Source organism: Bufo bufo, chromosome 3, assembly GCF_905171765.1.
Source record: "Bufo bufo chromosome 3, aBufBuf1.1, whole genome shotgun sequence".
NCBI lineage: Eukaryota > Metazoa > Chordata > Amphibia > Anura > Bufonidae > Bufo > Bufo bufo.
The window spans coordinates 522,007,257-522,079,345 of record NC_053391.1 but is presented as its reverse complement, the minus strand read 5'-3'; positions in this window follow the sequence as shown (position 1 = coordinate 522,079,345).

Here is a 72,089-nt window from a genome sequence, read left to right as displayed (position 1 = left end):
GCTACTAGACCACCGGTATAAGCAGAAAGTGCCTGAAATGTTAACGAATAACCGCAAGTCGGAAAGGATGCAGCAGTTACAAAATAAATTAAAAAGTATGCTTTACACAGCGTATAAGGGTGATGTCACAGCACAACGGGAATCTAACAGGGGAAGAGGTGAAAGTAATCCTCCTCCTCCCACGACTATGCCGGCAAGGACAGGACGCCAATCAACGCATGCTGTTGCCACCACCGCTGGAACCACAACAGGCATCCCAGGGTGCTCATTGTCACCTATCTGGTACCCGTGGTGTTGTACGTGGCTGGGGGGAAGAACATGCCTTCAGTGAGATCACTGAGGACGAGGAACGGGACATGAGTAGCTCGGCATCCAACTTTGTGCAAATGGGGTCTTTCATGCTGTCGTGCCTGTTGAGGGACCCTCATATAAAAAGGCTGAAGGAGAACGACCTGTACTGGGTGGCCAAGCTACTAGACCCCCGGTATAAGCAGAAAGTGCCTGAAATGTTAACGAATAACCGCAAGTCGGAAAGGATGCAGCAGTTACAAAATAAATTTAAAAGTATGCTTTACACAGCGTATAAGGGTGATGTCACAGCACAACGGGAATCTAACAGGGGAAGAGGTGAAAGTAATCCTCCTCCTCCCACGACTATGCCGGCAAGGACAGAACACTTTACAGATGTGTTGTTGATGGAGGACATGCAGTGCTTTTTAAGTCCTATGCATCGCCACAGCCCTTCGTGGTCCATCCTTAGAGAACGACTTGACCGACAGGTAGCAGACTACCTCGCCTTAACTGCAGATATCGACACTCTGAGGAGCGATGAACCCCTTGACTACTGGGTGTGCAGGCTTGACCTGTGGCCTGAGCTATCCCAATTTGCGATAGAACTTCTGGCCTGCCCCGCTTCAAGTGTCCTGTCAGAAAGGACCTTCAGTGCAGCAGGAGGTATTGTCACTGAGAAGAGAAGTCGCCTAGGTCAAAAAAGTCTAGATTACCTCACCTTTATTAAGATGAATGAGGGATGATTCCCAAAGGGACTGACAGTGGGTGATACATTCGACTAAAAAAGGCCTGATGAGATGAGCTGCCTTGGGCTAAAAATGGTCCACACGCTGCTGTATTTTATCTCTGAATGCCGGATGACTTGCGTGACTTATCTGCCACCAACTAGGGTTCAAGCCGCAATGTTTTAGGGCACTTTTTGCCTAGGAAAAATTAATTTTTCTGGCCGCTGCTACAGCAGCGGCTGCAACAATACCTAATTTTTCAGGCATGTGTACATGCCTAATTTTTCTGCCCTCTGGTGCTGCACTGTGGCTTCAAAACCCCCCCAAAAAAAGGCACATACATGTGTCAATTCCCCTTCGTGATCGTTACCTTGTTGTGGTGAAGGGGCTTGCGTATCACAATGAAGCGACCACCTCTATGAGTGTGTTGGCAATGGCAATGTTGGCACACCCCAGATAATAAGGTCGTTGCTTCATTGTGAACAGACCAAAAGTGATCGGCTGGATAATTTTGCATAGAAAAAACATTAATTTTCTTTGTGATCATCTAAGGTGATCAATAAAGCCTACTAGGCCAACAATGGGCCCACACTGCAGAATCATTGTTTTCTGGGTCACGTAACTGTCACTGAACTATCTCAGCCCAACCATAGGCTTTGAAAAACCCCCATCGCCTGCAATCTCCCAAACGTGCGCACGAGCAGTCATCACTACACCAAGATTGGCGCATAGAGGTATAAAATTTATGTCATGAGTGTGTCAACTATTGACAACTCTTTGCGGTTGTCTAAAATCTATTCCTTACACGTCCCCTGATAGGGGATGTAGCAGGGATTAAACTGATAGGAATAGTACTACTTAAAACACCTTATAATAATAATAATAGTAGTGGACGTAACAGGGATTAAACTGATAGGAATAGTACTACTTAACACACCGCTCCTATCTGGTGGCACAGTAGATTGCACGCGCAGTGCCCCAAATTGGACGTAGGAGGACCGACCAAGCATCTTTTTCCATCTCCCGGTTCCTAAAATCGATTCCATATACACGTCCCCTGATAGGGGACGTAACAGGGATTAAACTGATAAGAATAGTACTACTTAACACACCGCTCCTATCTGGTGGCACAGTAGATTGCACGCGCAGTGCCCCAAATTGGACGTAGGAGGACCGACCAAGCATATTTTTCTATCTCCCGGTTCCTAAAATCGATTCCATATACACGTCCCCTGATAGGGGACTTAACACGGATTAAACTGATAAGAATAGTACTACTTAACACACCTTATAATAACGCAGAGAGAGGCAACACAGAGAGAGGAGTCTGAAGAAGAGGAGTCAGAGGAGGAAGTTTGCTTTGAGGAGGTTGAAGACCACCACAGCAGGCGTCCCAGGGGGCTTGTTGTCACCTTTCGGGGACCCTTGGTGTTGTACGTGGCTGGGTGGAGGAAGAGACCTTCAATGACATCAGTGAGGACAAGGAACGGGACATGGCTAGCTTGGTATCCAACCTTGTGCAAATGGGGAGTTTGCGGTTGTGCAAAAGGACTGTTTGCGGTTGTTTGCGGTGCATTAAACGGGGAGTTTGGTCTGTCACTGTGAAGCGGGCGTAAACCTTACACTACCTGATCGATACAACATCATACCTGATGTTTTAAAGCACGTTATTCCAAACAATTTAGGAATGTTAGGTGATTTATGCCCTTTAGGGATTAAAACCAGACTCTGCGTCAACTATGTAATTTTCCATGGGAGTTTTGCCATCGATCCCCCTCCGGCATGCCACAGTCCAGGTGTTAGTCCCTTTGAAACAACTTTTCCATCACTATTGTGGCCAGAAAGAGTCCCTGTGGGTTTTAAAATTCGCCTGCCTATTGAAGTCTATGGCGGTTCGCCCGGTTTGCCCGTTCGTGAACATTTGCGATAATTCGCGTTCGCCGTCCGCAACATCTCTACTTAAGGACACAGCCTTATTTCACCTTAAGGACCAGGCCATTTTTTGCTAATCTGACCAGTGTCACTTTAAGTGGTGATAACTTTAAAACGCTTTGACTTATCCAGGCCATTCTGAGATTGTTTTTTCGTCACATATTGTACTTCATGACACTGGTAAAATGGAGTCAAATAAATTTATTTTTATTTATATATAAATTATATTATATGACAACAGTATATAATGCTTGAATTTCACACGTGCAGATGCAGCAAGGGCTGTAAAATTGTGTATTTTGCCCAAAAAGGGTGCTTTTCAAAACCCAGAAAATTATAGCTTAAATTGCACACTGACTAATGTGGCAGAGGCCCAAAATGAAGGTTATTGCCAAAAATAAAGGGTTTTTGTAAGCCACAAAATTATTGAAGTATTTAAAACTTGTTTTTAACAATAACAGATGCAGCAAGGGTTGCAATATTAAGTATTGTGCCCAAAAAGGGTGTTTTTTTTTTACTAACAGAATATGACAGCTGTATATAACGCTTGAATTTTACACGTGCAGATGCATCAAGGGCTGTAAAATAGTGCATTTTGTCCAACAAGGGTGTTTTTTTAAACCCAGAAAATTATAGCTGTATTTCTAGCTTAAATTGCACACTGACTAATGCTGCAAAGGCACCAGATGTAGGATATTGCCAAAAAGGGTGTTTTTTAAAAAAAACAGATTATTATCCCAGTACAGTATTTCAAGTTTAGATTTGAATGTCACAAAAGCACAGATGCAGTGCTGGTGCACTGAGCTTGCATAAAATGGCCGCCGCCGCCCACCTAACTAATAGATGGATAAAATTAATTTTTCTCGTTTTCTGGGCTCAGGGCAGGTTAAAAAGATTGTGCACTGCACCCACACAACTAAATCTATGTAGATCGCTGAGTTCAATTGGAGTTCTGATTAAAGATCCTGTTCTATTCTATCCCTCACAGCAGCAGCATCCTCTCCCTACACTAAGCACAGGAGAGTGACACGCAGCGCTACGTGACTCCAGCTTATATAGAGGCTGGGTCACATGCTGCACTGGCCAATCACAGCCATGCCATTAGTAGGCATGGCTATGATGATTTCTAAGGGCACAGAGTTAAACGCTTGTTGATTGGCTGCACTGCAGCCTTTCAAAAAGCGCTAAGAAATTGCCGAACACGGAACCCAAACTATTACTGAAATGTTCGGGTTCAGGTTCGGGGTCCAAAAATACTAAAGTTTGGTATGAACCCTAACAACAACACAAAGGCTTTATAACAAAAGCCAGGTATGTGCAAGCCATCAATCAATCCATGAAACAGATGACAGCCTTGTGCACTATGAGATATTCCAAACCAGCTCCCAGTGTCAGATTTTATCACTGAGTTATTACCCAGCTTTCCCAGTGTCAGATATCATTCTAGTGTAGATTGCGAATATTCTAATCGCAAATTTTCCATGCAAAAGGCTACACTAATAAGCTTGTCATAAGACTCAGTCTACTATTCTTGTCAGAAGACTATGAAACCAATAGAGGGCACTATTGAGTTATGAACAGTGCCCTCTATTGGTTTCATAGTCTTCTAACAAGAATATTTGTCTTGTCATAAGACTGTGAAACCAATAGAGGGCGCTATTCATAACTCAATAGCGCCATCTATTGGTTTTCATAGTCTTATTACAGCTGAAAAACAAGGCAGATTCTGCTCATTTGCATGTCTTTCCCATATGCCCATGTTTATGCAAATTAGTTTTTACATGAAAAAACTGTATAGAAAGGTTATTGAATATTATGTTAGGACAATCGAAAAACTTTTTGTCACCCTAATGATATTGATCTAGGTGTGCAGGTCCACCCAAGCCATCCAACAGATACAAAATAACTTTGAGATTTACTGGTTCTCAGTCAGATGAGAGCTGGTTTGGGATATCCCATAGTGCATAAGCCTGCCATTGTAAGGTATGCTGGCTGTTATCTGTCTCATGGATAGATGGATGGCATGTACTTACTTAGCTTTTGGCATATATCCTTTGTGTGGTTGTCTATTGTATGTCATACATAAAAGGAGTCAAAAATGCATTCAGCTATCCTGTTAATGCTGTTGTCAAACCTTTTTGATGGGGTTTCCATCAATTTCTAACCTTTTTTTATGAACCAGACACCCTCTTCTCTTTGAAGCGGGGGGTGCTTGGGGTTCTTCTATTGTATTCAAGCACCCGAATTATTCGCCCGAGCACTCGGTTCTGCCAAGCATTGCAATGCTTGAGACGAACAGCAGTTTGGCCAAGCATGCTTGCTCATCACTAGTGATATACTAGTTGCACCCCAAAAAACTGATTAAATCAGAGGTGTGATATACCAATTATATACTTTCTATATAGTGCAGTTGTGTAGTGCAACATTTGTTTGCGGTTTTGCTGCATTACCTCAGCTACAGATAGTGACAAATAACATTGGAACAAATAATTTCTACTGGTGTGAAATACCAGTTGCCCCCCAAATAAACAGATTGAAGCAGGGTTGTGATATACCAATTATATACTTTCTATATAGTGCATTTGGGTAGTGCAGCATTGGTTTTCAGTTTTGCTGCGTTACCTCAGCTACAGATAGGGACAAACGCCATTGTCACAAATAATTTCTACTGGTGTGATGTACCAGTTGCCCCCCCCAAAAAACTGATTAAAGCAGGGGTGTTATATACCAATTGTATACTTTCTATATAGTGCAGTTGGATAGTGCAGCATTGGCTTGCAGTTTTAAATTGTTACCTCAGCTACAGATAGGGACAAACAACATTGGAACAAATAATGTCTACTTGTGTGATATACCAGTTGCCCCCTCAAAAAATTGATTGAAGCAGGGGTGTTATATATCAATAATATACTTTCTATATAGTGCATTTGGGTAGTGCAGCATTTGTTTGCGGTTTTGCTGCATTGCCTTAGCTACACAGAGTGACAAACGCCATTGGCACAAATAATTTCTACTGGTGTGATACACCAGTTGACCCCCCAAAAAAAGCTGATTGAAGCAGGGGTGTGATATACCAATTATATACTTTTTATATAGTGCATTTGAGTAGTGCAGCATTGGTTTGCGGTTTTGCTGCGTTATCTCAGATACAGATAGTGACAAACGCCATTGGAACAACGTACTCCCATGGCCTAAAATAAAAAAATTTCTAGGCTCCAACAGGACACATTTCAGTGAATTTCCCTTTAAGACGCATAACAATGTCCCCTGATTAAGATACATATTTTTATTGGAATTTTTGTCATTGATTCCCCTCTAGTATGTCACTGCATATGTTGTGGGACTATTTTCACACTTTTTCTAAGTATTTGGTGGCTAAAAATATAAGCTAAAGGTTTTTCAGGTTCGCCTACCATTAAAGTAAATGGGGCCTGCCGTGACCTTGCCGTTCGTGAACATTTGATCGTATACACAAACCATCCCGGCCGATATTCGTCCATCACTAAAATTGATATCTAATGACCGTGTAATCTACCTCCAGCCACATACTTGTTATTTTCTGTAAGCTGAATGCATAATTTTTGGGGCCTGTAGTACACTGGCCTGCTGTAAAATTGATATCCAATGACCGTGTAATCTACCTCCAGCCACATACATACTTGTTCTTTTCTGTAAGCTGAATGCATAATTTTTGGGGCCTGTAGTACACTGGCCTGCTGTAAAATTGATATCCAATGACCGTGTAATCTACCTCCAGCCACATATATTTACTTGTTCTTTTCTTTTACGCTGAATGAATAATTGTTGGGGCGTCGGAGGAATTCAACACCAGTGACGACCACATGTTATCGAATTTCAACTATTATCATTAGGATTTTGTCATTTATGTCTTTAATCCAGCCACATACTTGTTATTTTCTGTAAGCTGAATGCATAATTTTTGGGGCCTGTAGTACACTGGCCTGCTGTAAAATTGATATCCAATGACCGTGTAATCTACCTCCAGCCACATACATACTTGTTCTTTTCTGTAAGCTGAATGCATAATTTTTGGGGCCTGTAGTACACTGGCCTGCTGTAAAATTGATATCCAATGACCGTGTAATCTACCTCCAGCCACATATATTTACTTGTTCTTTTCTTTTACGCTGAATGAATAATTGTTGGGGCGTCGGAGGAATTCAACACCAGTGACGACCACATGTTATCGAATTTCAACTATTATCATTAGGATTTTGTCATTTATGTCTTTAATCCAGCCACATACTTGTTATTTTCTGTAAGCTGAATGCATAATTTTTGGGGCCTGTAGTACACTGGCCTGCTGTAAAATTGATATCCAATGACCGTGTAATCTACCTCCAGCCACATACATACTTGTTCTTTTCTGTAAGCTGAATGCATAATTTTTGGGGCCTGTAGTACACTGGCCTGCTGTAAAATTGATATCCAATGACCGTGTAATCTACCTCCAGCCACATACATACTTGTTCTTTTCTGTAAGCTGAATGCATAATTTTTGGGGCCTGTAGTACACTGGCCTGCTGTAAAATTGATATCCAATGACCGTGTAATCTACCTCCAGCCACATATATTTACTTGTTCTTTTCTTTTACGCTGAATGAATAATTGTTGGGGCGTCGGAGGAAGTCAACACCAGTGACGACCACATGTTATCGAATTTCAACTATTATCATTAGGATTTTGTCATTTATGTTTTTAATCCAATTTAATATTTTTTGTTCTTTTAAACATATGTATTTGACCAGTATTTGTACTGGCCTGCAGTAAAATTCATATCCATTGACCGTGTAATATAACTCCAGCCACATAATCACTTGATCTTTTCTGTCCGGTGAATGCATAATGTTTGGGGCCTGTAGTCCAGTGGCTTACAGTAAAAATTTTATCTATTGACCGCATAATGTACCTCGAGTTACATAATCATAATTTCTTTTATGTCAGGTGAATGCCAAATTTTTAAGGCCCGTACTCCCGTAGCCTAAAATAACGTTTTTCTAGGTACCAACAAGGCACATTTCAGAGAATTTCCCTTTAAGATGCATAAAAATGTTTAAGATACATATTTTTTGTTGGAATTTTTGTCATTGATCCCACTCTAGTATGTCACTGTCCATGTTGTGGGACTATTTGTGCACTTCTACTAAGTATTTTGTGGCTGCAAATATGAGCTGAAGGTTTTTCAGGTTCGCCTGCCATTAAAGCGAATGGGGCCCACTGCAAACTTGCGGTTCACGAACATTTGATTGCGTTTGCGCGATCGCATTTGCAAACCGTCCCGGCCGATGTTCGTTCATCACTACTGGCAGGCACCCGTTTTCTGGCAGTCAAGGCTTCACCAGCTCAGCCGAAGAAATCTGTCTGTCCTTCCCATCATCTGCCGATCCTGATGCTCCTGCTCCTTCTCCTCATACTCCTCATCAAGCATTCCGTCAGCAATCTATCACCGAAGCGATTGCCAAGAGACAACAGTATGCATGCACTCATCCAACGGCGCAGAAGCAAAATTTGTTCCAGTCCAAGTTGGTGGTGCTGCAGCCCCTCCCTTTCCAAGTGGTCGACTCTGCACCTTTCAAAGAACTAATGGCTTGTGTAGAGCCAAGGTGGAGAGTCCCACTGCCAAAAAGGCAGTACCAGCCCTGCACACACATGTAGAACAGAAGGTGAGACAATCCTTGAGCCTGTCGGTGTCTGCCAAAGTGCACTGCAGCGCCGACCTGTGGAGCTATAACTACGGCCAGGGACAATACATGTCCTTTACTGCCCACTGGGTGAATGTGGTTCCTGCACAGCCACACCAGCAACTTGGCCAGGTGATGCCGCTTCCGCCTCCACGTTACCACGCCATTGGTCCTGCAACAATGTCTGCCTCTGCCCCCTCATCCTCCACCATGTCCTCAGCCTCGACTGCAGGTACAATGCACAGTGCCCCTCCAGCATACCACATGTGCAGGTCACGGCAGTGTCACACTGTTCTGCACCTTGTTTGCCTGGGCGAATAGAGTCACACAGGGGAGAAACTGCTCCATGTCCTTCAGCAATAAATCGAATCCTGGTTTTCTCTGTGACAACTGAAAATCAGAGCCATGGTGACCAACAACGGGATGAACATTGTGTCAGCGCTAGAGATGGCCTTGCGGTTCGCCTGGCAGTCGTTTTGTGGCGAACTTTGCGTGTTCGCCATTCGCCGAACATGCGAACATATGGAGAAATTTGCGCCCGCCATATTCTTTTACATTGTGAAGAACTTTCACCCATGACACATCCATCAGGTGGTACAGGACAGCCAATTGAGACATTTCAGCACATGGACATACCCCCTACCTTATAAATAAACCTGATCTGGCCACCATTTTACATTCAGTGTTTTGCCAGTGTAGGGAGAGATTGCTATGTGGAACAGGGACAGGCTGTTAGGGACACCAAACACTAGCTAATAGGGCCACAAAAGTCATTTTAAGCAATAGTATAGGTGTGCTATCGATATGTGTGATACACAGAGGGGTGCGATATACTTATAATATACTTTTATAATGAGTCAAAAACACACAGATCTATATAGTGATCACCTGGAAGTCAGGGGCCTAGCGGTTAGGGGCTTACTATGGCCATTTTTATACAGGGTAAGGTTCCGGACGAGGTCGCTCTTATCAGGGCGGGTGGTCTGTGGTTAGGCTATCAGGGCCAGAATAGCACCCCCCTGTAGGGAAATATCAGGGACAGTTCTTTGCCCAACCTGTCTTATAATACCACATCATCATCTAGCCCAGGGATGGATGTTTTTTTTGCTTTCCCTCTTGGATTCATCGATGTGCACTGGAACCCCCCAGATTGTGGTAGGACATATGGTTTCTGATTTGGTGCCGCCGAGCACCTGATTTAGTGCCGCCGAGCACTTGTTATTGCCTACCACATCTATGCTTTTTGGTTAACTTTAATAATTTAATATACTTTCATTTTAAAGGAATATCTTTTCCATTCACACGTCCGCAAAATGGGTCCGCATCTGTTCCGCAATTTTGCGGAACGGGTGCAGACCCATTCATTTTTAATGGGGCCGGAATGTGCTGTCCGTATTTGCGGATCCACATCTGCATTTGCGGATCCACATCTGCATTTGTGGATCCGCACTTCCGCATCTGTGCTTCTGTTTCCGCAAAAAATAAAACATGTCCTATTCTTGTCCGCAATTGCAGACAAGATTAGGCATTTTCCATTATAGTGCCGGCGTTGTGCGGTCCACAAATTGCAGAATGCACATTGTCGGTGTCCGTGTTTTGCGGATCCGCAAAACACTTACGGACGTGTGAATGGACCCTCACAGTAAAATTATTAAAGGTTACGTTTTATCTTCATGTATATTCTAATGGATTGCCTTCCTTGTACAATGTTATAATATACTTTCTATGTTAGAAAGTATATTATAGTGCATTTGTTTTGTGCGGCAGTTGTGTGCGGTTCTGCTGCGATACTGCAGGAATATAGAGGGACAAGGTTTATTGGAACAAATTATTTTTACTGGTGTGATATACCAGTCGTCCCCCAAAAAAAAATGATTGAAGCGGGGTGTTATATACCAATATACTTTCTTTATAGTGCATTTCGGTACTGTATAGTGCATTTGTGCATGCGCGTACGCGAAAATTAAATTGCCGATATTTTGCATTGAAAAAAAATTATAATAATACATCTTGTATGTCACTGTCCATGTTGTGGGACTATTTGTGCACTTCTAGTAATTATTTCTTGGCTGCAAATATGAGCTGAAGGTTTTTCAGGTTCGCCTGCCATTAAAATGAATGGGACCCGCTGCGAACTTGCGGTTTGTGAACATTTGATCGTGTTTGCGCGATTGCGTTCGTGAATCATCTCAGCAGATGTTCGTCCATCACTAGTCAGCGCTGCATCAAGGAGGGCTGAGCCATGTGCCCTACATGGCACATGTGTTCAATCTGGTTGTCAAGCGGTTCCTGAAGTCTCTCACCCATCTGCAAGACATTCAAAAGAATGTCCAGGAAACTTTGCATGCACTTCAGCCACTTGTACACCCCCAAAAACACCCTCCTTGAGCCGCAGCGGCAGTATGGCATCCAGCAACAAAGGCCAATATGCAACATTTCCACCCATTTGAATTCCACCCTCCATATGTTGGACCAAATATACAAACAGAGAAAGGCTATCAACGATTTCCTGATGATCCAAGAGGACAGGAGTACTCCCCTGTGTAACTTCGATGTCAGCCAGTGGCAGCTCATGCTTGACACTTGCTGTTTGCTCAGGCCCTTTGAGGATGCCACGTTATTCGTCAGTCGCCAGGACTACGGGATGAACGTCTTTTCCCTGCTTCATGTCCTGGAACAGATGCTGCTACATATGGCTGGTCAGGGCCTGGAGACGTGGCGCCTAGATCTCACGGCCACATGAGCCCTGTGTGGGCTCAACTGGAGGAGGAGGAGGACAATGAAGCACATGCAATGTGTAGCAAAATGGGTGGTTTCGCTACACAGGTGACAGGAGAGGAGGCGCAGGAGGAGCAGGAGCAACCAGAGGAGCTACAGGACGATGTTGAAGATGAGGCGGAGGACCCAGACACACCGTGGCAATATGCAGTGGAGATAGAGGCAGGGTGTCCCTCCGAGTCACTTGTGCAAATGGCCCGCCTGAGCATCACTTGCTTGGGTAGTTACAGACAAATTGTCACCATTCGGCAGACTAATGACTTCTGGCTCTCCACCTTGTTGTACCCTTGCTACCAGTCCTAAATGGGGGCCTTTTTTTTACACCCACTGAGAGCGAGGACAAACTGAACTACTATAGGAAAATACTATGTAGTCAGTTGGCTGCTGCCTATCTGCACCATTGTCCATCCTCTCGCAGGTCTGACCTGGGGGGGCCTCTGCACTCACGTTTCACTGCCATGGCTACTGGGTAGGGGTGGGGTGGCAGGAGCAGTACCAGCTCCATCAGCAGCAGACTTAGTCTGCAGTCGATGATTGGTGTTGAGCACGAATATTCGAATAGTGAATTTTTATCGCGAATATCGCCACTTCGAGAATTTGCTAATATTTAGAATATAGTGCTATATATTCGTTATATCGAATATTAAATTTTTTTTTCCATCTGAACACATGATTCCTCTCTGCTTCTTGCTTGTGGGCCAATGAGAAGGAAGCAATGTCAAGTCCGCAACAATACTTAGTGCACCAATCTGTAGTCAGACCTGCTAAAATGTGAAGTTGCATGTAGTGCGAAAAAATATTCTAATCACTGCCAATTAGCGCAATCGCGAATATATTGGACCCCTTGACTCTATCTGCATATAAAGCTATTCTAATGTTCTGCCGTGCCAACCATTTTCTCCGGTCTCAGGAAACCAGCTTGAAAAATGTAGCCAAAGTGACCCATGCCTGTATTTCGCGTTATGAATTCGCATTACGCGATTTTTACATTGCCGATTTTTCGCATTCAATAAAATTATCTTGAATTTTTGAAATTCACGAATGTATGACGAATATTCTACTAAATATTTGTGAAATATCGCAAATTAGAATATAGCCCCTGCCTCTCATCACTATCGAAGATGAGCAGCTTTCTTCACCCGCATAGTGAAGAAACTACTCACCAGCAGCTAGACGTAGAGCAGAACCTGAACCAGCAGGTGGTGGCATACTTGGAGTGCACCCTGCCAGACGACCTTAAAGATCCACTGGACTACTGGGGAGACAAACTGGATTTGTGGCTGCAACTGACCGAGTTTTCCCTGGAAAAGCTGTCCTGCCCGGCCAGTAGTGTGGCATCAGAGCGGGTGTTTAGTGCGGCGGGTGCCATAGTTACCCCAAGAAGAACTCGCCTGTCCTGGAGAGACTGACCTTTGTCAAGATGAATCAAGCGTGGATCAGACAGAATTTTCAACCACCAATTCCTGATGCATCAGACTAGATTATCCATGGTGCCACAACAACACTTTGACAAAAGAGACTTGTTTCTTCTGGCTACCTGCCTCAGCTACTATTCTGATGCTGACACCCGCCTGATGCCACACATCTGATGCCAAGTGCTCCTTCTTTCACCCACCATCTTCAGCAGGTACTGGTATTGCCACCCACCTTCACATTCTGTCACCTTGCCACTCTGTGTTCTCCAGATGCTGCCGCCACTTACAGACTATGTGATTGGGCCACTCTATGATTTCCTTACGCTGCTTTCACCTCACCACTATGTCAACTTGCCACTCTGTGGTCTTCTCATGCTGTCGCCACCTCCACACTATGTCATTGTGCCACTCTGTGGCCTCCTGATGCTGCCGCCACCTATAGACTCTGTGATTGGGCCACTCTGTGGTCTCCTCATGCTGCTTTCACCTCACCACTATCTCACCTTGCCACTCAGTGGTCTTCTCATGCTGCCGCCACCTACAGACTCTGTCATTGTGCCACTCTGTGGCCTCCTCATGCTGCTGCTACATCCCCACTGTCATTGTGCCACTCTGCGGCCTCCTGATGCTGCCGCCACCTCCAAACTATGTCACCTTGCCACTCTGTGGCCTCCTGATGCTGCCACCACCTCCACACTCTGTCATTGTGCCACTCTGCGGCCTCCTGATGCTGCCTCTACATCCACACTGTCATTGTGCCACTCTGTGGCCTCCTGATGCTGCCGCCACCTCCACACTATGTCACCTAGCCACTTTGTGGCCTCCTGATGCTGCCGCCACCTCCAAACTATGTCACCTTGCCACTCTGTGGCCTCCTGATGCTACCGCCACCTCCACACTTTGTCATTGTGCCACTCTGCGGCCTCCTGATGCTGCCACCACCTCCACTCTATGTCACCTTGCCACTCTGTGGCTTCCTGATGCTGCTGCCACCTACAGACTCTGTGATTGGGCCACTCTATGGTCTCCTTACGCTGATTTCCCCTCACAACTATGTCACCTTGCCACTCTGTGGTCTTCTCATGCTGCCACCACCTCCACACTCTGTCATTGTGCCACTCTGTGGCCTCCTGATGCTGCCACCACCTACAGACTCTGTGATTGGGCCACTCTGTGGTCTCCTCATGTTGCTTTCACCTCACCTCTATCTCACCTTGCCATTTAATGGTCTTCTCATGCTGCCGCCACCTACAGACTCTGTCATTGTGCCACTATGTGGCCTCCTGATGCTGCCGCTACATCCCCACTGTCATTGTGCCACTCTGCGGCCTCCTGATGCTGCCGCCACCTCCACACTTTGTCACCTAGCCACTCTGTGTCCTCCTGATACTGCCGCCACCTCCAAACTACGGTATGTCACCTTGTTACTCTGTGGCCTCCTGATGCTGCCGCCACCTCCACACTCTGTCATTATGCCACTCTGCGGCCTCCTGATGCTGCCACCACCTCCACACTATGTTACCTAGCCACTCGGTGGCCTCCTGATACTGCCACCACCTCCACACTATGTTATCTAGCCACTCCGTGGCCTCCTGATGCTGCCACCACCTACAGACTCTGTGATTGGGCCACTCTGTGGTCTCCTTATGCTGCTTTCACCTCACCACTGTCACCTTGCCACTCTGTGGTCTCCTCATGCTGCTTTCACCTCACCACAAAGTCATAGGGCCACTCTATGGACTTCTCATGCTGTTCCCACCCTCCCTAGTTCATTGCTGTGCCACTATTTAGCCTTTTTGGCTTGGATGACATCATCATTTATTTGATCCCTTCTCTGATTTTTCAGAAGCAAGGTAAAATGAGACGCACAACGTATCCTGTCTGTGTAGCAGCTGTAAGGCCTGTATGGTCCCATCAGAATTGGCTTGTGATTTGGCAGCCAAAAGCAGGGGTGGGTACAAAACAGAGAAGACATGCAAATATTCCGTTCACGTGTCAACTCTGTTTTTGATCCACTCCTGTTTTTTTGGGGCATTAGCAATACTGATGGATTACTGACCAAATGCTGACCAAGTGAAGGCAGATGCTCCACAGACAGCATCTGTTTTTTGTGGGTTATTGTTCTGACGGATCAGAGGAAGGGCAAAATAATCAGTGACGTCAACACAAACTTACTGCTGACACCCTCTCCACTCTGTCAGGGGGCTCTACTTGTATAACCATTTAATAGAACAGGTTATGTAGACATCTATGTGGAATCAGCTGATGACGGTGTAAAAGGAGTGTGCTTCTTCTTGGCACTAACATCGACCTGTAAGGCTGAGTTCATACTTGAGTTATGTGGTCAGTTTTGGCCCCATGACTGCCCAAATTAGTGAAGTGTGTAGTGATTAAAAGTTAGGGGGTACTATCTCTCCTTAGGGAGAGAGCGCCTCAATCAGCACGAGGAGACTTATAGGCCATACATGCTCCTCTTGGATTCCAGGAGGAAAGGGATGCAAATGAGCCCCCAACAAGCTCTGCCTCTAATGCCACAAGATGCAAGGCAGCTATCCTATAAGTCAATGTTTAGCTCGTTAACTAAGCTTTGAGACATGACCTGGATAACAATTAAGCCAGCACCTCATCTGCAGACAGCTGCCCGGGGGTGACTGCCCTCATCAGTGCAGAGCAGAGATTCTAAGTGTGACGCCTGTTATCTGCATGTCATATGGACTCACAATCTAATTTCACTACCAGAGCATACTCCCGATGCGTGTTACTACAAGGCACAGTGTTCTGCACCACTATAAAGGCTCTGTGCAGCCATGAAATAGCCATTTTTTATGTAATTTGCCGTGAATTTATTCGGATAAAAACACATTTTTATTATTTTTTTTTTTTTCAGAACCATATTCTGACCCCTATAACTTTTTTGTAGCTATGTGTACAGGGCTGTGTGATGGCTCATTTTTTTGCGGGACAATCTGTTCTTTTCAGTGATACCAAATTTAAGTGTGTGCGACTTTTTGATCACTTTTTATAAAAAAATTATTGGGTAGTTGAAGTGACAAAAAATGGAAAATTGGCTATTTTTATTTTTTCCCACTATGCCATTTGCCGTATGCTATTAATATTGTTATATTTTAATAGTATGGGCATTTTCGCACATGGCAATGCCCATAATGTTTATTTTTTTATTGGTTAAGTATTTTTATTTTAAGAAAAGGAGGGTGATTTGAACATTTTTTTTTTATATTTGTAAAAACTTTTTTTTAAAAAAAATTTGTGTGACAATAACTGCCAATCATTCGATTGCCCATAGTATTCAGTGATGGCTAAATAGCCATCATTGAAGACTTCAATTGCACTATATCAATACAAGGCTGCCACCTAGTGGCCTGTATTGATATATACATCTAATTGACTCGGAAGCCGGTTTGGGGCTTCGGTCAATTAGATCAAGGTAACAGAGCCCCCAATTTTAGCTGTGGAACGATGTTACCGGACCAGAAGCGCGTGACTTCTGGTTCCGGTCTGCGCAGATGCCGTGGGCACATTTGACCACGGCATCTGAAGGGTAATATGTATGCGATCAGCCTTATGGCTGATTGCATACATGTGCCGCGGGTCTCTGCTATTTAAAATACCATGTTTAGGGATCGGATCCATGAGGTGCAGCTATGATATGGGTCCTTAAGTGGTTAATGGCAATGGTAACCTAGATCTAATACCATATTGTAGTCCGTTCCACATTTTTCTTACATCTTTTTTTCCAGCAAGCTTCTTGTGTATTTACATTTTGGATTCTTTTTACTTACATCTAAAGATATAAATGCAAGAATGGATCCATATTGTCATTAACGTAAATGGTGACTTGAATTTGTTGATACTGTATATTGTGATCAGTTCCACATTTTCCATGTGTTCTTTTTCTCAGAAAGCTTTTTGAATATTTAAACACTTGGAGAGTAATTTTATTTGTGCCATTACTAAGAGTGCCTATGCACTAAAAACATGTAGGTTGAATTTATTTTTAATGTGCCCAGCTTGTAAATAAAGGATCTACTAATTTTAGGGAGTTCTGAACCTCCCCCCCTCCCCAATTTGTGTACTATTTTATAGAGCAGTGAGCAGCGTCATATATAGTTTTTATTTTAAAAGATTAAGCAAAGTTATTAAGCCCCTATTGCGTCCCACAAACAGCGGGTCCACAATACACGGGCACCAGCCATTTGCACCCCGCATCACGGATGCGGACCCATTTAATGGGTCTGCAATCCGGAAGGTCCGGTGCAGAACGGAGGCACGGAGGCTTCTGTGGGTTATCTCTCCGTGTCTCCGCACCGCAAAAAAATAGAAAATTTTTTTGCGGTGCGGCCGGATCACGCAAATTGCGGTCCCTAATGCATGGAACGGCTAGCCAACGGCCATGTGCATGAGCCCTAATGGTGATAGATTCACTTTAAATAATAGCAAGGCAGCAAGTAACACTGTCATAATATTTGTACATACTAAGAGATTGTCTCCCTCCTTAATTCAGTTTATAGGGAGTTGGCTTATAACAGGTCCCTCTGGGGCCAGTAATGTGGTACAGTGTCCCTGTATAAAATGTCTATAAAAAAAATAAAAAATAACCCCAATACAACAATCAGTCCCAGAGTAACTTAACACAGACTTTGGTTTTAAAACATTTATTGCAAGAGCTAAATGTAATTGTAAATAACGTTGAACTGGCAAAGCAGTAACAAGAATAACTGGTTAGATACGTATTCTGTCATAGTCATCAAACACCCCTCACAAACTGACAAATTACTGCAAAAAGCAATGCACCCTTTCCCCTATTCACGCCTAAATTGTGGATAAAATTGTGAGTTGCTATACACAAAATATATTTATTTAAAAAAGGAAAACTAAAAGAACCATCCAATTAACAAACTCTTCATAGATGTTTAATTGTGGCATAAGGTTATTTTTCAGTAAGGACTTTTGCATGCTATTTATTTGCTTAAATTGTCTGTCATGCCTTAACTAAAACTTTGATAAAATGTTCCAGTTTATGTCTACGTGCAACTGAGATTCTATGAACATCAGAATTCACTTTTGGCTAAACAGTGATATGATTATTTTTTTCCTTGCCAGGCATAAACCAATTATGTTAACAAACATTTAACAACATAAATTGATATCTAACCTTTTGTGCCAATTGGCCTACTAGGAGACTGTCCTCTTATACTATGGAATCACAACACATTTAATATTTTGTGGCTAATGATCTAAGTAAAAACACTTGTGTTATCACAGCACACTAACGACAAAAGGCGCCATGTTAGCAATTAAACTGCTTTCACAACTAGATTAACAACATTAGGGGTATAAAATGTATTTCTAGTGCATTATGTGTTTGGTTTCCAATTGATTCAATACTTTCATCAAAATTCTTCCTATTATTTTAGATTTGACATAATGTGTAAATGCTTAACTTTAAGGATATATTAATATATTGCCAAGGTACCTCTTTTAGAGAACAATTTAATTGCTAAGTGGCCTTCGTACAGCCCTAGCACACTAAAACAGGATCTCTTATATTTTAACACAAGTGTTTTGAGTTATTATATGTTAGACATAAAACACTGAAACATTCAACACTTGAAGGAAAACATAAGATAACAGAAAAATACTGCAGAATGCAACCTTGACACAAAATTTTGCTACAGTATATAAGTGAATTTTATAAGTACACAAAATTGTTAGTAGTAACTTGCTTCTATTTACAAGTATTTGAACACTGAATGACGTACAAGTGTCCACTAACATTATTAATAGCACAATAGGTTTCATCTTTAAAGATTTAGCTGGTTTCTTTTGAAGTATGATGTCAAGTATAACTGTTCCAGCACATATCGACAACAACAAGAGCACAATTTATCTAATTTGATATGCTTCTTAACTACAACAATCCACACTGAATTCTGTCTTTTCCCTATTCCTATAGCTTTACAGCAAGATATCTTCTGCAGTCTGTAGCAGCAGTCCAGGGTAAAAAGAAATATAAAAAAGAAAAGAAAGAAGAACGAAAATATAACAAGTTTTCAATTCCATTCACCAAAGTAATCACAAATGTAGAAATATATTTATTCACACATAGTAGAACACCATATTATCAATGGTGCCAACACAAAAGTATGCATATTTTTGTTATATGTCGCATAGTTCTAGGGGTCTACTCAGTACTTGAAGCTCTGAATACACAATTATAGCAAACCTAGTTTGGCTAAAGTCACTGGTCCAAAAAAGACATGTTTATAGTTGCTGCTCTTTTGGGCTATCCAGAGCACCTGAGACTTGCTTGTAGGATTTTAAATTAGCCAAAGGAATGTCACTCATATGATTTCCGCTTGTCAATTGTCCATCAGTACTGCCATATTGGTTTCGGTCATTAAACTGGTTTTTGTTGCTGTCTTCTTTCCATGCTTTTGTCAGTGTATGTCCATTTACCAATTTGTCATTTTTCAGCCAATCTTTTTGAGGTGCAAATGTGGAAAGAGGTGATTTTGGTTGCTGGTAAGAACCCAAACTTGCCGGCATCCAGCAATTATCAGAGTGGCCCAGAATCAGGCATTCTTGGGTACACATTTCCGTGGCTTCAGCTAATCCTCTAGGTCCAAGAGGTCCATCTGTGTGAAAGACAAAGTAAAACATATGATTTACCAATATGTACAAAAAATGTAATAAAATATTTTTTTTCATCATTTGGGCTAGGTTAAGCATTTTTCATCTTTATTTTCAAAATTGCATGAATAACAAACCTTAATGTATGATTCTATTGCCTTATATTGACAAAAATGTCATTATGACACACATTTGGTTCTATTAAGGGCTCTTTCACATGAGCGTGTCCCTTGTCGGAATCACGCTCCTTGTGAGAGGGGGGTTGTGCGTCCTGGACTTAAGAAGCACACAGCATTATCATGATTGATAATTCTGTGTATCGCTGCGTGACCTTTCTGTAACAGAATCATACTGGCAGATTTATATCAGTATGGTTCTGTTACAGAAAGGTCATGCAGAGGCACACAGCATTATCCAGAGCATTCTATCCTTCTCTCACATGGAGCATGATTCCCACAAGGGACACACTTGTGTGAAATATACCTAGGGGTCCATTCACACATCCTTGTGTGTTTTGCGGATCCACAAAACACGGACACCGGCAATGTGCATTCCGCAGTGCTTTAAAATCATGGGTTCATGTACAGAACAGAATCATAAAAAACAGCAGCAAACAAGTCAACAATAAAACAAGAGGAATGAGAGCCCTTAGAACTTACAATCTATGAGGAGATGAGGGTGACATAGCAGGGGACAAGTGCATGTTTTGTGCCATGGTCCAGATAGGGGAGTAAATATAAGGCTGCATGAACCAGTCACCAGCCAATATCTGTAGTGCTGGGCTGGAGTGCATAGGGTGAGATGGATACTGATGGATCAGGTTCAGAAGAAGAATTCTAAAGTGTGCGTGTGTGTGTGTGTGTGGGGGGGGGGTGAATGTAGGAGAGTTAGATCAGGGGATGTGATAGGCTAAGCTAAAAAGATATGTTTTTAGGAAGCACCTAAAACTGTGTATGTTCTAAATTACCCTAATTGCTTGGGGCAGAACAGAGTTCCAGAGAACTGATGGAGCTCGAGAGAAGTCTTGTAGACAGGATTGAGATGTTTGGATTATGATGTCACAAATAAGGAAATAGACTTAGGGGTGCAGTACTGTGGAGAGCTTTGTGGGTAAGAATGAGGACTTTAAATTGAACTCAGTACTCAGTGGGTAACTAGTACAATGACTGACACTGGGCAGAGGAATCGGAGTAGCGGTTAAACTGATAGATAAGTCTGGCTGCTGTGTTCAGGATAGATTGAAGATGGGAGAGTCTGGTGAAGGAAGGCCAATACTAAACCCAGAACACCCATGCATCATCAACAGCCTATCGGTCTCAATAGAAACTTAGTAGAATATTAATTCCCCATGTGGTAGAGGAGAAAATGAATTAAAAATTATCTACCAGGCTCCTACATAAACTACCGTTTCTGTACTATATGCCCTGCATAGCAAGCAACTCTTTTAGTAATAACAAATTGTCCAATTGAACAGCCCTTTGAGGTGTTATCTTGCTTTATTCAGCATTTCAAAGTCTGGTTGAGCAACCTGAAACGTTATCTGTGTTTCAGACACCAACCTGTTAATTTCATGTAACATATAAGCTGCATGTAACCAAACACTTGTCTCTCAATGTCAATGAAACTGAAGAACCATTTGTGAGTGACAGATGCTCAGTTTAACACAGGACACTAAGTGGTGATTTACAGGGTATATTTTAGAACTGGGTTTCCATGTTCAGTTTGTTTGAACCAGTTTTTGTAGCCAAAATCAGGTGTGGAGGATTATAAAAATATTTTTAAAAAAAGTTATATCTTCTATTTTTTGAATGCACATATTTTACCTTCAAAAACTACCTAAAAACCTGAACAAAACCTGAACTACTGACAGCATACTTAAAGCATATCATACATTAATAATACATTAATGCATGACAGGCTTGGTCCTGCCTAGATTCTTCTCTAGTGCATTGAAAAAAGAAATAGTGCTACATAAATCAAATATAAAAAAAATAATTTCCTGAGGTTTAGAGACCAACTCTAATATACAAAAATACAGATATTTATCTGTGACATTTAGAAATAATATAAAATTCTTGCTATGCATGCAAAATATGTGAACCATAATAATCAGTTAAAAGAACTAGTTCACTTTTTACTGAGAGTTCTCTTTTGTGTGTTTTTTTATAATGTCCATTTATAGGTCTTCTCAGTACTCTTTAGTTGAGTTTCTTTCAGTACTGATTATTTCACATTTACTATCCCTTTTAAAGCTAATTCCTTTTAAAGCATTACATACTTTTTTGTATATAATACAAAAGATTACCTTTTATACTCATGTCATCAATTAGATCTCTACAATTATCACATACAATTAGAGGCGCTAAAACTAATATACTTTAAAATTATTGGTGCTAGTTAAAAAAGGGGGATTGTGTCACAACACACATGAAAAAAAAAAGTAAAATGCATAATACTGCCTGATACCTTGACTGGATTGTTTATGTGTCTAATCAAGTCGAATAGATAGTTCAATAAAAGGAACCGGGTAGGAGGTATGCATATAATTAAATGAATAAATCAGTCTAAGAGACCAAGTGGTCAGTGTCACACATATGCTGGAGTTTTAACAGCTGGCAAGATATGATCTTTTGTGCATCTTTATAATGATTTAGTGATTAGTATTAGTCATCAGCTCAAAAGAAGCCTCTCAGAACCCCTAACTTCCTACCCACCACTAATTATCGCTCCCACGAGTTTCATCACAGCAGACTCATCAGGAGCAATTCATTAAGCAAGATACAAGACCATGTAGTGGACACAATAACAGACGCTGCCACACTGGTGTTGTGTGATAGCGTAACCGGCACTGTCGCGGCCTTGCAAACCGCCGGCATATAAATGGAGTTAAGACACGCCCCCGGGGAGGTATAAAGACGCGCAGCCAATGGGACACGAACGGGAGGGAACTCCTTAACCCTTCGTGTCTCCAACTCTGCTTACTGTAAGTCCACCATCCTCCCTGACAAATAAACAGTAAGGCAGGTGACGTAGTGGAAACTTACTACAAACAGGAAAGGGGAAAGAGGCAATAGCAAGCCGGCAGTATCATTAGCAAGCTGGCAATTTACTTTGCTGCTGCAAGGCGATAGGTGACATAATACAGTGGGGGATAGTTAATATATACTTAATTCAGAAACAGTGTAAACTATAATTGGGTCAGACAAAAAGTATCAAAGTGTGAAACATGACACACTATGTCAATGATAAATAGAACCTTAAGATAAATGCCCAGATGATAATTGGGATTGCAAATAACAGTGAAAGAAGGCTGCTGAGTGGACACTAGAGTTATCTATTAAGGCGAAGAATACATAATAATAATACCTAATGATGTTGCATATCACTTAGGATTAAATAAAGATTTCTAAAGTATCCTGAAACCAAAAATAACCTACAAGATATTATGTATGACCAGTAAGGAGCTATTGTCCCATAGTTTACGCTGCTGCTTCATTTAAGAAGACTCCAAAAGGCAATTCAGTATACGATTAGCCTTTGTGTGTGAGACAAGCAATGAAGACAAAAAGCTTTAATAGTAGATCAACCCCTTACATGTCAAAAAACTACTGATCAATAAAGCATGCATAGGAAATATGATCGTTAAGTCCAGATGGGTGGACTGTATTCAGCCTAAATGTCCACTAGGCTTCTTTCTGGAGGACATAATGGTCAAAATTGCCCCCCCCCCCGGGAGACGGTCTCACAATCTCTATTCCCTGATGTGAATTAACATGACGTGCAATTGGGGTATCCGCATTTTTCCTAATGTCGTTCAAATGTTCCTCAATTAGAAATTCCCAGATCGTTTTACCGACATACAGTATTGTAAGCCACACATACAAGTGGCCAGATAGACCAAGCCAGAGGATTTACAATTGACAAAGCATAGGATGTTAAAGGATTTCAAAGTGACTATACTAATAAATGTTGCACCCAATTTAATAGAATCACATACCACACAGCCACTGCACTGAAAAGTGTGTCGCAAGGGATTTGTCAACCATGTATTAGGGCTCGAGGTCTGAAAAAAACTATGAACCAAATGGTCCTTTAACTTTCGTCCTCTACGGTAGGTAATAGTTGGATAATCCTCTACTAGATATTCAATGTCAGTATCCATTTTTTAGACACTCCAACGTCTATGCAAAATGTCCCTAATCGGTCCACTAGCCACATCAAAAGTCTCTATTAAACGAATAAGATCATCCATTTGTTTGTCTCTGGGATTGAGAAGAGATTCTCGTGTACATGCCAAAGAATGCTGGTATGCTGATGCGAGAATCTTCTGAGGATATCCACGTCTGAGGAACCTATTCCCGAGATCCCTAACTTTTGTTTTAAAATCTGAGACTGAGGAGCAGTTACGACGTACACAGAGATACTGCACCTTTGGAAACCCTCTCTTGAGAGGGAGGGGATGGCAGCTATCCCAATGCAATAAACTGTCACAGTTTTTTTTACGGAACAAGCTAGTGTGAATGTTGCCATCATCGGTTTTCATAGTAACAAGGTCCAAAAATGTAATTTGAGTTGAATTAATCTCTGATGTAAAAAAGAGACCACATTTATTAATGTTCAGGGCCTTGACAAACTCGAACAACATCATTAGGTATTATTATTGTGTATTCTTGCCCTTAATAGATAACTCTAGTGTCCACTCAGCAGCCTTCTTTCGCTGTTATTTGCAATCTCTATTATTATCTGGGCTTTTATCTTACGGTTCTATTTATCATTGACATAGTGTGTCATGTTCCACACTTTGATACTTCTTGTCTGACCCAATTATAGTTTACAGTCATGGCCAAAAGTTTTGAGAATTACATAAATATTGGAAATTGGAAAAGTTGCTGCTTAACCCTTTCATGACCAAAGGTCATTGATGCCCCAGTGTCCAGGTCAAAATTTACAAATCTGACATGCGTCACTTTAAGTGGTAATAGCTTTGGAACACTTTTACTTATCCACGCCATTCTGAGATTGTTTTCTCGTGACACATTGTACTTCATGACAGTCATAAATTTGAGTCAATATATATCTCCTTTTTTTTTAAAAAAATCCCAAATTTACCAAAAAATTGTAAAAATTTGCAATTTTCTAAATTTCAATTTCTCTGCTTCTAAAACAGAAAGTGATACCTCATAAAATATTTATTACATAACATTCCCCATATGTCTACTTTATGTTGGCATCATTTTGGAAATGTCATTTTATTTTTTTAGGACGTTAGAAGGCTTAGAAGTTTAGAAGCAATTCTTAAAATTTTTAAGAAAATTTCCAAAACCCACTTTTTAAGGACTAGTTCAGGTCTGAAGTCACTTTGTGGGGCTTACATAGTGGAAACCCCCCATAAATGACCCCATTGTAGAAACTACACCCCTCAAGTTATTTAAAACCAATTTTACAAACATTATTAACCCTTTAGGTGTTCCACAAGAATTAAAGGAAAATGGAGATGAAATTTCTAAATTTCACTTTTTTAGCAGATTTTCTATTTTATTACATTTTTTTCTTTAACACATTAAGGGTTAACAGCTAAACAAAACTCAATATTTATTACTCTGATTCTGCGGTTTACAGAAACACCCCACATGTGGTCGTAAACTGATGTAAGGGCGCACGGCAGGGCGCAGAAGGAAAGGAACACCGTATGGTTTTTGGAAGGCAGATTTTGCTGGATTGGTTTTCTGAACGCCATATGTTTTTTATTTTTCTACCGATCGTCTTGTGCAGGGGCTCATTTTTTGCAGAAAGAGTTGAGGTTTTTATTGGTACCATTTTTGGGTACATATGATTTTTTGATCATTCATTATTACACTTTATGGGACAAGGTGGCCAAAAAATTGGCTGTTTTGGAACAGTTTTTTTCTTTTTTTTTTTTTTACAGCGTTCATCTGAGGGGTTAGGTCATGTGACAGTTTTATAGAGCAGATCGTTACGGATGTGGCAATACCCAATATGTATACTTTTTCTTATTTATTTAAGTTTTACACAATAATAGCATTTCTGAAACCAAAAAAATGATGTTTTAGTGTCTCCATAGTCTGAGAGCCATAGCTTATTTATTTTTTGGGCGATTGTCTTAAATATGGGCTCATTTTTTGCGGGATGAGGTAACGGTTTGATTGGTACTATTTTGGGGTATATTCGCCTTTTTTGATCGCTTGGTGTTGCACTTTTTGTGATGTAAGGTGACAAAAATGGCTTATTTTTTACACCGTTTTTTATTTATTTTTTATGGTGTTTATTGGACGGGGTTGATGATGTGATATATTTATAGAGATGGTCGTTACGGACGCGGTGACACCTAATATGTGTGAAACCGGCATTTTAACACTGCCGCGATCCGATTGGTTAGTCTGCACAGACTAACCAATTGGATCGATTGCCGGCAAGGGGCCACTCTGATTGGCCCCTTGCCGGCATTACCGCACTGTATGCTGTCCGTGACAGCAGCAGGACAAGGGCAGAAGCTTAAATCCAAGCGCTTTGCAGCGCTTGGATTAAAGAGCTGCCAGAACGTGTATATACGTGGTAGCTGCACGGGGCATGTGCAGCTATCACGTATATATACAGATTGCAGTCGTGAAAGGGTTAAGTTTTTATAATAGCAATTTGCATATACTCCAGAATGTTATGAAGAGTGATCAGATGAATTGCATAGTCCTTCTTTGCCATGAAAATTAACTTAATCCCAAAAAAACCTTTCCACTGCATTTCATTGCTGTCATTAAAGGACCTGCTGAGATAATTTCAGTAATCGTCTTGTTAACTCAGGTGAGAATGTTGACGAGCACAAGGCTGGAGATCATTATGTCAGGCTGATTGGGTTAAAATGGCAGACTAGACATGTTAAAAGGAGGGTGATGCTTGAAATCATTGTTCTTCCATTGTTAAACATGGTGACCTGCAAAGAAACGCGTGCAGCCATCATTGTGTTGCATAAAAATGGCTTCACAGGCAAGGATATTGTGGCTACTAAGATTGCACCTCAATCAACAATTTTTAGGATCATCAAGAACTTCAAGGAAAGAGGTTCAATTCTTGTTAAGATGGCTTCAGGGCGTCCAAGAAAGTCCAGCAAGCGCCAGGATCGTCTCCTAAAGAGGATTCAGCTGCGGGATCGGAGTTCCACCAGTGCAGAGCTTGCGCAGGAATGGCAGCAGGCAGGTGTGAGCGCATCTGCACGCACAGTGAGGCGAAGACTTTTGGAAGATGGCCTGGTGTCAAGAAGGGAAGCAAAGAAGCCACTTCTCTCCAAAAAAAACATCAGGGACAGATTGATCTTCTGCAGAAAGTTTGGTGAATGGACTGCTGAGGACTGGGGCAAAGTCATATTCTCCGATGAAGCCTCTTTCCGATAGTTTGGGGCATCTGGAAAAAGGCTTGTCCAGAGAAGAAAAGGTGAGCGCTACCATCAGTCCTGTGTCATGCCAACAGTAAAGCATCCTGAGACCATTCATGTGTGGGGTTGCTTCTCATCCAAGGGAGTGGACTCAATCACAATTTTGCGCAAAAACACAGCCATTAATAAAGAATGGTACCAAAACACCCTCCAACAGCAACTTCTTCCAACAATCCAACAACAGTTTGGTGAAGAACAATGCATTTTACAGCACGATGGAGCACCGTGCCATAAGGCAAAAGTGATAACTAAGTGGCTCGGAGACCAAAATGTTGACATTTTGGGTCCATGGCCCGGAAACTCTCCAGATCTTAATCCCATTGAGAACTTGTGGTCAATCCTCAAGAGGCGGGTGGACAAACAAAAACCCACTAATTCTGACAAACTCCAAGAAGTGATTATGAAAGAATGGGTTGCTATCAGTCAGGAATTGGCCCAGAAGTTGATTGAGTGCATGCCCAGTCGAATTGCAGAGGTCCTGAAAAAGAAGGGCCAACACTGCAAATACTGACTCTTTGCATAAATGTCATGTAATTGTCGATAAAAGCTTTTGAAACGTATGAAGTGCGTGTAATTATATTTCACTACATCACAGGAACAACTGAAACAAAGATCTAAAAGCAGTTTAGCAGCAAACTTTGTGAAAACTAATATTTGTGTCATTCTCAAAACTTTTGGCCACGACTGTACACTGTTTCTGAATTAAGTATATATTAACTATGCGCCACTGTATTATGTTGCCTATCACCTTGCAGCGGCAATGTAAATTGTCGGCTTGCTATTGCTACTGCTGGCTTGCTATTGCCTCTTTCTCAATTCCTGTTTGTAGTTAGTTTCCACTACGTCACCTGCCTATGTTGTCCCTTTTATTGTTTATTCGTCAGGGAGGATGGTGGACTTACAGTATGCAGTGTTGGAGACACAAAGGGTTAAGGAGTTCTCTCCCGTTCGTGTCCCATTGGCTGTGCATCTTTCTGCCTACCCAGGGGGCGTGTCTTACCTCCCTTTATATGCCGGTGGTTTGCGCGGCCGCCACAGTGCCGGTTACACTGTTACACAACACCAGTGTGGCAGCGTCTGTTATTGTCTCCACTACATGCTCTTGTATCTTGCTTAATGAATTGCTCCTGGTGAGTCTGCTGTGATGAAACTTGTTAAGCCCTAGACGCTGCATGTGGGAGCGATAGTTAGTGGTGGGTAGGAAGTTAGGAGTTCTGAGAGGCTTCTTTTGAGCTGGTGACTAATCCTAATCACCAAATCATTATAAAGATGCACAAAAGGTCAGATCTTTCCAAATGGTAAAACTCCAACATATGTGGAACACTGACCACTTGGTCTCTCAGACTCATTTATGTATTTAATTATATGCATCCTCCTACCCGGCTCATTTTATTGCACTAACTATTCGACTTGGTTAGACACATAAAAAATACACTCACGGTATAAGGCAGAATTGTCTGATGAGTGCATTTTTAAAGGTTTTTTTTTATGTGTTGTGACACAACCCCTGTTTTTAACTAATTCCAATAAAGTATATTAGTTTTAGCACCTCTAATTGTCTGTAATAGTAGTTATAGTTCAGACTTTCACCATTATAAATTTCTTAGAGCAGTGATTTTTTTATGTTTCTACAATATTTTAAAGGTTTTACATTTATTTTAAAGTTCTTACATTTTTAGCAATTCAGAAATCAAGTCTAAGTCATTCCGCATGTTCTACTTTTGACAATAAATGTAGGTAATTAATAAAATGCCTTTATTTTTATTCAATAGTTAAATTAAAAATAAAGGATATATTTCTACCTTTTATCCCTATACAAGGGCTACAGTAATAATAAGTAGAGTAGTGGAGAAGATTATAACACAACACAGATACCGTCAATGCAAGGACAGCATGACTTTGGGCCTACAGGTACATTGCTTGCTGACAGGATAATAAGGATTACAGTGAGAAGCAGTAAATTTAAATATCAAGTACTACTAAAGAGAAAGATATGTGGAATTAATTGCTAGCTAAGCTGTAAAAGAAGGTTTAGCTAAGTCAAATGGAGTCTAATAGGAAGAAAATTGAAATTACCTGTTGCATTATATATAATAAGTAAAGTCTTAAAAAGGAGTTTTAAAAGATTTCTTTGGTGAAAAACTGTAAGAATTTGTATAATGCACTAGGTTAATATAAGTTTACCCTATTATGAGCTTATACGTGGCCTTCTACAAACTTTTGTAAACATATTTCATGATATTTGCTATGCAAATGTATGAAGATATGTTGTCTATGATATACCGTGTTTTGTCCAAATAGTGTGACTACTAAGATGGCTGACGATCTGAGTAATATGATTGGTAATTCTCTGGTGGTAGGATTAAACAGTATGAGGATTTGCCAAATTCCACTGGCACATCTTTAGATGACATTAAACAATCATACAGGAAGGCTTCAACTGATTTGTTTCAACATCTAATGTCCTAAAGGGCTTTGAAATCTCCAAAAAAAAGTTTGGAATCATTTATTAAGCTGAAATATGCCTATTTTAGGTTTCAAAGGGAGGAATATTCATGCAGGCCATAAATAAATCAAATTAACCACATGGATATCAATCCATAAGATATTCTGCTATTAAAGGGGTTCAACAGAAATTTTAAAAAATGAAAATACTTAAATATATTCACAAGTATCATTCATTACTTAGAATGGCTTGTTTTGTGTAGGGAGCAATCATTAGGAGAAATAAAATGACCGCCGTCCTATCAGTACACACAAAACCTGTCCTAATCACACATAAGGACAAGTTACTTCACCACAATGAGCCATAGTGCTGCCTCATCCTCCTCTCTGCTCTGCTTGTCAGGGATCATGAGCCTGAATACAGGTGAAATTTTGTGGGAATGGAGATGATGAGGAAACATGAGAGGAGGTTGAGGTGTGGCTGATGAGCAGCAGCACTTGTTTACAGTCTCCATTACCACAGCAACGCATTACCACAGCCTGTCCTGTCCATCCTCTCTGTACTGTCTCCTCATAAACTAAATTCCCCAGAGATTCAGCTAAAGTTCTTATCCTCTGTATTCAGGATCATAATTCCTGACAAGTAGAGAGGAGGAGGAGGAGGAAGAAGAGGAGGCAGCTCTTTACCTCAGTGTTATAAAGTAATTTGTCCTCATATGTGATCGGACAGGTTTTGTGTAAACTAATGGGACAATGGCCATTTTGTTTCTCCTGATGATTGCTCCCCAGACAAAACGAGCCATTATAAATAATGAAAGGTATTTGAGAATATATTTATAATAAAGTAATATTTAAGTATTTTCATTTTCTTAATTCCCGGAGAACCCCGTTAAGTTTTATTCAATAAGGATTAGTGTTGATCGAGCACCAAAGTGCTCGTGTGCTTGGGTTGAACACTTTGCGATGCGGGGGTGTTCTACCAAGCACACGAGCACAATGTAAGTCAATGGGAGAACCCCAGGCACCCCCTGCTCTGAAGAGGGAAGGGTGTCAGGACTCTAGTTCGGCTTAGGAGTCCCTGCTCTGACTCCATATATAACTATGTCCATATATGAAGTCAGTGCTTGGGGACACCCCAGTGTATTTCAATCTAATTTAGCCTGTATTTCAGAAAAGTTTCTGCCAGGATTCAAACTCACGACCTTCTGTATTAGAGGCAGGGCACTTAACCACTTAGCTATAATAGGTGCATTGCCAGTTACTTTAAAAAAATAAAATAAAATATGAGACTTCTACTGTACTGTACTTCTACTGAGACCTATACAGTAGAAGTCAATATATATATTTTTTTTTAATTGACTGGCTATGCAGCTAAATATTGTAGCGGTTAAAGTTCTGGGCTATGATGCAGAAGCTGTAAGTTCAAATCCTGTCACAAACATTTTCAGAAATAGAGGCTAAACTTAATTTAAACATATATATATATATATATATATATATATATATATATATGAAATATTAATTAATTATGGATGTTAATTGTTTGCACTATTTATGTATGACACTGTGCACATGTTATTCAGCTGGACAAAGGATCCATAGAGAGAGCTGAAACGTTCCTGCTAGATGGGTTAATAAACCATCCACTTTTTCATCATAATTTTCTGGAGTGCTGCCTTCTTTTCTTCTATATATGCATTTGGGACCTTGGTTGCAGGCCCCTGAAATGATTTGCACCCGCGTTTAATGTGTGCTGCTTTTTTATTTTTCTTTATATATATATATATATATATATGTTTTTAGCCTTAATATATTTACACACATTATTATATATTTAGAATATATAACATATATATATATATATATATATATATATATATATATATATATATTATGGCTAAAATATCAGTAGTAGTTTCCCACATATTATGCATATATATATTAAGTATGACTTTATCTATCTTGTGAGGAATATGGATTATTATTTACTGTCAGCCATGTTCCTCTCACCTCCATTCAGCCAGCCAGGAACCCATCTAATGGAACAAGAAAAACCTCTCTGCTGGGGGTCTAGGCCATTCCCCAGTTCAATGAACATTATCAGACATCCTGGAACCAGTGGTTGATAAGGAAATATGAATCGCCCGTCCATCACAGGCATAAACCAGATACATATTTGTGTCCCTGTGGCCACGATGAACAAGCCCGTGGTCATAGCTTGGCGGTGGGATGTCAGGGAGGAGAGATACGCATATCTCCCCACAGAAACCAAATAGCGGTACCATGCTTGGACTCTACTTGTAGCCGGAACCCAGGCAGGTCTGTTGGTCCCAGAACCATCTCCATGTGACCATGTCTTTCTCTGAAGAGAGGTCACATTGTGCTATGTGTTTAGAGGGACCTACAACCAGCTGACATCACTGCTTCCCATGTGATTACAGCTAAGAACTCATCACAACTCAAAGGACTTCTATACCTGGTAAACTGACTTTTGTTCTGCTTAACCCTGTTTGTACCACACCATCTGTGTTTGTAACCTCAGACCACTGCATATATTTTTTGTGTTTATAGTGTTATTTCTAGTGAGCCCTTAAAGCGATTAAATATATAATTTAATCTTGTGCTGTCTTGTATCTCAATCGGCCTAGTAATACACTACCGCGGGTAGGTTTCTTACCCTATATAATCCCGTTAGCGGACCAAGCTTAAATAAAACAAGAAACTGGTGGCGCTGTTTCACTGGGGCAGTAGAAAGGCTCTCTCAGCTTGTTGCCTCTCTGTGCCGGCGTAGACAGGAGGTGTTTGTGTAAACTGTACCAAGCGGATCTTATGTACTCCCAGGAGGGCGTAACATCACGTCTTGGTAACCAGTGACTATACCGTATCTCATGAGCTCGACATAGTTGACGTCAAGCGGTCACGAGGGGTGGTATCCCTTACATATATATATATATATATAATTTTTTTCTAGTAGTTACACATTTATTTTCTGCCATACATTTTATACATCTACTAAAAAGAATATAAAATATATAAATCTAATTTAACCTCTATTTCTGAAAATTTGTGACGGAATTTGAACTCATAGCTTCTGCATCATAGCCCAGAACTTTAACCACTACACTATATAGCTGCATAACCAGTCACTCAACAAAAAATAAAATATGAAACTTCTACAGTTTAGGTCTAAGTAGAAGTACAGTACAGTAGAAGTCTCTTTTTTTTTTTTTTCAGTCACTGGCTATGCAGCTATTATAGCTGAGTGGTTAAGTGCCTTGCCTCTAATGCAGAAGGATGTGAGTTTGAATCATTTAGGTGCACCTGCGAGGCCTGGGCCATATCAGCCAGGCTTGAGAGGGACTCGCAGACTCCTCCCTCCTCCCATTGCTAGCATGGCTACATGCTGGAGGTAACTGGTGAGTTGTCTGTGAGTCAGATCTCACGCTCCTGTAATTCACCCACTGGCCCCTGGTATTGCCCATACGGCGCAGGCAGGTGAGTGTTAGGACTCAAGCTACTTGAGAAATCTTGGCGCGGTGCTTGGGCTCAGACATGTCCTCCATAGTAGGACATGTTGGCTAATCTCTCAATTTTAACATCAGTTTGAGGGTTTAGTAAGACCGCAGAGTGCACCTGTCTTTGCAAATATTATTATATTGTTATATTGGTTATCACATCCACATAATTGCTATCTCGTGTGGGATATTTATTGTGGTACTTGTGGTCCGCTGTGGGCATCCTCCACTGTATGCTTTTTTGCTGGGGATCGCCATTAGCAACGGGCCACAAGTTCAGGATTAGCTCCCCTGTATATACATGCACAACTGCATAAGGGTTTGAGCACTTCCTGCCTGTTTAACACCATGCCATTTTTTCAGTTTGTCCGTCAGAACAATAACCCACAAAAAACAGATTCTGTCTGTGGAGCATACGCCTTCACTCGGTCAGCATTTGCTCAATAAACCATCAGTATTTCTAATGCCAAAAAAAACCACAGTGGATCTAAAACAGAGATGACCCGTGAATGGAATATTTGCATGTCTTCTGTGTTTTGTACCCATTCCTGCTTTTGGCTACCAAATCATGAGCCAATTCTGATGGGACCATACATGCCCCGTTGTGCATCTAATTTTTCCTTTCTTCTGACAGATCAGAAGAAAGGTCAAATAAATGATGATGTCAGCCAGGCCAAAAGCCAAAATAGTGGACCAGTCATGAAGTGGGGAGGGGAACAACATGAGAAGTCCACAGAATGGACCTATGACAATCTGGTGAAGTAGAAACAGCATGAGGAGACCACAGAGTGGCCCAATGACAGATTGTGGAGGAGGTGGCGGCAACAGCAGCAGCATCAGGAGGATACCACAGAGTGGCAAGGTGACATAGTGTGGAGATGGCAGCAGCAGCATCAGGAGACCACAGAGTGGCAAGGTGACATAGTGTGGAGATGGAAGCAGCAACATCAGGAGACCACAGAGTGGCAAGGTGACATAGTGTGAGATGGCAGCAGTATCATCAGACCACAGAGTGGCAAGGTGACATAATGTAGATATGGCAGCAGCAGTAGCAGCAGGAGGATACCACAGAGTGGCAAAGTAACATAATGTGGATATGGCAACAGTAGCAGCAGGAGGATACCACAGAGTGGCAAGGTGACATAATGTGGAAATGGCAGCAGCATCATTAGACCACAGAGTGGCAAGGTGACATAATGTGGATATGGCAGCAGCAGTAGCAGCATTAGGAGGATACCACAGAGTGGAAAGCTGACATAATGTGGATATGGCAGCAGCATTAGCAGCAGGAGAATACCACAGAGTGGCAAGGTGACATAATGTGGATATGGCAGCAGCATCATCAGATCACAGAGTGGCAAGGTGACATAATTTGGATCTGGCAGCAGGAGGATACCACAAAGTGGCAAGGTGACATAATGTGGATATATCAGCATCATCATCAGACCACAGAGTGGAAAGGTGACATAATGTGGATATGGCATCAGCAGTAGCAGCAGGAGGATACCACAGAGTGGCAAGATGACATAATGTGGATATGGCAGCAGCATCATCAGACCACAGAGTGGAAAGGAGACATAATTTGGATCTGGCAGCAGCAGCAGGAGAATACCACAGAGTGGCAAGGTGACATAATATGGATATGGTGTGTATATATTTTATCCTTTTTTTACTGTAATACACCCCTATACACTTTCACCTGAAATAACTGCAACAGTGAAGTGTGTATATATTTTTCTTTTTTTAATGAAGCACGACCCTAGATGCTTTCACCAGAAATAACTGCCACAGTGCGTATTTATTTTCATTTTTTACTGTAATACGCCCCTATATACTTTTACCTGAAATAACTGCAACAGTGCAGTGCGTATATATTTAGATTTTTTTACTGTAATACGCTCCGATATGCTTTCATCTGAAATAACTATAACAGTGCAATGTGTATATATTTTTCTTTTTTTAATGAAATACGCCCCTAGACGCTTTCATCAGAAATAACTGCAACAGTGCAGTGCATATCTATTTACATTTTTTTACTGTAATACGCCGCTATACGCTTTCACCTGAAATAACTGCAACAGTGCAGTGTGTATTTGTTTTAGTTTTTTTACTGTGATACACCCCTACACACTTTCACCTGAAATAACTGCAACAATGCAGTGCATATATATTTTTCTTTTTTTTGCTGAAATACACCACTATACGCTTTCAACAGAAGAAATAACTGCAACAGTGAAGTGCGTATATATTTTCCTTTTTTTACTGTAATATGCCCTTATATGCTTTCACCTGAAATAACTGCAACAGTGCAGTGTGCATATATTTTTATTTTTTTAATTAAATATGCCCCTATACACTTTCACCAGAAGCAACTGCAGAATTGAATTGAGAAAATATATTACAAGAAAATAGTATTACAAGAAAATATTTTTTCTTGTAATACTGATAAGATACTAAAGATACTAAGATATAAGCCAGTAAAGGCTTTTCAACAAAGCACTTGCAGCCCAATAACAAAAAGCTGGATTGAAAGAGTTGTCTAATGGCTATTTGGATCCCCAAATAATCGTTCCCTGCACGTATAAATCACTTTCCTATCAATGTCCCTAGCGCCTTCTGACATCTCTTCCTGCACTAAGATGCTGTGAAATGATTCCTCCCTATGCTTTCCCTGCACTTATAAATCAATTTTTCTGTCTTTTTTTTCACAATCGTTTTTCCAATTGCTCTCCCTAGCGCCTTCACATGTCTGTCCCTGCACTCTGAACACTGGAAAATGTCTGACTCTAAGATGGTGGCCATATTTATTGGGCTGTGACATCACAGGGCTGGTTGGCTGCTGATTGGCTGCATGTCAATCTGGGTGATCCCACCTTCCCAGAGTTCCTTGCCCCATATCCTCAGTCCTCACATGTGTAGCCGCGATTTTAGGAAAAATGTGATTCGTTATCACGAAGCGCAAGGAAATTCGCATTCGTTGCGAATCAAGGTTTTAATGAAATTCTAAACGAATTCCACTTCGTCAGCTTTGATTCGCTCATCTCTAGCTATAATGCTAATTATTTGCTTTTATGCATATACAGTATATACCGTATATTGCTAAGATTTTCTGTGAAATATTGTTTAAAAATATGGAGCAGCAGCTAAGGGCAAGACAACAAGGGCAATAGAGGAAAGGTGGTATTTGCCAGGTATTTTCAGAGAATTGAATTGTTCCCATTAAGCTACTTTACAATGAAGAGGCTATTCAGTGTCCTTATAATTGCTCTTGTTTTATAAGGAATTCATTTTTCTTCATTTATATGTGCAAGCTTGGGAGCAATTTCCAAGATGGAAAAATGCTAACATTACACAATTGCAAATGACGATCAATACAAGTAAATTGGATATTGTAGCTTTTCAATGAAAATGGCTTTAATAACACAGGATGGGCAAACTAAGTAGTCATTAGTACAGAAAAAGCATAAGTTTTACAACAGAGTGGTTCTATAGATATAACAGTTTGTTTCTATGTGAATATTTGATAAATCTGGACTGGAAACATCTAAGTTGTGTGTCAGTGGATTTTAAGTATTTGACTGATTCTTCTGTAGACAATGGACTGAGAAAATATAAGTTCATCCTCCTAATCACTTAATTTTGTAGAAAACTGGGGCATTTGAACCTTTCATCTATCATTTTTCCAATTTCATATTAAGACCTTTCAGATGCATCCACATCTGTGTAGCAGAAATGCTCTGGTCTGGATTTTCAATGCAGAACACATTGGAAGCAAAGTTGGTAAAATTTGAACAAATGTCATGTAGACACTATAGAAAATTCCCATTTGTAAAATGTGGCAAATTTTAAATCCATAGCATATCAATTCTTTCTGCAGATTTTAACCGAAAATGTCCCACTTTGCAATGCATGGTGTGAAATCTGCACAAATTTCATAACAAAAACTGCATGTAAAACATACAGATTTCTTTGTGGATCCACCACAGAATTGTAATTGTAAATGCTGGCATTGATTTTTGTAATTGCTCTAATTGACAAACAAAATATATATAACACACCTACATAGAAATATCAGATTGCTTCAAAACTCGCCATGCAGTTATTTCCCAGGCAGATATCTAAATGATTACAGATGTGGTCTGATTAGACATTTGGTCTTGCCACAAGAGTGAGTAAAAGTGCTTCCCCCACTGTTCTATAAAAAGTCTCTGATGTTACTTTTGGGTAGTGTACTTCTTAATGAGACATCGTTGACTCAGTGCCTCAGTGACACATTCAGACATTGTGCCCACTTGAAAGACATTGAGAAGGGTGTTAGGAGCAGTGGTTATGTCCAAGTGCTCACCCAAGGTGAACAGGCTCCAGACAGCTTAGTTTGCCCACAGTATAGAGCAGGGGTAGGCAACCTCCGGCACTCCAGCTGTTGTGAAACTACAACTCCCAGCATCCATACTTGCTCTGCTCTTCTAAGAACTCTCATAGAAATGAATGGAGCATGCTGGGAACTGTAGTTTCACAACAGCTGCAGTGCCGAAGGTTGCTGATTTCTGGTATAGAGGATCTTTTGATCCATTGACAAGCAAAGGCAGTGCCAAAGTTTTGTTATATGTGCACCATCCAAGCACATTACATGTCCTACCATTGGAAACCAGCCACCATTGCCTATGTTTGTAGTGGTGTTGTGAATGAGAAATCTGGACTTCTATGGGCTGGAGCCATATAATCTTTAACAACAATTACAGATTTTGTTTGGGATCCAATGACGGTTGGGTTCCAGTATGGAGGTATCGTGGGGCATGCTTCAACCCAGCCTTTGCTGAGGAGTAACACACTGCCCCAATTGCTGGTGTCAGGATCTGGGAAGCCATCAAATACAACGGTTGTTCACCCACAGTAATGATATGAGGGACATTAACAGTGTGCAGATTATCCTGTGGCCAAATGTGTTGCCTCTCATGGTAAGACTTCCAACTGGTATTTTTTCAGGAAGTTATTGCTTGCCAATGCACAGCAAGGGGTTCCCAGGAATGTCTCAATGAGCTTATAGTACTTTTGCGGCCTGCCAATTCACCATATGTATTGCCCTGTTGGTCTAAAGGTGGCCCAACAGGGTACTAGAGCTTCCTTTCAATTGTAAAGTTTACCCAAATAAAACCATTTCCCGAACTCGGGTTCAGTTCCAAGTGGTACCTTAACCAAACCCAAATTCAGGAGGATAAATGTTTTTTTTACAGTACAGGGAGTGCAGAATTATTAGGCAAGTTGTATTTTTGAGGATTAATTTTATTATTGAACAACAACCATGTTCTCAATGAACCCAAAAAACTCATTAATATCAAAGCTGAATATTTTTGGAAGTAGTTTTTAGTTTGTTTTTAGTTTTAGCTATTTTAGGGGATATCTGTGTGTGCAGGTGACTATTACTGTGCATAATTATTAGGCAACTTAACAAAAAACAAATATATACCCATTTCAATTATTTATTTTTACCAGTGAAACCAATATAACATCTCAACATTCACAAATATACATTTCTGACATTCAAAAACAAAACAAAAACAAATCAGTGACCAATATAGCCGCCTTTCTTTGCAAGGACACTCAAAAGCCTGCCATCCATGGATTCTGTCAGTGTTTTGATCTGTTCACCATCAACATTGCGTGCAGCAGCAACCACAGCCTCCCAGACACTGTTCAGAGAGGTGTACTGTTTTCCCTCCTTGTAAATCTCACATTTGATGATGAACCACAGGTTCTTAATGGGGTTCAGATCAGGTGAACAAGGAGGCCATGTCATTAGATTTTCTTCTTTTATACCCTTTCATGCCAGCCACGCTGTGGAGTACTTGGACGCATGTGATGGAGCATTGTCCTGCATGAAAGTCAAGTTTTTCTTGAAGGATGCAGACTTCTTCCTGTATCACTGCTTGAAGAAGGTGTCTTCCAGAAACTGGCATTAGGACTGGGAGTTGAGCTTGACTCCATCCTCAACCCAAAAAGGCCCCACAAGCTCATCTTTGATGATACCAGCCCAAACCAGTACTCCACCTCCACCTTGCTGGCGTCTGAGTCGGACTGGAGCTCTCTGCCCTTTACCAATCCTCCACGGGCCCATCCATCTGGCCCATTAAGACTCACTCTCATTTCATCAGTCCATAAAACCTTAGAAAAATCAGTCTTGAGATATTTCTTGGCCCAGTCTTGACGTTTCAGCTTGTGTGTCTTGTTCAGTGGTGGTGGTCGTCTTTCAGCCTTTCTTACCTTGGCCATGTCTCTGAGTATTGCACACCTTGTGCTTTTGGGCACTCCAGTGATGTTGCAGCTCTGAAATATGGCCAAACTGGAGGCATCTTGGCAGCTGCACGCTTGACTTTTCTCAGTTCATGGGCAGTTATTTTGCGCCTTGGTTTTTCCACACGCTTCTTGCGACCCTGTTGACTATTTTGAATGAAACGCTTGATTGTTCGATGATCACGCTTCAGAAGCTTTGCAATTTTAAGAGTGCTGCATCCCTCTGCAAGATATCTCACTATTTTTGACTTTTCTGAGCCTGTCAAGTCCTTCTTTTGACCCATTTTCCCAAAGGAAAGGAAGTTGCCTAATAATTATGCACACCTAATATAGGGTGTTGATGTCATTAGACAACACCCCTTCTCATTACAGAGATGCACATCACCTAATATGCTTAATTGGTAGTAGGCTTTCGAGCCTATACAGCTTGGAGTAAGACAACATGCATAAAGAGGATGATGTGGTCAAAATACTCATTTGCCTAATAATTCTGCACTCCCTGTATAAATCAATTTTGCGGAGTAATAACTTTGGCTCATTGGAACCAATACATTCTAATACTGTGCTGAGTGCTCGCTCCGTACAGTATTGAAATTAAATTTTATGTGAATCGACTACGGATGTTTCACCCGATTTGTTCATCCCTATTATCAATGGTCATTATGGCCACACAGTTTTTTATTTTTTATTTCATAAGACCATAGGTCATTTCTCCATAAAATAAGATGTTTGTTCCAAGTGCAGCTGCAAACTGTAACTTGGTAGTTGAGTAGTAGCTTCTTTCTTGCTGAGCAGCCTGTCAGGACTCATTTTAATGTCAATACAGATACTTTTGTACCTATTTCCTCCAGCATCTTCACAAAGTCATTTGCTGCTATTCTTGAAACATTATGATGGCTGTGTGGTTATATGGTCTTTAGATTTGCATTTTATTTGCATATTATTAGAACAGAGGTATGTGGTCAATATTTTTTTTTTTTTCTGAAGCATTGGCTGAAATGACAAGTTGGCCATAGTACACCTCTAGCAAACACAAATTATAAGAATAAGCCTATCTGAAGAGTCTAAAGACATGGCATTGCTTCCTGGAATTTTACAAGCTATTAAGGCACAGTCAACTTGAAGTATGTAAATATATATTGAAAATTTATGGGCAGAGATGAACATTAGTGTACAAGCAAAGAAGTCTACAACCCTGACTTAAGGTAGTTTCACATTTGCACTAGACATCTTCGGCAGCACTGCCAGATGCTACCTGACACACGCCCGCCCCATTCACTATAATGGGGACCATCAGAGATCTGGCCACAACTCAGCAAACATGGCAAGAATGAAGGTCATGGGTAAGTAGCCACAAAGGGAACACCATAGAAACAAAACCCATGAAACTGTGGTGAAATTGGTGTTTTGTTTTCCGGTGTCACCCCATTTACAATTTTTTCCAGCTTCCCACTAAATTGTATGCAACATTAAGGGTCCATTCACACGTCCATAATTTGGGTCCGCATTCGTTCCGCAATTTGCGGACCCATTCACTTTTAATGGGGCTGGAACGGATGCAAATCTGCATTTTCGGGATCAGCATCCGTTTTTTCGCGATCAGTTTTTTCGGGGTCCGCAATTCTGTTCCTGAAAAAAATAGAACATATCCTATTCTTGTCTGCAATTGCAGACCAGAAAAGGCATTTTCTATTATAGTGTCTGTGATGTGCGGTTTGTAAATTGCGGATCGCACATTGCAGGTGTCCGTGTTTTGCGGATCCGCAAAACACTTACGGACGTGTGAATGGACCCTAAGTGGTGCAACTAGAAGTACAACTTATTCAGCAAAAAAACAAGCCCTCATACAGCCATGTGAATAGAAAAAAAGGTATGGCTCTGGGAAGGCAAGGAGTGAAAAACAAATACACAATAATGGAAAATTGCCAGGGGTAGAAGGAGGTTAAAGACTGCAGCACTTTGCTCTGTGTATTTTGCATTTAGATAATGTTGTATATACTTTTTTAAATTCTCTTCAATTCATTGTGTAATTTTGGTTGCTGCAGGCAGGTTCTGCAGTTTGGTGTCTATTGGAGGACTCTACAAAAGAATCTCTCTTAATGAGGAATGACAAATGCTATAGTGAATTATAAATATGAAATTCTGTCAAAAACTAATTAAATCACTGATCTTCATGCAGTTTAGTGTTCTGCTCTGGGATACAACTTATCAAAATAATAGAGTAGTCAAGAACATCATACTCATTTAGTGTCAAAGATAAAACTTTTACCAACTGCTAACAATCTGTCCAGTGAGGTGGAAAGTTGCCAACAAAGTCAAGCTCGAGGAAAGAACTACTACAAAAAATGAAGTTCTAAGAAAATTAAATCCCATATTTAAGGAGATTATCACCCTTGGAATGAACATATTCATTTATTAAACTGCAACTTCACAGTCAGTGAGCCCAGTAGAATGGGAAAATGGAACAGCGACATTTATACCTTACATGATGAATCCAGCATAAACTGAAGCTTAAATATCTTCTTTGGGTTTTTTTTATTTTTATTTTTGCTGAAAGTACTTCATAGAAACATAGAAACATAGAATGTGTCTGCAGATAAGAACCATTTGGCCCATCTAGTCTGCCCAATATATCTGAATCCTATGAATAGTCCCTGGCCCTATCTTATATGAAGGATAGCCTTATGCCTATCCCATGCATGCTTAAACCCCTTCACTGTATTTGCAGCTACCACTTCTGCAGGAAGGCTATTCCATGCATCCACTACTCTCTCAGTAAAGTAATACTTCCTTATATTACTTTTAAACCTTTGCCCCTCTAATTTAAAACTGTGTCCTCTTGTGGTATTTTTTCTTCTTTTAAATATGCTCTACTCCTTTACCGAGTTGATTCCCTCTATGTATTTAAAAGTTTCTATCATATCCCCTCTGTCTCTTCTTTCTTCCAAGCTATACATATTAAGGTCTTTTAACCTTTCCTGGTAAGTTTTATCCTGCAATCCATGTACTAGTTTAGTAGCTCTTCTCTGAACTCTCTCTAGAGTATCTATATCCTTCTGGAGATATGGCCTCCAGTACTGCGCACAATACTCCAAGTGAGGTCTCACCAGTGTTCTGTACAGCGGCATAAGCACTTCACTCTTTCTACCGCTTATACCTCTCCCTATACATCCAAGCCTTCTGCTGGCATTTCGTGCTGCTCTATTACATTGTCTTCCCACCTTTAAGTCTTCTGAAATAATTACTCCTAAATCCCTTTCCTCAGATACTGAGGTCAGGACTGTGTCAAATATTCTATATTCTGCCCTTGGGTTTTTACGCCCCAGATGCATTATCTTGCACTTATCCACATTAAATTTCAGTTGCCAGAGTTCTGACCATTCTTCTAGTTTTCCTAAATCCTTTTCCATTTGGCGTTTCCCTCCAGGAACATCAACCCTGTTACATATCTTCGTGTCATCACGTGTCATATGTATTTCCTTTTATTTTAGTTTTTTTTTTTAGTTTCTTTTTTGTGAAATATTAAAGTACAAACCTTTTGATTGCTTAACACATGTCCATTGTTGGCTTCATAATTTAATGTGCAATTGCTTCTGGAGTATCGTCTGAGTCTAAAAATTGAAGGTACTGAGATCTTGCTGTTTCACACTTATCAAGTGACATATTTGATTAAGTGAGCTAGGAAGCACTCATCTATACAAGTGTCTGCCTCAGCATGTCCTGCAGAGAAGCACAGCACCTAGGCAAAGTATATGCACATATTGCATATTTAACAAGTTACATCTGGGACACATTTTTCCTGCCTTATAATTTCAAAGCTGCTTTTTTCTAATATAATAGTCCCCATCTGATTATGAATTTCTTTATAAATTCTTAAAAACTCACTGGTGCTTATGATGAATAAAAAATATTTTAACCATGGTCTGTTTCCAAAATTGTAATTTTAGGTCATAATAGTCATTAAAATAATTAAATTTTATGTTGTTAAAATAATAATTTCTAAACAAGCAAATGTTATACATTCAGCATGGGTCTGTTGAAATAATAAGGTCATTTTGACTTTTTTCAAAGTGACTCCTCATGCTGTACCCCTCCCTCCTAAAATGGGCAAAAAAAAGTAACACATTCATTTTAAAATGAATAAAGTTGTATCCTATTATACGTGATGTAGCACAGACTGCATGATCAGTTATGTGAATATGCCTTCTATTTGAATGTTGCACTTGTGAGCTAAATGGCTTTGAACTTAACAAGTTCTTAGGATTGCATCCTTTAGATTGGGGCTACATGGCAAAATGTGTCATGCAACAAAAAATGTAAAAAAACATTTTGCTAGGAAAAACAAACAAACATTTTCACCTTATCCATTTGTTCGTGGAGAGGCCATTGCAAAATGACACACGGCAGTGTGCTGGCTGGGCGCTGTGACATCATCAGTGATTATGTCACAGCACCAAGCCAGCATGATGACATCATCACATCACAGATTTTGTGTGGTGTCTTCAATAAAGGTGGCCTCGACAGCCGTTCAGCAAGAAAATTGATAAGGTGAGTATGTATGTAAAAAAAAAAAAAAAAAAAGATAAATCCTGAAAGGCCTCAGTTGTAGCATCAGATGCCGCAATCAGCAATGAACATGGCATCTGAGGGGTTCAAAGCTGGAGGGTGGCGCAATCTATGTCCTCTGTCATTGCGCCCGCTACATACAAAGAAATGCGCTTTGTGACAAAGTAGTGATTTGTCATGAATCAAATTTCTTTGTGAAATTAGGCGAAGCAGCCAAATTGAACTTTTCATAACTTCGCTCATCACTATTGAATACCCCAAAAAATGGGCTAGTTCATATCTGCAGCAAAATTCCATTTCTGTGGTTCGACAAAGGGACAGAAAATCAGAATCACCAGATCAACCACAAGCTAGACACTGTAGACTCTCAACAGAGCCGATTAAGTATAACGGGGTCCATCGGGTTTCTGGCTAGAGATGGCCTTGGGGTTCGCCTGGCGGTCATTTCGCTGCAAACTTTGCTCGTTCGCAATTCGCCGAACATGCGAACATATGGCGATATTCGCACTCGTGCCGAACTTTGACCAATAACACATCCATCAGGTGGGACAGGAAATTCAATTAGCACATGGACACACCCCCTACCCTATAAATAAACCCGACATTTTACATTCAGTCTTTTGACAGTGTAGGGAGATGTTGCTGTGTGGAGCAGGGACAGACTGTTAGGGACACCAAACGCTGGCTAAAGTCCTGTTAAGGACTGGTATAGGTGTGGTATAGGTGTGCTATCAATAGTTGTGACATACTGAGGGGTGTGATATACTTATAATATACTTTCTAACATAGAAAGTATATTATAGTGCATTTGTATTGTCCAACAGTTGTGTGCGGTTCTGCTGCGATACTGCAGCTATACAGAGGAACAAACGCTATTGGAATAACTAATTGCAACTGATGTGATATACCAGTTGCCCCTCAAAAAAACTGATTGAGGCAGGGGTGTGATATACCTATAATATACTTTCCATATAGTGAATTTGTATTGTGCAGCAATTGTGTGCGGTTTTACTGAGATACCCCAGCTATACAGAGAGACAAACCAGGGCCGTCTTTGCCGCAGGGCAAAAGGGGCAGCTTCCCCGGGCCCAGTTGCTCCTGGGGGCCAAAGGGAGCTCCGTTTCCCGAGTCCCGACTCCCAGTCCCATCCCATTCTGATTCACACTATGCGCAGCGCCAGCAGCAGTCTTCAGAACAACTTACAAGCGCTGCTTAGCAAGCACGTCGGCGCCCCGCCGTCACGTGGTAAAAGGGTGTGTGTGTATGACTCACTCACCGCAGCCTGGTGAGTGGCGCCACGGCAGAGCAGCCAGGCCAGCAGCAGGGAGTCCAGGGACTAAGTCTCCGCCTCCGGCCCGGAGCTAAAGGGATTGGGTGGTGAGTCACTCACGGCCTCACGTGACCAGACCAAGGCACCAGTGACTCACTCACCTAGTACCTACCTTACACAGCCAGACCTTAGACCTGCCACTGCCGTGCCAGGAGGGGAGGTGGTAGGTAAAGCAAAAAGCAGCACGCATATTGATTTTTTTTATATTAGAAATTTAGGCCGGTCAGTCGGTCAGGTCACCCCGAATTAATAATTAACCCCAGATGATCAGATCCATTCATAAATTAGTGGGGGATAGAGACAGACGGCTCCAGGAGACATAAGGGGTTGGGTTTGGTTCTCTCTGTCTGCATTCTGCTGATGAACTGTGGCCTGGGGCCCCACCACCGGCCACATTTACTAATTTTTGCTCAGGGTCAGGGGGGCCCTCATGGTGTGGACTGGACTGGTCATTTTCACTAAGGAAGAATAGTTTAACCATTTATGTGCAAAAGAGAAAATAAGAAGTCAGCTCCAATCAGATATCAATCTGCACATAGACCAAGAGTCTTGGTCTATGTGCTGCAGATATCTGATTGGAGCTGACTTAGTGACTCCTTTTTTTCTCGTTTGCACATAAACGGTTAAACTATATTCATTAGTAAAAATGACCAGTCCACACCACACCATGAGGGCCCCCCTGAGCAAAGATTAGTAAATGTTGCCCCAGCCCACAATTAAGCAGACAGAGAGAACCCCTTATGTCTCTCGTCTCTCTAATAATCCACCAGTAATTTAAATAACCCCATTAGTGGGGGATTATTATAGAGACGGGAGACATAAGGGATTGGGTTCTCTCTGTCTGCTGAACTGGGGCCACCCAGCCGGCCACATTTACTAACCTTTGCTCAGGGGGACCCTCATGGTGTGGTGTGGACTGGTCATTTTTACTAAGGAATATAGTTTAACCGTTTATGTGCAAAAGAGAAAAAAATAAGTCACTAAGTCAGCTCCAATCAGATATCTGCACATAGACCAAGAGTAGCAACGCCACTGCTTCTATCTGTAAGTCGCTGGAGTGCACGGCAGCCTCGCTTTTCTGAAGGATGTGGAACTGTGAACTCTCTGAACGGCTGTACAGTCAGTAGTGGCATGTGACACATGTGGCAATAATAATGTGTCTGCTGGCCTGCAGCTTGGTAAAGACCTGTCATGTCATGTGTGATGTGGATCCCAATTATGCCATACATACGTGTACAGATACTGGTCCTGTACTCCTGTGAGGCTACAAGGCAGGGGTGTGGTGTGGACCACTCATGAGACTGCATTGTGCTTAGGCCTCATGCACACGGCTGTTGTTTGGGTCCGCATCCGTTGCTCCGTTCCGTGGCCCCGCCCAAAAAATAGAACATGTCCTATTCTTGTCCGTTTTGCGGACAAGAATAGGCATGTCTACAATGGGCATTCCGTTTTTTGCAGATCTGCGGTTTACTCTACGAGGTGTGTGGATTATAATTTTTTGGGGTGTTGTGGTGGAGGGCGTGATTGCATGCTAGGGTGTGTGAAGGCGGGATCCAGGGGGCCCAAGTAAATTCTTGCCCAGGGTCCAATCAATATTAAAGACGGCCCTGAGACAAACGATATTGGAACAAATAATTTCAACTGGCGTGATATAACATTTGCCCCCCCAAAAAAACTGATTGAGGCAGGGGTGTGATATACCTATAATATAATTTCCATATAGTACATTTGTAATTTGCAGGAGTTCTGTGTCGTTCTGCAGAGATACCCAGCTATACAGAGGGACAAACGCTATTGGAACAAATCATTTCAACTTGTGTGATATACCAGTTGCCCCCCAAAAAAAACAGAATGAGGCAGGGGTGTGATATACCTATAATATAATTTCTATATAGTACATTATTTTCCCATCGATTCCCAGACCTTACCGATGTGCAGCTATTCTTGGCATCGGATGAGGAAGCTCTTGGCATCGGCATCGGATGAGGTAGCAATGGCCGCCACCCAGCGGTCTGACGACATTACCCAGATCAGCCCAAGGAGGGTGGTCCCGGCTGTTGCTGTCTACTCCGAGATCTCTAATGTCAGTGGTGCTGAAGGTGACGATGATGAAGTGTCAATGGACGTCACGTGGATGCCCAAAAGAGAGGATGAGGAGGGGAGTTCAGAGGGGAGAGCAGCAGATAGGGAGGAGAAGGAGGAGAAGCAGGCAGAACTCGCAGTGCATAGGAGGCAAAATGCAGACTGCGAATGTATCTGGAGCGAGCCATCCACCATGCACGGTCATATCTTGTGCTCCCAAGATGCCGGCATTTGGCCCTGCAGTGTGTGATTTTTTGAACTTGTCAGCTGCTGATAATACTGTTGCCATCTGCAGCCTGTGCTGTCAACACATAAGTCGCGGTAAGCCCAACACTCACCTAGGGACGACTGCCTTAAGAAGGCACCTGGCCTCCTATCACCGAGCCCAGTGAGAGCAACACCATCAGACCCCACAAAGTCACACTCCTGGTGCTCCACGTCCTGCCTCTTCTCTTTCTCCTCTCTCCTCCCATTTGTCCTCCACTCCACCTTCCACCGTGCCTGGCTTCCATGGCCCAAATGTCAGAGCGTAAAAATTGATGACGCCGGATAATCCTCTTGCCCAATGAATGACCGCTGGCTTGTCGGAACTGCTAGTCCGCCAACTACTGCCATATTAATTGGTGGACTCTGTGGCCTTTAGAAAATTTGTGGCCATTGTTACACCGCAATGGAAGGTCCCCGGAAGGAAATATTTCTCCCAGAAGGGCATCCCAGAGCTATATGGCCATGTTCAGCGGCAAGTGAATTTATCTCTGCCACACAGCATCGGTGCCAAGATACATCTGACCACAGACACATGGTCTAGTAAACACAGGCAGGGAAGGTACATAGCTTTTATGCCCACTGGGTGAACCTTCTGACGACTGTCAAGCATGTAACCCGTGGTACCCGTGTGGATTCGGTGTTACCACCACGGATTGCATGCAGGCCTTCTTCTTCTTCTCCTCCTCCTACTCCTCCTTGGCTGACTCCTCTTTTTCCACTGCTACCGCCTCTTCCACTCCATCCCCAAGCTCCCCAGAAGCTATTCGACATGCCAGGTGAGACGTTGCCATGCTGTGCTGTGGCTGTTGTGCCTGGAAGCCAAGAGCCACGCTGGTCCTGTACTGCTTTCAGTTCTGCTGTCACAGGCAGATCAGTGGCTAATCCCACTCAATTTGAAAGTTGGTTAAGTGGTGTGCGACAATGGTGCCATTCTGCTGAGTGCGCTAAAACAGGGCAAAATGACACACGTGCCGTGCATGGCACACATCCTGAACTTAGTTGTGCAGTGATTTGTTGCCAAATACCCCAGGGTCCAGGATGTTTTGCGGCAGGCCAGGAAAATCTCTGGCCATTTTAGAAGATGTTCAGCGGAGACTCGACTTGGCCGTCAGTCGTCTGATTTGTAACTGCCCGATGGGCTGGAACTCCACCTTGTATATGCTTGATAGGCTGCTCCAGCAGAAACGTGCCGTTAACGACTACCTGTACGAACTCTGTGGCAGGACAGGTTCTGGGGAGCTTGTTTTTTTTTCACTGCACCTTTAGCTGCTCATGCGCGACGCATGAAGACGTCTGCGGCCATTTGATGATATCACTAAACTGGTCAGTCGCAGCCAGGTCGCCATCAATGACATCTTACCTTACGCCTTCTTTCTGGAGTGTGCATTGCGTCGTGTCATTCATCAAGCCTTTGAGGAGCAAGAGCAGGAAGATGAAGTCGCAATGCTGAATTAATTCCCGGGGGGGCTACTCCTTCTGAGACAAGTCAGCATGAGTCTGAAAAGGAGTCAGAGGAGGATGGTTCCTTGGGGGGAGGAGGAGGAGGAGGAGGAAGAAGAGCAAGCTTTAATCTTTTCTGGAATCCCTGGTGTTGTCCGTGAATGGGGGGAGGAGACCGAGGACGACATTCTCCTGGGTGATGAGCAGGAGCAATGCAGCTCCACCACTTCCAATTTAGTGTAAATGGGGGCCTTTATGCTCCAGTGTTTGAATAGGGACCCCTGTATAAAAAGCATAATGGGCAAGGACCAGTACTAGGTGGCAACGTACTTAGACCCCTGGTACAAACAGAAAATGGCGAACATGTTACCAGCATCACAGAGGACTTTCAGAATGCAGCATTTCCAGGCCTTGCTCCGAGAGATGCTGCATTCTGCTGTTGCGGGCGCTGGCAGAGGAATTTTCACCCACAGAGAAACAGCTGCACGTACCAATCCTGCAGCGCATGCAAGAAGAGGGTGGTTTGAAGATGAGTTGGTCACTTCAGATTTGAGATCATTCTTGCAGCCAACCCATCGACAGCCGCCCTCCGGATCTAGCCTTAGGGTACGCCTAGAACGACAGGTGTCCGACTACATCTGGTTAGCGGCCGATGTGGGCGCTCTGAGAAGCGAGGAACCCCTTGACTACTGGGTGTTCAGGCTTGACCTATGGCCAGAGCTGGCACAATTTTCCATGGAACTCTTGGCTTACCCCTTGTCGAGTGTCCTGTCTGAAAGGACGTTCTGTGCAGCAGGGGGATCGTGACCGATAAGCGCACTCCTCTAGCTCACGACAGTGTGGGCTACCTCACATTTCTAAAAATGAATGAGGAATTCAACACCTGTGACCACCACATATAATTGAATTGCCTCTTGACAGCCCACAAATATCTGCCACGACCCAGAACAAATAATGGGCCCTGACTTAGGTAAATACAGCGGCATAAAAGGCCTTTTCTGTCCGGTGAATGCCTAATGTTTGGAACCTTGGAGCAATTTTACACCTGTGACGACCACGTGTTATCGAATTTCAACTATTATCATTTGGTTTTTTTTCAAGAGGGGGGATTTCGTTAGCCATGTTTTTAATCCAATTTAATATTTTTTGTTCTTTTAAACATATGTATTTGACATCTATTTGAACTGGCCTGCAGTAAAAATTTATATCTAATAACTTTCTAATATTCCTCCAGCCACATAATTACTTGTTCTTTTCTGTCCTGTGAATGCCTAATGTTTAAGGCCTGTACTACACTGGCCTGCAGTAAAATTGATATTGAATCGCCGTCTAATATACCTCCAGCCACATTACTTGATCATTTATGTACGGTGAATGCATAATTTTTGGGGCCTGTAATCTAACTGTCCAACAGTAAAGTGGTTATACGGTGACCGCCTAATGTACCTCCAGCCACATTATCAATTTTTCTTTTCTGTACGTTGAATGCATAATTTTTTGGGCCTGTAATCTAACTGGCCAACAGTAAAATTGTTATACGGTGAATGCCTAATGTACCTCCTTCGACATTATTAATTGATCTTATCTGTCCGGTGAATGCCTAATGTTTGGGGCCTGTACTACACTGGCCTGCAGTAAAATTGATATTGAATGACCTTCTAATATAACTCCAGCCACATAATTACTTGTTCTTTTCTGTCTGGTGAATGCCTAATGTTTGAGACCTCGGAGGAATTCAACACCTGTTGACAACGACCACATGTTATTGAATTTTAACTATTATCATTATTATTATTTTTTTTAAGAGGGGGATTTGGTTAGCCATGTTTTTAATCCAATTTTATACTTTTTGTTCTTTTAAACATATGTATTTGGCATCTATTTGTATTGGCCTGCAGTGAAATTGATATCAATGACTGTCTTAATATACCTCCAGCCACATAATCACTTGATGTTTTCTGTCAGGTGAATGCCTGTACTCCAGTGGCCTAAAATAAAAATGTTCTAGGCTCTAGCTGGGCACATTTCTGAGAATTTCCCTTTAAGACGCATAAAAATGGCCCCTGATTAAAATACATATTTTTGGGGGGAATTTTTACCTTTGATCCCCCTGTGGTATGTCAATGTCCATGTTGTGGGATAATTTGTGCACTACTAGTAAGTATTTGGTGGCTGCAAATATGACGTTAAGGTTTTTCAGGCTCGCCTGCCATTAAAGTGAATGGGGCCCGCCGCAAACTTGCAGTTCGGGAACATTTGATCGCATTCGCGAATCGTCCCGGTCGAAGTTCGTCCATCACTATTTCTTGAAAGAATACCTAAATTTTGTCATACACTAATGCATACATAGGGCTTTTTTTACATGACTTATAAATGGTGGAATGAAATTAAAATTACATCAGAGTTGATTAAAAACTGGTAAAAGGCAGAGACTGCGATGAAAAAAACCCACAAAATAAATATGTTTTGGCTGAAGAGGTAATATGCTGTATACGGGCACTGTTCAGCCACGAGGACCAGAGCGACTGCTTTGAGATCCCAATAGCAACTATTGATAATGTATGCAGCATCCCACCCTTGCAAAGTGATCAATCACAATAACAGCCATGTTATCATCTCAAAGGTTTATTCCCTGGCATACCAAATATGACAGCAAGAAGAAAACATACACAAAGTACAAATCATATAGGACCTCCCACCCTGAAAAGTGATCAAATGTCACACAGTGTTTGATAACTTTGGTACACCTTTAAACCTAACACTTCTGTTTTGCTATGTCACACTACTTTCTACACTACATTTTTACTGGAGAAAGATAATAATTTGTCAGACTTTTTAAAATGTTGTAGGTTGATAAATCTGGCCACTGGAGTCAGTAACTTAAAAATGCAAAAATGTTTGCTCCATTTGCTAAAAATGGAAAAGCCCTGTTTTGTGACTTTTTGAAGCTAGAATTCTGGAGTGCAAAATTGAGCAAATCCGTTCCCCCAGCCCCACATAATGCCAACCACCCCCGTCCCAACATTAATATTCTCTCCTACATAAAAAAAGTTTATATTTCTAAAAATTATCAAATATACCTATAAATAACATGTCATTGAAACACTGCAGCAATTTCTGTCCCACACATAAAAAAAGGACAAAACAGGTATATTTTCTTCTTTAGTAGATCCATGACCATTTTAATTATTATTTCTTAATCTTTAAAACCATATATAATATTGAATTCTCCTTGATTATCCACATTTGCATGCACGAGGACATTCTGTACCTTCCTAAAAGTAAAATCATCTTGCAATTTTTTGTGAAGATGATATATGTTTGGACTTGGTCATGTTCCAGATTGTGAATTTTATCAGGAGGAGAACCAGAGAAAGGTTTTCTCTCATTTTACTCCAAAGGGCAACAGCATTCAGCTGTAATGAGGTAATTTTTTTTCCAGTCGTGCACATTTGCCGTTCTGTCAGACTTAGTTGTTTAAAGCTGGCACTATCCTTTTTCCAAAGCAAGATAGACTCAATCGCAAAACTATCAAAGGCATTTCCCAACAACATCCTTCTAACACAGGAGCAATCTTCTAAACATTAAAAATGTCTAGGCAGTCGGGACTTTTTAAGATGAAACCTGCATGCTGATGAGTTTGGTATATATGCCGTCTTGGCAAATGTCCTCTGTTTATATATTTAATTTATTTCTACAGCACCCATTAACAGAGGGCAAACGCTCTGATTTTAGCTGCATCCACAAGGTTATCCAGAGGGAATCCTACTGTATATCTTAATCAGGCTCACATTTTGTCAGTCAGTCTCCTACAGTTTGATCTATTACTTGGCTTTACAAAAGGCAAGTGTTCATTTGTCGACATTCTAACTATAAAACATCACTGTGGTGTTGTTGCACAAAACATCTACCCTTACAATACAGTAGCTGTCTGAACAATGACTTCACTAAAAAGATCCAGCAATACATAGCAGCAGTGACACAATCAGAAACCCTGTATTAAAAATCCAAGGATCAGAATAAAAAAGACATTCACGAAATAGTCTTTAGGTTTGTTTACTGTATTATAACTCTGGCAATATTTCTTGTACAAAAATGTTAAAATATATTTTGAAATATTAGCATAGGCTAATTACAATGGCCTCACATTTCAAACTTTTCATCATACAATGGTCATTCCTAGGATATTTTGGAGACAATTTCTATTGAAAACAACATTTTTCAATACAGTGAAAAGGTAAACAACACTTTAATGACAATACTTGGTAATACATGTAATTTTCAATGGTATATATTGTGATTTAGTCACAGCTTGTCCATACAGGAACACAACATTTTACAGGTTGTGTACTCAAAGTTGTTTTCCTAAGATATTTTAAGTTGAAAGCACATTCAGTTTATACTACTGCTGACAGTCTGAACTATGGTGTATGGAATTGACTAGAAAATTCAACCTGTCAGCATGAGCATTCATTGGTAAAACACTAGTATTATTGAAGTGCATGTGATAAGTGCCTGTCTAGTGGCGTTTTTTACGGTACAGTGTGGTACTGCATGCTCTCTACTGCTTTACCTGTAATGGAGTGAGCGCTTCCTGGTATTATTATGGCATAATGTGTATACTGTACCTCATCCAGAAGCTCCTGTCTTCCACATCCAGAAATCATGAACAGCAGCTAGAAGCTGTAATCACTTATTCCTCATGTGTTTTCTTATTATTTAGGTCTTCATAAAGTTATACAGTAGGTCTCTATTATAATAGTTTCAATCTACAATGGTAATCCCAGGAACCAATCAAATAGCATAACTTGAGGGACCAATGTATATTTTTGTGCTGGTGTCTCATGTCTGCTGCTTCTCCCTGTAGGCATAGGTGCTTCACTACACACCTAGCTGGCTTCCTCTCCTCTCTTGTGGTCAGGGTCCACACTCGGGTCCTCCCCAGCAGGCCTCAGTTGAATAATGCAGGCTGGGGTCTCCCAACCCCTGTGACAGGGTGCACGCGCATGCATCACTGTCTCTTAAAGGGCCAGTGCATGCATCCAATTGCTTCCCAAGCCTATGGCTGGCCATCCCTTGGTACTTAAGGTACCTTCCTCAGTTGGGGTTGCCTGTGTTTTAGGCTTCCTAGTCTCTGGTAACCATAAAAGGTGTTTTCTCTGTCTGGCTATCCATATACTCCTGCCTGACTACTGACTTTAACTTCTAGCTGCCTATCCTGACTTTAACCTGTTTCTTGGATTTCCCTATTGCTGCCAACCCTGACATTGGCCTGTCTTCAGACTATGACCCCCATGGGTCAGCATTCAACCAAACTGGGACTATCTCAAGAGGTAGTGGCTTGTTTTAAGAGTGAACACTGGGGGACTGGCAGGAAAATGCCCTTAGAGTAAGCTCCAAGCCAAACAGGATGGTTGGTACATTAAGTCCACACACTGTTTGTAATATATGTAATGTTCTATGAATCATCACCTTATCCACCTTTCATCTCTACTAGATGAGTTTTAACCTTTAACAAAAAAACGAGGGGACCTCCAGGATGCAGTCCTTACAACTAGCCTACAAACTGGTTACTTGGCACAGTGGGTCCACACACACTGCCCTTAACAGCCTAGTGCCAAATGATTGGCTCCAAAGGCAGTCAAAGTGACTTTTTTATTCTTGAACTTTGGAGCCAACATTATTATTGGAGCCTGGGCCCTCCAAAGAAACCAATGGTACTCTGGTGTGCAAGTGTGACAGGTAATGATTCTGTACAGTAACAGTTACAGTTATTAATTATAGCTTTAAAAATGTCATCTTCTCCTATACGTTATAGAAAGGAAACAACATTTTGTTAGCCAGAGAAAATATAATGGAGCATTATGTCCTGCCACTTTAGGCCTGTTTCAAAAGTCCTCAATATGGCCACATTTTATGGCCGCAAAACCCAGAAACCCACACTCCAACTAAACCTAACTTTGACCACTATAAGGTTTTATGTTGACATACATTCAGCTCAGTAGTACTCTATGGGAAGTTAGGGCTTAAATTCAAAATAACTAAATGCAATAATATTAGATATTTAATTTTCCTGTTGCATGAGCAAGATCTATATTAATAAAAATAATCTATTCCAGGTTAAAGTAAGAAATGCAATGCAAACAACACCACCAGACTTAAAAAGGTCTGTTGCAATTATACATTAGTGTTCCTATTTATGTATGTCTAAATATTTGCCAGTATTTGTCCATATTATACTATTACTTATGTGCTCTACTAATATTTAATAAAGAAAATCACTGGACTTTATCCGTAACTTTACCCCTTTCATATAACTCCTCTCCCTTGCTATGAACATATGCAAGAATTGTTCTGATGACCTTCCCTAACAATGTGAATACAGTTCACTTGCAGTTCTTTATTTTCCTCTGTGGTATTCATCATTGTTCATCAAACCATAAATCTTGTACAAAGTAGATTTTTAGATGTTGGTATTTTAGAAGCAATCCCATAGAATATACAGTTTTATTACTTTAAACATTTTAAATAGATATAAACAGGGGTCATCAAAATAGATTTCTTACTTGCTCAGCACCATTTATTTTTTCTGGAAGGTGAAATGGCAAAATTATTTTTTATGTGTTACATTGCCTGTGATACATTGATCCTCATTTACAAGTATTGTTTTTATGGATTGTGCTACATTTACAATATTTTAATGTGGTGTGGTGATGTGTATGGTAAAATGGTGGAAGATGTGTATATCTCAGATATACCCAGATTCCTCAGCTGAGTGAGATAGATGAAATCCAGAAAGCATAGTTTGCTGAAGCTATTTTGTTTAGATTTCCTGAGCTGGATTTTATTTGGACTGAGAGGTAGGATTGGCAGAGGGACCTCCCAGTCCAAATCCTTCCACTACAGTTATTCCCACTAGCCTGAGGGATCCCAGGTGTAGGGTGCTGGGATCATTAGTGGGGGATAAAAGAAACCTCAGACTCAGTCTGGCGAATGAAGCCTGGAGAGCTGAAGTGAAGCCTATTCTCCCCTGATGTGAACCGGAACACTGTAGGTGAGAGAGGAATCATCTGCTATATTAGTTAGAACCTTGACGGGCAGGTTTTGTTTTATGTTATGTTATGCTGGTGCTGTAACTTCACCTCACCAAGTGACACTATAACTTGGATGCTAATGTTATGCTGAAGTGACCAAATAAAGCACAATTTGGACTTTTAAACCCGCTGTCTTCATGAAAATCTGTCATTGCCAATCCCACTGCAAGTATAGATCCTGAAAGTGGATAATCATGTCATTTGATAAAAGGTTTACAACTTATATTACATTACAATGTTTGAGTCATCCCAGGAACCAATTAAAGGGGCTGTCCACATTATACTAATGTGTTGACAAAGACCAAACTGCATGCATAGTATCTCCAAAACAGCAGGTCTTGTGTGCTTTTCCTGATAAGCAGTGTCAATAGTCATTCAAAGAATCATTGGCACTCAAGTCTCATGGATGCATGTTAGGTCCAAAGGCTATCCCATTTGGTCTGATGCAAAATTTCTAAAAAATTGATGCAGGCTACTGTGAAAAAGTGTAAAAAAAAAAGGTGCATCATAGCCAGCTGCATATGGGGCTGTGCAGCCGCAGAACTTGCTCATGTTGACCCCTGTCTCCTACCAAAATCCCCTGAAATGAACATGTACACATCAGAAGTGGATATAGGATAACTAGAGGGCAAGGTGCATGTGTGTTGCTTCACCAAAGAAAGAGATGGCATCAGGGGGTGCACTATGGGAAGAGCTGTGTAGGGAGCGTGAAGTTATGAGAAATATTTTACTGGGAAAACTTGGACCCTGGCAATCACGTGGATGTTATTTTGATACTACAATACCTACCTAAACATTGTTCCAGTCAAAATACCCCAGTGGTACCTGTCCTTTGGGCTCCATGGTCCCTAGCTCTCATCACCAGACTTCTTGTCTTCACATGTGAAATTCTGCAGCCAATGACTGGCCTTAGGGAATATGTGTCCCCAAGTGAGATGTGACCCAGAAGTGACAAGCCGTTTGGGAACTCGTCATTGTTGAGGTCAGTCATTGGCTGCCGTGGTGCATGTGACTCTGTCCATGCAGGAAGTTTATATGCAGGGATCCGAAGCCCAGTGAATACAGCTTGCATGTGACCATGGCCAAAAACAGGATAGGGATCAGAAGATGAACACAGCTGAGGCAGCACAGAGGACCCTAGTGGCATGGTGCAGGTAAGTGTGAATATTTTGTTTCAGCAGGATTTGTTGGCTATAGTTGTTAGGAACTTTTTAGAACAAAAAGTTGAAGGTGTTTACTTAGCCTCCAAATTCCCCAAGTATCCAACAGATCAAGCCTCTGTATGATATACTTCAAAAACAAGTCTGATCCATCGAGGCTCCACTTTGCAACTTACAGGACACTTTCATGGGTCTTGTGGAGTAGATACCTTGATGAATCAGTGCTGTCTTGGTATAACTCTTTTCTTACTAGTAAAGCATTGGAAAACCTTTAACAATGGACAGATTCTTCAACAGATTTTAGAGAAAATAATTATCAAAACATCTTAGTTTTCCTCAGACTATTCCTTTTAATAAGTATAATTTTTTTAAACGTTTTTACTTACAATGGCTTGCAAATTATATGTGTGAGCATAAATAATGGGATATTGCTTCTAACGTTAGATAATTTTAAACAGTTTACTGATGGATTTTTATGTAATATTACTTATTTTGATGTACTGTAGTTGCATTGCTAGAGACATTACTGCTTATATTATCACAGATCTGAATGTTTGCCTAATATTAAATATCACATTTTTCCAAGGTTGAAGGATGTATAGGCACCATGTGGGACACATATCAAGTCTGCTATGCCAGTTTTGTGATATAAAAAAGATGCATGTGATGCCCGTGTGCAACATGCTTGTAGAAGTGGAGTGAAAAGTAAGTCAGGATTTCAGTTTAGAACATCTTTAAAGGGGTTCTCCAGCCTCTTCTTTTGGAGAACTTTAATTACCTATGGAGGGAAGTATATTACAGGTATACTTACCCCCCGCAGAGCACCCCTTCATAGGATCCTCTTCACGGTAACATGACCGCTCCAAACGTGGTTTCCAGGCTTCCGGTCCTGCGCCATCTTCTTCTGAGGCAGGAGACGGAACGTCATCGCTGATGTCACCACCTCCTGCCGGCCTTTACAGGTCCCGCCTCGTGTACACTACTGCGCATGCGCCAGGACCGGCCATCTTTTTAATGTACAGGCTTCTATGAGAAGCCTGTACTGACTGATACACAGCGCAATGTAAACACTGTGTATGAGTCTCAGCATAGCGATCAGCCACAGAGGCTGATTGCTATGCATTACAGGGCACTAGGGCACTGTGGATGGCAAAGGGGGCACATGACTGGCACTGTGGATGGCAAAGGGGGCACATGAGGGGCACTGTGGATGGCAAAGGGTGCACATGAGGGGCACTGAGGATGGAAAATAGGGCACATGAGGGGCACTGTGGATGGCCAAGGGGCACTGGATGGCGCATGGGGGGCACTGTGAATATAAAATAAGGCACTGGATGGCACACAAGAGGCAACGTGGATGGCAGTGGGGGTATTAGATGACACACAAGGCACACTGTAGATGGCAAAGGGGGCACTGGATGGCACACAAGAGGCACTGTGGATGGCAAAAGGGGCACTGGATGGCACATGAGGGGCACTGTGTATGGCAAAGGAGGCACTGTATGGCACACAAGGGGCACATAGATGGCAATGGATGGCACACAAGGGGCACTGGGGATGGCAAAGGGGGCACTGGATGGAACATGAGGGGCACATTGGATGGCAATAAGGGCTCTGGATGGCACACAAGTGGTACTGTGGATGGCAAAGGGGGTATTGGATGCCACACAAAGGGCACTTGATGGCAAATGAGGTGCACTGTGTATGGCAATGGGGGATACGGAATGGCACACAAGGGACATTGGGGATACGCAAAAAAAGAGGCATGGGATGGCAATGGGGCACTGGATGGCACACAAGGGGCACTGTGGATGGCAAATGATGCACTGGATGGAACATGAGGGGCACTGTGGATGGCACACAAGGGGCACTGGGGATGGCAAAGAGGGCACTGGATGGCACACAAGGAGCACTGGGGATGGCAAAGGGGGCACAGGATGGCACAAAAGGGGCAGTGGATAGGACATGAGTATGGAAATGGAGGCACTGGATCGCACAATGGGGGCACTGGATGGCAAATAGGGAGCACTGTGGATGTCACTGTTATGGAGGAACTGTGGATGTCACTGTTATGGGGCACTGTGGATGTTACATTTATGGAGGCACTGTAGATGTCACTTTTATGGGAGCACTGTGAATGTCACTGTCATGGGGGCACTGTGGATGTAACTATTATGGGGGCACTGTGGATGTCACTGTTATGGGCGCTGAGTATAAGTGAGTATAAGGGCTCATGCACAGAGCCACATCTGTTTTGCGTTCTGCAAGTGGCAGATCCACTAAATAAGACTTAAAGGTGGGAAGACAATGTAATAGAGCAGCACGAAATGCCAGCAGAATGCTTGGATGTATAGGGAGAGGTATAAGCAGTAGAAAGAGTGAAGTGCTTATGCCGCTGTACAGAACACTGGTGAGACCTCACTTGGAGTATTGTGCGCAGTACTGGAGGCCATATCTCCAGAAGGATATAGATACTCTAGAGAGAGTTCAGAGAAGAGCTACTAAACTAGTACATGGATTGCAGGATAAAACTTACCAGGAAAGGTTAAAGGACCTTAATATGTATAGCTTGGAAGAAAGAAGAGACAGAGGGGATATGATAGAAACTTTTAAATACATAAAGGGAATCAACTCGGTAAAGGAAGAGAGCATATTTAAAAGAAGAAAAACTACCACAAGAGGACACAGTTTTAAATTAGAGGGGCAAAGGTTTAAAAGTAATATAAGGAAGTATTACTTTACTGAGAGAGTAGTGGATGCATGGAATAGCCTTCCTGCAGAAGTGGTAGCTGCAAATACAGTGAAGGGGTTTAAGCATGCATGGGATAGGCATAAGGCCATCCTTCATATAAGATAGGGCCGGGGGCTATCCATAGTATTCAGTATATTGGGCAGACTAGATGGGCCAAATGGTTCTTATCTGCCGACACATTCTATGTTTCTATGTTTCTATGTAAGGTTACTGTCCATGTGCGATTCACATTTTTTTGCAGTCTCATTGAGTTCTGTGGGTTTTATATCTGCATTATGAGGACCAGAATAGTGCATGTTCTATATTTAGCAGAACTGACATAAAGATGTGGAAAGCACATCAACGTCATCAGTGTGTATTCTACCTCCATACGACAGTTCCAGTAAAGATAGAACATGTTCTATTCTGGTCCTCAAAATGAGGTCCTTGAATTCATAGAACGCAATGGGACTGCAAAAAATGTGGATCGCAAAATGCATACGGTCGTGTGCATAAGGGTTTAGATACACATCTCAGCAGGCAGGATCATACAAGATAGGATTAGATGCTTAGCTCAGCAGGCTATATCATACAAAATTGGTTTAGATACACAGCTCAGCTGGCTATATCATACAAAATGGGAGTAGATATTAGTGTTGGGGGGCGAATATTAGAATCGTGATTTTTAATCGCGGATATCGCCACTTCGAGAATTTGCGAAGATTTAGAATATAGTGCTATATATTCGTATTCGTCAATATTCTACTTTTTTTTTCTATCTGAACCCATGATCCCTCCCTGCTTCTTGCTTGTGGGCCAATGAGAAGGCTGCAATGTCTTTGTCTGATCTTAGCAACATCCCTAGCAACCAATAGGAAAGTTGCCTACCCCTACTATATAAGAACCTCCCCAGCAGCCATTTTCTGCAGTGTTTTTGCAGTTCTGAGAGAGACAGCAGTGTCATTGCTGTGATCTGTGCTTTCCTTGTGTCATTACATTAGATAGTTAGCTTATATACAGTTGCAAGAAAAAGTATGTGAACCCTTTGGAATTTTATGAATTTCTGCACAAATTGGTCATAAAATGTGATCTGATCTTCATCTAAGTCACAACAATAGACAATCACAGTCTGCTTATACTAATAACACACAAAGAATTAAATGTTACCATGTTTTTATTGAACACACCATGTAAACATTCACAGTGCAGGTGGAAAAAGTATGTGAACCCCTAGACTAATGACATCTCCAAGAGCTAATTGGAGTGAGATGTCAGCCAACTGGAGTCCAATCAATGAGATGAGATTGGAGGTGTTGGTTACAGCTGCCCCGCCCTATAAAAAAACACACACCAGTTCTGGGTTTGCTTTTCACAAGAAGCATTGCCTGATGTGAATGATGCCTCGCACAAAAGAGCTCTCAGAAGAGCTCCGATTAAGAATTGTTGACTTGCATAAAGCTGAAAAGGGTTATAAAAGTATCTCCAAAAGCCTTGCTGTTCATCAGTCCGGGGTAAGAAAAATTGTCTATAAATGGAGAAAGTTCAGCACTGCTGCTACTCTTCCTAGGAGTGGTCGTCCTGTAAAGATGACTGCAAGAGCACAGCACAGACTGCTCAATGAGGTGAAGAAGAATCGTAGAGTGTCAGCTAAAGACTTACAAAAGTCTCTGGCATATGCTAACATCCCTGTTAGCAAATCTACGATACGTAAAACACTAAACAAGAATGGATTTCATGGGAGGATACCACAGAGGAAGCCACTGCTGTCCAAAAAAAACATTGCTGCACGTTTACAGTTTGCACAAGAGCACCTGGATGTTCCACAGCAGTACTGGCAAAATATTCTGTGGACAGATGAAACCAAAGTTGAGTTGTTTGGTAGAAACACAAAACACTATGTGTGGAGAAAAAGAGGCACAGCACTCCAACATCAAAACCTCACCCCAACTGTGAAATATGGTGGTGGGGGCATCATGGCTTGGGGCTGCTTTTCTGCGTCAAGGCCTGGACGGATTGCTATCAATTCCCAAGGTTATCAATACATTTTGCAGGAGAACTTAAGGCCATCTGTCCACCAGCTGAAGCTCAACAGAAGATGGGTGTTGCAACAGGACAACGAGCCAAAGCATAGAAGCAAATCAACAACAGAATGGCTTAAACAGAAGAAAATACGCCTTCTGGAGTGGCCCAGTCAGAGTCCTGACCTCAACCCGATTGAGATGCTGTGGCATGACGTCAAGAAAGCGATTCACACCAGACATCCCAAGAATATTGCGGAACTGAAACAGTTCTGTAAAGAGGGATGGTCAAGAATTACCCCTGACCATTGTGCTTGTCTGATCTGCAACTACAGGAAACGTTTGGTTGAAGTTATTGCTGCCAAAGGAGGTTCAACCAGTTATTAAATCCAAGGGTTCACATACTTTTTCCACCTGCACTGTGAATGTTTACATGGTGTGTTCAATAAAAACATGGTAACATTTAATTCTTTGTGTTATTAGTTTAAGCAGACTGTGATTGTCTATTGTTGTGACTTAGATGAAGATCAGATCACATTTTATGACCAATTTGTGCAGAAATTCATATCATTCCAAAGGGTTCACATACTTTTTCTTGCAACTGTATATTGTAGGGAGGCGCAAGGGTCCGTCATTGACTGAATGTATGTGTCAATGAGATTCCTTGCCTCGGTGAGGTAAGAGCCGGTAATTTCATGTGTCAGCGGCAGCTAGTGCTGGCTGACATGGTTTTGCTATTTAGTATGGCTGCAAAGCCGATCAGGGCCGGCTCTTATGGGGAGCAGCCAAAGTGCAGGGTGGGTGGCTGCTCCCCACTTTCCAGGCCGGGTCTTGGTTTGGGCTGTAAAACATAGGCAGCACTTTCAGGTGGTGAGAATTGACTCCTCTCTGACAGTGAAGCTCTGTCAGTCTCTGTGTTGGGACCTGGGAGTTTGGGACTGTGTAAAGGCCTGTTACCTTGTTGGCGTGAGATCAGGTGGTTTCTGCTATGTCCAAGGACTTCTGCATTGCTACATGGTGTGAACAAACACCAGACTCAAGGTGACTGTTTTCATTGAAATTGACTTTTTGTTTTGCTTATCCTTATGTGTGAATACACACCGAACTGTTTAAGTTAAAGACATTGTCGTTGCCTCTATACTGTGTCCGCAAGCCTGTCTACCAGAACAAATCCCCACAATATATATAATACAGATAGTTAGTGGGAGATAATCAGTGTAGGTTTGATATAGTGTAGCTTATAGGTTCCAGTGCAGGGTGTTAGGTAGTGCGATAGGTTTGGCTGTCCATACATACATGCTACAGACATATTGCTGGAATGTGACAAGTTCACAATAATACATAGTGCACCAATCAGTAATATGTAGCCAGACTTTCTAAAATGTGAAGTTGCACGTATTGCGCCAAAATATGTGCATCATTAATTGCCGATTTGCACAATCCTAAATATATTGGAGCACTCTATCTGCAAATAAAGTTATTGTAATGTTCTGCCGTGCCAACCATTTTCTCCAGTCTCAGGAAACTTCTAGCAGCCTGGAAAATGTAGCAAAAGTGACCCACGTCTATATTGCGCACGCAATACGCGCATATTACATTGCCGATTTTCGCAATCAAGAAAATAATGGCGAATTCTCGAATTTATGATGAATATTTGCCCAAACATTCGAGAAATATCGTAAATTCAAATATTGCCCCTGCCGCTCATCACTAGTAGATATACACTTTATCAGGCTGTATCACAAACACCAGGCTGTGTATCAGGCACAAATACATAATAGGATTAGATACAGATGTGTTTGGATGTGCTTGCTGTTTATCACACTCTGGGGATGGTAAGGGAGGAGCCTGTGGACAGTCAATGATGGGATTAGATACACATCTCAGCAGGCTGTATCACACAGGATAGAATTAGATACACAAGTGAGGGAAGAGCCTGTGGACGGTGACTGATGGGATTTAGACACTGAGAAGTAGATTCATGTCTGAGTGCAGAAAGATAGACACAGTGTCACGAGTTGGAGGTCCCAGGAGAGACCACTGCGTCGTCATGCAATAAACAGAAATCAGGTACAGACACATAAGAGTTTATTGCACAAACAAAACAGGGAAGGCAGCACAGAGAAAACATGAGCTCTATGTACCGTCAGCACAGTGGGAGAAAACCCCCACTGCGCCACTGTCTAGTAATACTCCAGAGGGGCGTGACTAAGCAACTCCTGGTTTTCACTAGAGCCCTAGATGGTAAGGTTAGGCTTTGCCGCAGGAAGTTGCCAGGGTCCACTCTGGAGCGTGAACTAGACAGTGACAGCAGGAGCGAATGGACAACAGGTACCAGAAGGTACCGACGGCACATAGGCATACATAACATACAGGCAAATACAAAACAGGGCAACTAATAATACAAGCAGGAGTTCACGCAAGGGAGCAGGAGTGGCAATGAGCAGAGAAGGACTTGCTCCACCAGTAGGAAACTGCATGGCCTTGTCATGCCACTCTGCTGCAAAGGCTTGCTGAACACAGACATATGAATACAAAACAGGGCAACTAATAATACAAGCAGGAGTTCACGCAAGGGAGCAGGAGTGGCAATAAGCAGAGAAGGACTTGCTCCACCAGTAGTAAACTGCATGGCCTTGTCATGCCACTCTGCTGCAAAGGCTTGCTGAACACAGACATCAGAATAAACACAAAGTAACTAAAACATAACTGGCAGAACAGATAACAGAAAGACAGGAAAGAGGACATCAAAGAAGATGGGAGAGAACGTAAATGAACAAGTAGGGAAACCCACAGAGCACAGACAGACACGGATCCCATGGGTCAGCAGCATGGGAGAGAGTACAAACCAGGAGCAGGACAGGACAAGACACACCAGGAGAGCTGACCCAGAACTGAGGAAACCTCAGCCTTATATACAGGTTCCATGGGTGCAGCAGAGAAGCCACACCCATGGAGCAGACAGAGGATTAACTCCTAATAGGCACACAGGGGAGTTAACCCATACAGAACCACAAATAACACAAATGAACAGAACTTCAGCGAGGAGCGCCAAACGAGCAAGAACAGAAGGTCACAGCCAGAGATAGTGGCTGTGACACTCCCACCCCTTAAAGCCCCCCCCCTCTCCTTTCAAACAGAAAGGGGAAGAAGGCAAGGGGACAGAAATAAGGCAAGGGGACAGAAATCAAAGGGGTGACGAGGTACAAGGGCAGGAACACACACGACGACCGCAACCAGCCCAACCCCTGAAAACCTGCCTACACGGAGGGTCCGCAGCCAGTACGCCAGGGGAAGATAGTCAGCCAACACGGCATACACGTCAAGTGAACCGCACCAAGAAGTTTCCTCCCCCTCCACTCTCCCTCCGGAGAATGACATGTCTGCCAAGAACTAATTGGTCAAACATGCTGACACCCCCTTCCGGAGGAGTGGGACCAGGAACAGGAAACAGACAGGAAATGAAAATCAGAATCAAAGGGGTACAGAGGTACACAAGCAGAACACATAAGACAACCGCAGCCAGCACGCAGCCCCTAGCAACCAGCCTACACGGTAAACGCAGCCAGTACGCCAAGAGGAATGCAGCCAGCCTACACGGCCACAAAAGTCATGGTGAACTGCAGTGTGCTAACACCTCCCCCTCCACTCTCCCTCCAGAGAATGGCATGTCTGCCAAGAACTGATTGGTCAGACATGCTGACACCCCCTTCCGGAGGCCCAGGAGCAGATACCTGCGCCGATAACAGAAAACACGGCAGTAGGCAGAACTGCAAGCAAAAAAGGTTAAACCAGATGTCACCCCTGGCAACCAGCATACACGGAGAACACCGCAGCCAGCACACCAAGGCAACCAAATCCGATACCTAAGGGCAGCATACAGAGGGAAATACAGAAAGCACACACACCACAGATAAGCAGAAAACAGAACAAAAAAAACTCTGTGAAAGTTCACTTGTTCATTCTGTCACGAGTTGGAGGTCCCAGGAGAGACCACCGCGTCGTCATGCAATAAACAGAAATCAGGTACATACACATAAGAGTTTATTGCACAAACAAAACAGGGAAGGCAGCACAGAGAAAACATGAGCTCTATGTACCGTCAGCACAGTAGGAGAAAATCCCCACTGCGCCACTCCACGCCACACCATGCTACTCTGCTGCAAAGGCTTGCTGAACACAGACATATGAATACAAAACAGGGCAACTAATAATACAAGCAGGAGTTCACGCAAGGAAGCAGGAGTGGCAATAAGCAGAGAAGGACTTGCTCCACCAGTAGTAAACTGCATGGCCTTGTCATGCCACTCTGCTGCAAAGGCTTGCTGAACACAGACATCAGAATAAACACAAAGTAACTAAAACATAACTGGCAGAACAGATAACAGAAAGACAGGAAAGAGGACATCAAAGAAGACGGGAGAGAACGTAAATGAACAAGTAGGGAAACCCACAGAGCACAGACAGACACGGATCCCATGGGTCAGCAGCATGGGAGAGAGTACAAACCAGGAGCAGGACAGGACAAGACACACCAGGAGAGCTGACCCAGAACTGAGGAAACCTCAGCCTTATATACAAGTTCCATGGGTGCAGCAGAGAAGCCACACCCATGGAGCAGACAGAGGATTAACTCCTAATAGGCACACAGGGGAGTTAACCCATACAGAACCACAAATAACACAAAGGAACAGGACTTCAGCAAGGAGCGCCAAACGAGCAAGAACGGAAGGTCACAGCCAGAGATAGTGGCTGTGACACACAGGAGTTATAAATGGGAGTAGCTGCTGCAGGCAGGGCAGTGTGGGCAGCGTGGCCAGCCTGTGACTCATCACTGTGCAGTGCAGCCAGGATTGTGCACCAGTAATTTATGTATTCAACAAAACAAGAATGGAAGAAAGTAAACAGATCTGCTAGGATAATGTGATGTCTTCTGGGGAGAAAGGGAAGCTCAGACACGAAAAACAGAAATTGGGGGCATAGATATGGATGGTGAGGGGTGTTAGGAGCACATAAAAATAATTTTGATTTTAGGACCAGACAATCTCTTTAACCCCTTCAGGACCCTGCCATTTTTCACCCTAAGGACCAGGTCAAATTTTAGAAATCTGACATGTCACTTTAGGTAGTAATAACTTTGGAACACTTTTACTTATCCAAACCATTCTGAGATAGTTTTCTCGTGACACATTATACTTCATGAAAGTGGTAAATTTGAGTCAATATAAATGACCTTTATTTACCAAAAAAATCCCAAATTTACAGAAAATTTTGAAAAATGTGTAATTTTAAAAAATTTGAATTTCTCTGCTTTTAAGTCAGATAGTGATACCTCACAAAATGTTTATTACATTACATTCCCCATATGTCTACTTTATGTTGGCATCATTTTGTGGATGTCATTTTATTTTTTTAGGACGTTAGAAGGCTCAGAATTTTAGCAGCTATTCCTAAATTCCTAAAATTTCTAAGAAAGTTTCCAAAACCATTTTTTAAGGACCAGTTCAGTTCTGAAGTCACTTTGTGGGCTTACATAGTGGAAACCACCCATAAATGACCCTAATTTAGAAACTACACCCCTCAAGTTATTCAAAACTGATTTTACAAACTTTGTTAACCTTTTATGTATTCTATAAGAATTAAAGGACAATGGAGATGACATTTCAAAATTTCACTTTTTTGGCAGATTTTCGATTTTAATTTTTTCCTGTAACACATCAAGGTCTAACAGTGAAACAAAACTCAAAATCTATTACCCTGATTCTGCAATCTACAGAAACACCCCATATGTGGTTGTAAACTGATGTAAGGGCACACGGCAGGGCATAGAAGAAAAGGAGCACCGTATGGTTTTTGGAGGGCAGATTTTGCTGGACTGGTTATTAGACACCAAGTCCCATTTGAAGCCCCCCTGATGCACCTTACAGTAGAAGCTCCCACAAAGTGACCCCATTTTGGAAATTACGAGATAAGGTGACAGTTTTAGTGAAACTATTCTGGGTTGCATATGATTTTTAATAGCTTTATGTTATGTTTTTTTGTGAGGCAAGGTTACCAAAAATTGCCGTTCTGGCACAGTTTTTATTTTTAGTTCTTTATAATGTTCATCTAACAGGTTAGATTATGTGCTATTTTTATATAACAGGTTGTTACGGATACGATGATATGGCTTTCAGAAAATGGAGACACAAAAACATGATTTTTTTTTCTCCAAAAAATGCTTTATTATGTAAAAGTGAAACAAACAAAGAAAGTAGACACTACTTTCTTTGTTTGTTTCACTTTTACATAATAAAGCATTTTTTGGGAAAAAATAGATCATATTTTTGTGTCTCCATTTTCGGAAAGCCATATTTTTTTAAATCTTTGGGAGATTGTCTTAGGAAGGGTGTTGTTTTTTGTGGGATGAGGTTACGGTTTGATTATTACTATTTTCGGGTACATATAACTTTTTTATCGCTTGGTATTACACTTTTTGTGAAGTAAGGTGACAAAAAAATGGCTTTTTGGCACATTTTTCTTTTTTTTTTTTATGGTGTTCATCTGGGGTTAGGTCATGCGATTTTTTTTTTAGAGCTGGTTGTTAAGGACGCAGAAATTTTTATTTATTTCACTTTAACATAATAAAAGCATTTTAGAAAAAAAAATGTTTTTGTGTCCATTTTCTGAAAGCCATATTTTTTAATTTTTTGGGCGATTGTCTCATGTATGGGCTCATTTTTTGCGGGAGTACATACAACTTTTATGATCACTTTTAATACCTTTTTTGGGAAGTGAGGCGGCAAAATTTCAAATCCATCATAGTTTTTCTTCTTTATTTTTTATTTTTTTTTATTTTTTATGCCGTTCACTATGCGGGGGAAATAATGTGACCCTTTCATAGATCAGGTTGTTACGGACGTGGTGATATAAAAAATGTGTAGTATATTACATTTTTTTTAATTTTGAATCAATTATAAATGTGCGGCTATAAGAAGAAATTAGATTCAATTTTTTTATTTTTTTACTTTTTTCACTTTTGTTTGCAGTGTATTGTGACTTTACAGTTAGCCTAATCAGGCTTCTGCCTTTAGCAGGAGCCTGATCAGGCTTAGCTATACCATGGCAAGCTGGAAGCCTTTGAAGGCGTTTGGTTGCGATGGTAACCATCTGGACACTGCCACAGCAGTGCAGAAGCCCAATGGGGGAGGGAGCCCCCTCCCTCTGTGAACCTGTCAAGCTTCGGGTCGCTGCAACGGCACTGCAGCCGCACAAAGTGAGAGGGAGGGGGCTCCCTCCCTGTTAGCCCTTTCCATATATATATCTACATATTTAATAAGGTTCTGATCCTCACCGTCACTGACTGTTGGGATCAGAACCCTTCAGCCGTCATTAGAATCCTCTGATTGGTTAGTCTGTACAGACTATCCAATCAGAGCGATCGCCGGCCTGGGACCACCCTCATTGGTCCCAGGCCGTTTAGCTGAGATCCCTGGCTGTGCATAACAGCCGGGGACTCAGCGCTGTCATCATGTCTGCAGACATGGTGACAGTTTCTAGCCATGATGTGTATACTTGTCATGGAGTGCCAAGTAGCAGCATATGTCAGGAAGGGGTTAAGACTAATATCTCATTTCTGATGTATGACTTTTTGAAAAATCACAAAAAAGTATCTCTATGCCAGACAAACCCCCAGTGTACTATTACAGACAAAGGCTTACACTACATTGCACCTGCACCAAATATATTATTACTGTGTGACATTTCATACATTTGGCACAACCTCACAAAGCAAAGACAGACTTAAATGGGTTGTCTCACTTCAGCAAATGGCCTTTATCATGTAGACAAAGTTAATACATCATTTTCCCTTCACATTTTACACTGCTTATATCGAGGAGTTATGACCACTCTGCAATTCCTCAATGGCGGCCGTGCTTGCACATTATAGAAAAAGACACTGGCCTCTCTGGTGGGTGGGACTGTGGGAGTACGCATAGGCTCAGCACTTTGTCTTATATGGTGCAAGCATGGCCACCTCTGCTGGGTTCAGAGTGGTCCTAACCGCTGAATACGAGCGATGTATAGAATGATGGAAACATGAAAAAGGAGAATCTAATCAAGCCAGTAAAGGGGGCAATATGGACAATCACAATACATTAGTAAGTGCCTTGTATTCACTTTCCCAACATGACAGATACCATTTGATGAAGATAGACAACCCCTTTAAAACTGACACCAAAACTACTCCAAATAAAGCCCCCTATATGTTGTCTGAAGTATAGTCTGCTCAGCACTTGCAGCATAAGCATAAAATGTCTTTATTTTATCTCCTCTTAAGTTAAAAACATAGCACCAACCAGTTTCAGACAAAGGACCCCTTAGTCATGGCATAATATGTAAAAGATAAAATGAGTTTAAATGCAGAAAAGCAAGGCATGCATGGAGAACAACACTGGGAAATCTGACATGAAACCATGGACTGTACCTATAGAGAATATGCAAGAAAATACAAAAATACATAGATACACTATTACTATCGCTTTAATCTCATGGTGGAGATCACCAATTGTTTCTCTAAATATATATATATCTGTCTGCACTGATAACATTAACAGCTATAGATTTTCCACTGTTGATAAAACTGGCTTGTTTATTGGGGAGCTCAGCAATTCTTTTCTGCAATTGAAGGAACAATATAGTAGTGACAAGGGACTACTGAAAAATATGTTAGATACTAAAATCTTCAATAACAAAAGCTAGATTTGTAGTAAAGGAGCAAAATCAAAATGTCTGTTTCTTTTTTATATTATTTCTGCTTATATATAAATATTTTAGAGCAAATTTATTTGGACCAACATTGTTTTTATTAATAAAAACAAACTTTTTTTAGAAACACCATATGCCATATTTACATTATTAGCCGAGCTATGCCTATTCATAGTGTGAAAAGCTGCTTGGGAATGGATGTGAGTGATTTAAAGAGAACGTCTTATCAGAAAATGACCTATTGTTGAGAATCACATTTTTATGTTTAACATATATATATATATTTTTGATGATGCTATTTTTAATTGTGCATGCCAATATCTATCTGTAAACAAAAACCACAAACTCTTGCCGTTTTCTAACTGGCCACTAAGCTTAATAATAAATGTCTCTTCTTAGTTTGTACAGATCACTTTAATGCAGTTACCTGCTTATCTGTCATTCTAATCCTGCCTATAATGGTATCACCTCTGTGTATGGATAAGACAGGATCCACCATTCAAAAATCTATGATTTTCAAAACGTATCTATTCCTTTCTTGTACAATGACCTCTTCACAAGTCACAGAACATTCCTAGAAGACTCTCTGATAAAGACAATAGTGTCCTCTCCAGACAATTGTGTCTATGGTCCATGGGGCTGCTGTAAAGCAATTTTCCTAATGCTTTTTAAATATTGTTAAGAACAATTCTGGCAAGATGTGAGCTCCAATAATCATGTCCAGGAAATAGAATAAATAAATATGCAATCAGAAAAAAAAGGATATGTGTTGCTATCTGGTTTTAACTGGCAGATACAATTTTTGGAGGCACATTTTCTTTAAGGGATTTAGTTGATTATGTAGGCTACTCAGAACTCACATCTAACTTTGTTTTAACAGAGCCATTACCTGGTCACATTTTAATGATATGTCATGGTTGAATATTTAATCAGCAAAACTACAGATTTAACTGCAATTCCACTGCTTAAACGGGATCTATCAACGGTTTTGACCATGCTGAACTGCTAGTAGTAATAGCTAGGGGCTGAGGAGAGGAGTACAAATACACCTTTTGTGGGGCTTTTACTATTAAGAGTATTGTGAATATGAACTTTTATTCTGCCAGATCCTTAACTTGAAAGTGAACTAGATGTGGTGCTTCCTTGTGATGCTTTCTCTGCATTGAGCTCCTTCATACCCAGGGCCGGCGTCATAACCCGGCATCCCCGGGCAAGTGCCGGGGCCCAATGCTCCTGGGGGGGCCCACTGAGCTGCTATGAGCACTTCCATCAATACAGATGGGAGCTCTCACTGCTGTCATTTCACATACGCAGTACCCCTCTGGTGGGCCCTCTGAGCTGCAGAGACTCAGGACACGCCCCCTCTACACAGGACACAGGCTGCCTGAGGAGACTGGAGAGAGACCGCACGGCTGGAGCTGGAGCAGAGAAGTGTGAACACAGTCTGTGAGTGAGTCTGCACTG